The 68,295-nt window shown below is 46.2% G+C and overlaps 1 protein-coding gene across 3 annotated transcripts; it reads right to left on the bottom strand.

Moving 5' to 3' along the window:
• Positions 1 to 33,346: 33,346 nt before the first annotated feature.
• On the bottom strand, positions 33,347 to 43,942 carry LOC133112543 (platelet-derived growth factor subunit A-like). 3 transcript variants are annotated; one of them, XM_061222895.1, is made up of 7 exons: positions 43,202 to 43,942; positions 42,034 to 42,130; positions 39,026 to 39,133; positions 38,512 to 38,699; positions 35,466 to 35,592; positions 34,656 to 34,778; positions 33,347 to 34,065 (listed from the first exon to the last, which is right to left on the bottom strand). In XM_061222895.1, the coding sequence occupies exons 1-6, from the start codon at positions 43,262 to 43,264 to the stop codon at positions 34,702 to 34,704; spliced, it is 660 nt and encodes a 219-aa protein (XP_061078879.1). In that variant the 5' UTR covers positions 43,265 to 43,942; the 3' UTR covers positions 33,347 to 34,065; positions 34,656 to 34,701. The 3 variants fall into 3 exon arrangements, with proteins under 3 accessions (XP_061078879.1, XP_061078881.1, XP_061078882.1); XM_061222897.1 differs by having other exon boundaries at positions 33,347 to 34,062; XM_061222898.1 differs by lacking the exon at positions 43,202 to 43,942 and having other exon boundaries at positions 42,038 to 42,176.
• Positions 43,943 to 68,295: the final 24,353 nt, after the last annotated feature.

Here is a 68,295-nt window from a genome sequence, read left to right as displayed (position 1 = left end):
TGCTCTATTATTTAAGTACTTAGCTGGGCAACTACATAATATGGGCAAGTTAACAACAACAACAATATATTAATGGTAAATAAAGGAACATATACCAACATGAGATGTCTGAATGACAGTAAATTAGGCCTATGACAATAAACATGTCATGTTTCATGTTTGTCATGTTTCATGTTTAATTGTCTTAGTTACGTTATTGTCGTGTCACGTATTACGCTAGTCTAGTCTCACCAAGTTGTTATGCTTTATTTCTTGTTACATTTAATTTTCAAGTCATTTTACGTTTCATGTTTAGTTGTTATGATTTCATTGTTAGCCTTGTCTTGTCACGTTATATAGTTTATTCATGTCACGATTTATGTTTGTTTCATGTTATGTGGTTCTGTTCATTGTTTAGCATACACTTTTTCGTGTCTTTCTGCAAACCTTGCTTCCTGCTTTCTCTCTCTCCCTTTCTGTCACACACCCTAATTGTTTCAATTTCCCTTGTCTTCTTACTAATCTACTAACTTTAGATCAGGATTGGGTAATACTAACATTCTAACCATGTGTTCATGTTACCTTACGTTTCTTGTGCATGTCATTTACTAATTTACTAACGCTAGGGCAGGATAGGTTTATTACTAACGATTACTAATTACCTCGTTAACTTGTCAATCCTCCACACCTGATGTCCATTCTCATGCTGCTCTCAAGCTAATTGTCTACACCTGTCTACACCTGCATATAAAGCTCAGTTTCACATCATGTACTTGCGAAATTGTTGCCCCCTGTTTGTCAGTGCACTTTTGAGCGATTTTTGGCAAGCCATTGTCTACCCGTTATGATCCAAGCCTGTTTATTGACCAATGATTATTGGCTTCTATTTTGTTGACCATCGCCTGCCTGTACCACGACTTTGCCTGTTGTCTTTGTGCTTTTGCAGACTTCGGTCTTGACTCTTGCGCCGTCATCGACCCTGAGCCTGCCTACCGTCCGCCTGTACTTCTGCCCCGCTGACAGCTTTCCTGGCTACTGGACTTTTTTGCATGGTGTACCGATTATGAGACTGCCTTGAATGAATGAATGAATGAATGAATGAATGTTTCTTTATTTCGAACATTAACATAAAAACATTTTGAAAATAATAATAAGTACAATACACAATACATTAAAAACATCTTAAAACAAAAAGGAGAAAAAAAAACATAATAATATACAATATTAATCATAATTACAATGAAAATAATAGTATTTGTTCGAAAAGGAGTAGGAATGAAGTCTCTGCTTATCTGGTCCTACCCCTATTTACTTCAAAAATAAACTTAAATCAGGTCTCTGTCAACATTCTATTTAATTCCTTTTCATATTTCCTTATTTTCCTTTTAACCTGAGCCATAATGTACCTTATTGCCATGTGCCCAACCCCCCCCCCCTCCCCCCGCTTCCTCTTCTCTGTATCCCTCAATCATAATATTTCTAAACCTTCTCTTAAACAATACAATAGTTCTACTTTGTTTTATTTCATCATTCAAACTGTTCCACAGAGTCACTCCACCAAATGAAATGCTCATGCTCTTCAAATCTGTGCGAACACAGCGTTTCTCAAAATTATTTTTGCCTCTTAAATTATACCCACATTCTTTGTCTTTTTGGCTGGATTTTACATGTATGAACATTGCCTGTTTTTGACTCACTGGACATTCCCTGAATAAAGCCCTGACGGGACTTTATTACACCCCTGTTTCTGAGTCGTGCATTTTTATGTCCAACCCCCCACGCACCCGTCTCAAAACAATTGGCATTGGCGCTACTTATTGCTTTTACAATAGCAGTGAAATAAGAGTACATTTTATGTCTAAGCCTTCATGACACAGTGGATCGAACGTAGATACAAATTGGCAATACTATTAATGACGATGATATTTTAAACCGTAATGTGATAGCATGTTAATGTAGCTGACTACGACGTTGAGAAACAGACATGCAGAGACATTATCCCGTTTACCTGTAATTTTCCCACATAAAAAAACTAACAATTGGAACATTCAAAATAACAATAATACATCGCAGTAACTGATTAAACTACAGGCAATTTTATTGAAAATATTGTGGGAATACCTCAACAACATAAATATCATTCATGGACCCGTCAGTAGTAAAATAATGATTTTGATAGACTTACCGAAACGTGCGTCGGCGCCCATGGAAATCATTGCGCCAGGCGATTTCGTATAGTTAAGGAATCCGCACTGAAAAGACGTCATTCATTTAGCTCGGAACAGCGAGCTAAAAACAGTTTGTATGTTCTCCCCGTGTCTGCGTGAGTTTCCTCCGAGTACTCCGGTTTCCTCCCACAGTCCAAAGACATGCAGGTTAGGCTGATTGGAGAGTCTAAATTGTCCATAGGTATGAGTGAATGGTATCTGTGCCCTGTGATGGACTGGCGACCAGGGTGTATTCCTGCCTTTCACCAAATGTATGCTGGGATAGGCTCCAGCCCCCCTGCGACCCTGTTCAGGATAAACAGGTTAGGATAATGAATGAATTAATGAATCTCTCTCTCTCTCTCTCTCTCTCTCTCTCTCTCTCTCTGATGGAACATAACCTTAAGAAATGATTTCATCTGAAAATGTAGGATCTACTGATTTTCCATTTCCATCATTTGCTATAGCCCCCGCTAATGGCCACATTATACCAAATTTGTCAAAATTGGCACATGTCCAAAAAATCAAGGACTACATATGTGTACCAGGATCAGTGAGGATCAGATAAAGGGTCCACGAGTTACAGCTGTTTCAGGAAAAATGGCCACATCCTGTAGAAATCTGTAGAAGCAAAAATTTTCTTTTTAAAAATTCTAAATGGTGGAAAAAATTTGAAAATTAAATATGAAATATACATTTTGTTTGGCATTAGCCATGGAATCTGGGGAACGGAATTTTGACTGGAACAAATGGTTCAAGAGTTATGGACTTAAACATACATTTCTGTGTTACAGTGCCAACATGTGTCCAAAAGCCCTCAGTACGATAACCCGAGTAGTGGCAGAATAAGGGAACCTACCTGCCATGTTTCGTAGCTCTATAATTTACAGGTTTTAAATATTTTTTGGTTTGTTTTCTGCCCATTCAGTTTTAGTGGAGAAAAATAATAGTTACAACAACAAAAAAAAGATAGAAGGCAAACAATAGGGTTCCAGCATGGCTCATGGCTCATGGGAAGATGCAGCACAGACACACTGGGCTCATGGGAAGATGCAGCACTAACACACTGGGCTCATGGGAAGATGCAGCACTAACACACTGGGCTCATGGAAAGATGCAGCACTAAAACACTGGGCTCATGGAAAGAAGCAGCATGAACAGACTGCCCAGGCTTCCTGCACCCTGCAGTTCACTGTGCTCGAGCAACCAGCAGAGCGCAGCATTGATCTGGAAAGGAACAGCGGCCACTAAATTTGCTTCCAGATAAAGACACAGATCATGGACCGTCAGCAGTGAGCTGCTGTTTCCCCTTCAGTGCCGGGCTGCCCACCCCTGTTGCTGGATATCAACCAACCTGTCAGCTTTCATTTCAAAACTAATTTTGCAGACCTGATTCTACTAACTATTATACTAAGTGCCATGGGATCTCTAGCTGTTGAATGAGGTGTGCTTTCCTGATAGCAGCCCTCCAGGAACAGGGTTGGGCAGCCCTCTTTCAACAGCCTATGAAACCTTTCAAAGAAAAATGGTAAATGATTGCCATTTATACAGCGTCATACAATTGATGCTTCTTATTCAACCATTCATACACACAGCCACACACCAACGGTGATTGGTTGCCATGCAAGGCACCAACCAGCTCATCAGGAGCATTCAGGGTTTAGGTGTCTTGCTCAGGGGCACTTCGACAGATCCAGGGTGGGATTTGAACCGGCAACCCTCCGACTGCCCAATGACTGCTCTTACCGCCTGTGCCAATGTCACCTAATAAAAATGAAATGTGGTGTAAAATGACGCTATATTTTGGGTGTTGTTTTAATGCATGTTAGTGGAGTGTAATATTCTCACTTTCTCTCCACATGCTTATTTCTATCCCCTCTTTTCTCTGCCCCCTCTCTCAGAAACTCTCATTCTTTATATCTATCTTTTGCTGTATATCTTTCAAACCCCTCTTTCTCTCCCCCTCCTCCCCAGCTCTCTCTTTCTTTCTTTCTTTCTTTCTTTCTTTCTTTCTTTCTTTCGGTCCCCCCACCTGTGTCCCCTCTCCCAGGAGTTTTTAGTGGTGCAGATGCACACTGTAAAAACAGTGCACTCACAGACGTAAGTATGCAGAATAGCCGTGGGTCACAGTGGGTCGGCGTATAAACATCATTCAGGCGCATGCTGACGGCGCTGCTCCCAGAATTCCTGGCGTGGGAGTCTGCCCGATCCACAGGTGGAAGATGGTTTTGGGGAGGTGGGTGGCCTGGGGGTGGGGGGTCAGATATCTCTCAATGTTCTGAGCTCTTTGTCTTTGTACCTGACGGGCCATCTGTAAATGTAATCTGTGCATTCATGCTGCAAGCTGTAGTGCATTAGCATTAGCCCCTGCTGGGTCAGTGCACACATGCTGTAGGGCATTAGCATTAGCCCCTGCTGGGTCAGTACACACATGCTGTAGGGCATTAGCCCCTGCTGGGTCAGTGCACACATGCTGTAGTGCATTAGACCCTGCTGGGTCAGTGCACACATGCTATAGTGCATTAGCATTAGCCCCTGCTGGGTCAGTACACACATGCTGTAGGGCATTAGACCCTGCTGGGTCAGTGCACACATGCTGTAGGGCATTAGCATTAGCCCCTGCTGGGTCAGTGCACACATGCTGTAGGGCATTAGCATTAGCCCCTGCTGGGTCAGTACACACATGCTGTAGGGCATTAGCATTAGCCCCTGCTGGGTCAGTACACACAAGCTGTAGTGCAGTAGCATTAGCCCCTGCTGGGTCAGTGCACACATGCTGTAGTGCATTAGACCCTGCTCAGACTTGCTTAGATTTGGGCCATAATCTCATAATCACACTCTATGATTAGATTAAAACATGACTCCTCTGTATTTTATTTATCCCTTATTCATTTTACTGAAAACCAAAGAGTGGACGGGAATGCATGCAATATCTTTTTGTTATAAAAGTTGCTGCATTTTAAGGGAATATGTATAATATGTGTGGGGGGGGGGGGGCTGTCCTATTTTGGTGCCAGTCATATATAAATGGTAAATGGTTGGCATTTATATAGCGCCTTTATCCAAAGCGCTGTACAATTGATGCTTCTCATTCACCCATTCATACACACACTCACACACCGACGGCGATTGGCTGCCATGCAAGGAGCCGACCAGTTCGTCAGGAGCATTTGGGAGTTAGGTGTCTTGCTCAAGGACACTTCGACACAGCCCGGGCGGGGGATCGAACCGGCAACTCTCCGACTGCCAGACGACTGCTCTTACTGCCTCAGCCATGTCGCCCCTATGTGTACTCTTGAACTCTCACAAAGCATGCGAACAAATAAGAAATTGTGCTGATTAAACAATTAACCCGCTGTGCACGCCATCCTAACAAGTTTTTAAGTTGGTTGCTGGTTACTGGTCACAACAATCCCAGACAAATATCCTGTTGCATGCATGGATTTGTCTCCCTGAGCAGGTGTTAATCCCCAGCTAATGAAGGGATTGGTCAGGGCCCGTGCAGTTCTGTGGCCTGCAGAAGCAGACCCTGGCCAGGAACACGCACCCACCCATCGCCCACCTTCAATAGGAATGTTTTGATTGTAGGGACACATCGTTCTGGATTTTACATGTGTTCATCAAGTACTTTATTACATCCAGTATGAATGTATGTGTGTGCATATGCATGTATGTATGTATGTATGTATGTATGTGTTTATAAGCGGTGTGGAACAGTGTACAAATCTTTTCTCCAGATGCACTTTCCAGCTTTACTGCCAGGATCCTGTTCCGACAGCACTGCTAACGATCATCAACATGGAGCAGGGATTTGAATTCAGTGTGTTAAGTGAGGACAATATACGTTTAAAAATCTAACCTACTTATGAGCAATTTGAAATATATTGTTCTTCCTGGCACCACAAAGTCTATATCACGAGTATAAAACGTGTTTTTTCACCAAGTTCAGCTGTGCTAAACATGTCCTGCAGCATCTGCCTGGTGCCAGTATGCCTCTCAGTCTCGTATGAGTAATACTTGCAGAAAATGCTCATCACATATTTGTGATCTGACCCCTTAGAGCACAGGTGTCAAACTCCAGTCCTGGAGGGCCGTAGTGTCTGCTGGTTTTGGGGTGTTTTGGGTTCATTCCATTCATTGATTGGTTAAAGTATCCACACTCCTTGTTCTCAAGGCCTTAATTGGCCTTAATTGACAGCTGATTGAAAGGAAATCACAAAAACCTGCAGACACTGCGGCCCCCTGGGGATTCAGTTTGACACCCCTGCCTTAGAGGGTTAAAAGGATAGGGTAATAAACTCCACAGGGAGGGTCAAATCATATTGGTAAAGTAGCCTTGTGAATACAGGTGAATGCAATGTGCAGTTAAATGGGTCTCTTGGTGAATATCAACATTACCTTGAAAGGTTTGTGCGTTACAATGTGCGTGTGTTTGCGTTTGTGTGCAAGGGCGTGTGTGTGTGCTTGTGCGTGCAAGTGTGTGTATGTGTGTGTGTTTGTGTGCATGCGTGCGCGTTTGTGTGGGAAGGAGGTAAGATTGTGAGGGTGGGAGAGAGAGAGCGTGAGGGAGGATTGACTCACTCCAGCTTACTCTTAATCCCGCTGTGACGCTCCCACTGAGCCGGAATGCCCAGAGGTTCCCAGCTGTCCGGGCCGTGGCTCCGAGGAGCAGCGGAAGGCCAGGAGCAGGAGGCGCAGCGGGGCCCGTTAAAACGGGACACCTGGCTGGGAAAACACTGGGGAGTTCCGGCTCTTTCCGCAATCCCTGGGGACTCCCTCTTCAGCTCGCTCGCAGACACACCTCCTCACGCCCTCCCTGATGTCCCGGGCCGCTATGCCGCTCACTGGAGTTCTGATTGGTTATCCTGTAGATGCATGAGTGTGTGTGTGTGTGTGTGTGTGTGTGAGTTGGTTAATGGTTAATGGTTGAATGGTTATAACTGGTTGGTTATTTGCCAAAAAAATTGATGTAGTCACAGACACACTCACTCACACATACGCACTCACACACACACACACTCACACATACACACACTCACACATACACACGCACTCACACACGCACACACACACATAAACACGCACTCACACTCACACATACACACACTCTCACACACTCACACATACACACGCACTCACACACACACACACTCACATATACACACGCACTCACACACACACTCTCACACATACACACGCACTCGCACACACACACTCACACACACACACACTCACACATACACACGCACTCACACACACACACACTCATACATAAACACGCACTCACACACACTCACACATACACACGCACTCACACACACTCACACATACACACGCACTCACACACTCAGACATACACATGCACTCACACACACACACACTCACACACTCACACATACACACGCACTCACACACTCACACATACACACGCACTCACACACTCACACATACACACACATATAAATACAGTATACTGTTCTGTCTGTAAGTCAAACATAAGCCAGTGATTCAAACTTAAACCAGTAATTCAAACTGAAACCAGCGATTCAAACTTAAACCAATGATTCAAACGTAAACAAGTGATTCAAACTGCAACCAGTGATTCAAACTTAAACCAGTGATTCAAATGTAAACCAGTATATTCAAACTTAAACCGCACACAGAGAGGTGGTCAGATAGTGTGAAGAGGTGTGCGTGTCAAATATGTCACACTTTCTCAAACTGCCCCTTTGAGAATCTGTAAAAGCTCTCAGCTGGCACATCGCTGTCACGGCGCACTGCCCCAGCCTGCGCTGTGAGGGGGTCCACAGATCCCAGGACACCTCTCTTGTTCCTACGGGCCCACATGCTCACCGCTCTTAATCCTCCCTCTCTGGTTTTCGGATCGCATTGTGTCAGGAAGTAAACTGAAGGGCTGTCAGATTTGTAACTGGAAGCGTAGGCCTCTGGCAGAGATGCTGAAGTGCCGACAGGTGCAGAGGTGCACTGTGGGTAGGGTCGGCTCTGTCGTGACAGAGTCTGGCGGGGTGGATCAGTTCCTCAGTGTCTCGCGCACACACTCAAGCATACACATGCATGCACATACACACATCGTGCAATAAATCGAATCAAAATATATAGAGAGAAATGAAGGTAAAACACGACACTCCCCGAGAGACCTGAATGAACGCAGAGACCTGGCAGGGGAATTCTAGCCCTTCTCCTGTCCTCCTCTGACAGTGTTAGCACCGTTGGGGTCGCCAGGCGTCTCTAATCCTCCACACAGGCGAGTAGAGAGGGGAAGAGAGGAGACGGAGATGGAGGGGGAATTTTCTGTGCCTGCTTTTTATCCGTGATATGTTCCCTCGCGCACAGTAAGGACAATAAATAACAAGGAAATCGACTTAAGAAAAAAAAAAATGTCTTGGAAAAAGTTTAAAATATTAACAATATTCGATATTCAGGAGGAAGAGCAATACGTTTTAAAAGCCTTTACTATATTGGTATTTTGCACAGGAATATTGATCAATAACATGGAACGAGAAAAGCTGACACTTTTTCAGACAAGTTGACAAGTTTTTCTTTTACCAGGGCCGCAATGTGTGTGGCTGCCTTCGTTGCCAAAAAAAATTAATAAAAATGAATGAGAAATGTCTTAACAAGGCAGCACGGATGGTGCAGTGGGTAGCACTGCCGCCTCACAGCAAGGAGGTCCTGGGTTCGAAACCCCGTTGGCCGGGGCCTCTCTGTGCGGAGTTTGCATGTTCTCCCTGTGTTTGCGTCGGTTTCCTCCGGGTACTCCGGTTTCCTCCCACAGTCCAAAGACATGCAGGTTAGGCTGATTGGAGAGTCTAAATTGCCCATAGGTATGAGTGTGTGAGTGTGTGAGTGTGTGAGTGAATGGTGTGTGTGCCCTGTGATGGACTGGCGACCTGTCCAGGGTGTATTCCTGCCTTTCGCCCAATGTATGCTGGGATAGGCTCCAGCCCTCCTGCGACCCTGTTCAGGATAAGCGGGTTAGGATAATGAATGAATGAATGGTTGTGAGGTTGTGTTTTTGGGGTGGAGGGGCGGTTCTGTTGTGGGTGGCCGTGCGTTTTCCGTGTCCCCCTCTCCCTTCCCTCCCCACTCTGACTGATGCGTATCTATCCTGGCTGAGACCCACCAGTTTCCACTCACTAAGTGCTCTGATGGATGTGCGCACTAAATCACTGTCTCCCTTTCTCCTTTGTGTTTGCGTGTGTGCGTGCATGTGTATGTGTGTGTGTGTGTGTGTGTGTGTGCATTTGTGCATGTGTGTGCTTGTGTGTGTGTGTTTATGCGTGTCTGTGCATGCCTGTGTGCATTTGTGCGTGTGTGCGCATACGTGCCTGTGCATGTGTGTGTGTGCATGCCGACTGTGTGTGTGTTTGCACATGCGTGCGTATTCGCCTGTTTTGGGACGTTACTGTGACATCCGCCTCCCCCTTGCGACCCCAAAAGCGCTCAGGTCACACCTGGCTTTCCGAAGAGCGATTGGCCTGAGTACAGGTGTATGTGTCTGTGTGAATACAGGTCGAGGCCACCCTGGCACGAAGGCCCCGTCTTCATCCCTGAACACAGAGCTCAACGATGAAAGCTGCCTCGTCAAGTGTTTCAGTATTGTAACGAGACTCAGCATTTTATTTTATTCTAGCAAGTAGAAAATGATCCTTTGCTTAAGGTTAGCGCTGCACTTACTGTATCCTTCTTCAGACATCCCAAGAAAAGGGCCTCTCTGTGTCTCAGTCTGTCTGTCTGTCTGCCTGCCTGCCTGCCTGCCTGTCTGTCCGCCTGTCTGTCTGTCTGTCTGTTTGCCTAACTGTCTGTCTGTCTCTCTGTCTGTCTGTCTGCCTGCCTGCCTGTCTGTCTCTCTGTCTCTGTCTCTGTCTCTCTCTGTCTGTCTGTCTGTCTGCCTGCCTGCCTGCCTGTCTGTCTGTCTGTTTGCCTAACTGTCTGTCTGTCTCTCTGTCTGTCTGTCTGTCTGTCTCTCTGTCTGTCTGTCTGTCTGCCTGCCTGCCTGTCTGTCTCTCTGTCTCTGTCTCTGTCTCTGTCTCTGTCTCTCTCTGTCTGTCTGTCTGTCTGTCTGCCTGTCTGCCTGTCTGTCCATTGGTAAATGAGGGGTGGATAAATTCCAGAGGGGAATGTCTGACAGCCACCCCCCCCCCCCCCCCTCCCCGAAAATTCTCCCAGCCTTTTCCCTGGCCTTTGGGACACAAGCTTTACAAAAGTTTAACAAAATGAGGATCCTAAAAATAGCTTTATGGTGTTTTTCCCCTGTGGCGACAAGAGAACTCCAGACAGCCTTCTCTGAAAACAACAGAACCCCTTCATTCAGTCTTTACTCTGGGGCAGATATGTGACCGTGCCCAAATGTCGTTTATTATACTTCTGAAGAACTTTGAGTCTTTCTCATGCAAGTGCAAAAGTGCAAGTCCCATAATAAGCTTCATTTAGAGAGCCTTCATTTTGATACAGTAATCAGGGTTGTCCTTTTTAAAAAATAATTATGCAACAGTGTTCTGATGACAGGACCCCATTTTATTTGTGGGGGGGGGGGGTTGCACTACATTACATTCACTAAGCAGGCCACCTTATCTAACTTACAGAAGTGAAGAACATCACTGTGATCAGTGTGACATCATCAAGAATGCACAGAAGGACCATTTACAATCAAAAGCGACCTATTATATAGCCTGCCGTCAACCCTGGTTTACAAATTAGAAATGTATGATACAATAGCGATATTCATTCTAATTAAAGCAACGCAGATGAGAACATTTCTAGCCAATGAAGCTAATTTTGAACTGGAGTTGAGAGACAGAGACGTGGGGTGGGGTGGGGTGGGGGTTAGATATTGAGAACATTCCCAGCATTCAGGGAGGCAAGTATTTGGGGCTTCAAGGGGCTCCCACGGCACCCTGTAATCGAGCAGCGGGGTCAGATGATGCATGTGGGGTCGCAGGTCAAAGGTCAGCGGAGTTGAAAATGGGGGCTGGATGTACAGTGGGGCGGACTCAGTCGCGGCAGGGCTGTCCTGGGGGCTGACAGAAATCGAATCGGCCCCATTACGACCCACCGACCCTTGACCCCCCACACTATGTGTGCCCATGTTGTTCATCTCTCTCTCCTGCCCTGTCCCATGCAGAGTGAGGTCCAGCACGGGGGCCGGGGGGGGGGGGGGGGGGGTATTACTTACATACAAGCCCCCGAAATCCCAGAGCAGGACATCCGGACGGCTTTGACTTCACCATGACCGATTCATTTTCAGAGTCTGGGACTGTCACTGTGGGGCAGTGGAGACCTACTGTCTCTCAAACGGAGGCAGAGAAACTTTACAAAGGAGATACACTTACATGGGGCATCCAGACCTTTGAGAGGGGGCTCAGGAAGCAGTTTAATTTTAGGATATTTGCACTTCATCCCTTTCATTAGTTTTCTCATTCTGGGATGAGATAGCCTACAACATCTCAAACTCCAGACATGGAGGGTAACGGTGTCTTCAGGTTTCTCTGGTTCCCTTAAAAATCAGCAGCCAATTTCGGCTGTGGAAGCCAAAAGGCATGTGTTTTTTGCCCAGTAATCAACAAAGTAAAATATGCATTTTCACTCTGAAATGCGATAAAGGGCTGAAGTGTGAAGAACCGAATCTGCAATTACAGTCCTGTATTCTTGGATGGGGTGTCATATTCTAGTGTTAAATTCATAGTGTCATATTCTAGTGTTAAATACCTAGTATCATATTCTAGTGTTAAATTCATAATGTCATATTCTAGTGTTAAATACCTAGTGTCATATTCTAGTGTTAAATACCTAGTGTCATATTCTAGTGTTAAATTCATAGTGCCAAATTTGAGTGATAAATTCCTAGTGTGATCGCTTCCTGCTGCATTTTACCATGGAACAGTTGCTGTGGTTGTTTCCCTCGTACCTTGGACTAAGCCATTTTTTAAAATTTGGCTGAGTTAATCAGGGTAAAACTGTAAACTGTCGTTGCTTTGCGCGTCCGTGAGCACCAAGCCCAGCCGTCCACAGCCGGCCTGATTGACCCTCCGGTCGCGGTAATCTGCGGTAAGGCTCGGTGTCGGAGCCAGTGACTCCCGCGCGGTCGACACGGATGACCCTGACAGCGCTCACCTTCCTCCCCTCCCCTCCCCTCCTCCCGAGCCCCCCCGAGACCACCCACATCTCCGGCCCGTTCCTCAGCCGTCCCTCAGGCCCATGCATGTCCCGCCCACAACACTCACTGCCCGCATACAGTAAAGAACATACAGTGCCCAAGCCATCTTTATGTTTTTTTTTCATTTAAAATTGCTTTTAGACGTTTGATTTTTGTTGTTGTTGTTGTTCCCTTAATTAACATGTCAGTAGAAAAGGGCAAAGAAAAGATTTCATTTATATTACATTCAATTACCCAAAAAAATTGATGTTACAGTCAGATATGTGTATGTTTATAAATAGTTCATAATAGACTAAATTTTGGATTAAGCCTGATACGTGTAATCACAACAAATGGAACTGAGGGGTGAGGAGGAGCAGACAGAGGGTATTGCGCTGTAAGGATGTGTTAAAAAATATTATTTAATGCAGGGTTAACTAAAGCAGCATTCCTGAGCCTTGTTTGTCTTGTTTCGGCTTTCCTACAGATAGTGTTTCACTGGCGGTGAGGCCATGAGAAGCTCCATTAGGGCACAGCGTGGCTGCCTGGGGCCTGCCCAGCGTGTGTCTGTAACACGGCTGGTCCGGCAGCAGCTGCTGCTGAGGCTGTTTAATGCAGAAAGCTCAGCTGCTTCACTGCAAATACAAAACAAGCTTATTTACTTTTATATTTAGACCTATCTGTATATCTTATTCCAATTGATTTTATATATATATATATATATATATAAGACTAAATGAGTGCCAATGAGATGACAATTTAAGTGGGGTAAGACAATTTCACTTCTCGAGCAAAAAAACTAATTTTCTGCTTGAGATCATTTGTGTTATTACAAGACTAATACTAATACTAATACTAATTGTTCAGCACACTTTGTTTTTGAACAAAAATTGAGCGGTTTGGCCCTGTGTGTTTTAAATAAGAAATTGTACACTCCGTAAGAACTTTATTAGGGATTTATCAACTTATTCTTTAGACTAATAAAGTCTTCTGCTGCTGTAGCATATCCACTGAGAAGTTTGGTGTGTCATGTGTTCAGAGATTCTCTACTGCATAACACTGTTGTAATGTGTGGTTATTTGCATTAATGTCACCTTCCTGTCAGCTTTAACCAGTCTGTCAATTCTCCACTGACCTCTTTCATTAACAAGGCGTTTCTGCCCGTAGCCCGTTGTTTTTTTTTCTGCAAACTCTGTCGATCAGCAGTTTCTTAGATATCCACATCACCCTGTCTGGCACCAACAATCATTCCATGGTCAAGGTCACTTAGATCACATTTTTTCCACATTCTGATGGTTTATATGAACGTAAACTAAAGCTTCTGACCCATATCTGTGTGATTTTATGCCACACGATTGGCGGATTATTAGATAATCGCATGAATAAGAAGATGTTCCCAATAAAGTGCTCAGTGAGTGTATATAGTCCATATAGTTTTTCCATCCATCATCTGAACCCGCTTATCCTGAACAGGGTCGCAGGGGGGCTGGAGCCTATCCCAGCATACATTGGGCGAAAGGCAGGAATAAACCCTGGACAGGTCGCCAGTCCATCACAGGGCACACACACCATTCACTCACACACTCATACACTCATACACTCATACACTCATACACTCATACACTCATACCTACGGGCAATTTAGACTCTCCAATCAGCCTAACCTGCATGTCTTTGGACTGTGGGAGGAAACCGGAGTACCCGGAGGAAACCCACGCAGACACGGGGGGAACATGCAAACTCCACACTGAGAGGCCCCGGCCGACGGGGATTCGAACCCAGGACCTCCTTGCTGTGAGGCGGCAGTGCTACCCACTGCACCATCCGTGCCGCCCCCATATAGTTTTTGATATAGGAAATCCGCCCATTTTGTGGAAAATGGTATTTTGGGTTGGTATTGTACTGTTTGTATATTTTTCTTTCTGTGGAAGGCTAAGCTACTTTCAGGTTGGCATCATAGTCTTTTTATAGGAAGGTATGCTTTGGTATGTCATGTCTGTAATTCTATAGACTAGGGGGGTATGCTTTGGTATGTATGTAATTCTATAGACCAGGGGGTATGCTGTTTTAGTGTTGGTATGTAGTTTTTATGGATGAGGTGAGGCAGTTATGGGTGACATGTATTTCCTGGAGGAAGTTCATCTCATTTTGTTTGGTATGCACTTTTTAGAGTAACTGTCTTGCTATTTTGATCTGGTAGTTATCTGGAAGTAAATCAGTTTGTTTGCAGCAAGCCAAACAGCTACCATTGGCATGTGGGCTTTTGATATCTTTGGTCTCACATTCTCTCTCCCGCTCTCCCTGTCCAGGTTGGGAATTAATTACTTAATTGCTTAATTCATTGACCAGCATTTTATTTTTATTTGTTTGAAAAGTGAGTAAGCCCTTTCCATTTGTTGAGATAGTACATATAAACTGTATCATTCCCAGTAAGGATTGTGTAAGATTGGTGAAAGCTCAGGAGACACTACCTGAAACCACAAATAAAGAGCTGAACTTGTCTAACACCCTCGACTTTCCTGAACGCGATTTGAAGCACCAGCAGCGATCGGTTATAATTAAGAAAAAGAAACAACAGCTACAGTATGTCTGTATTGAATTGGATTAAAGCAATTGCATTGAAGCATTATGAATTGGATGTAGGTTTTCAAAGTCGTAGAACGGCACATTTTAAATTGGAATGATAACAGACTAGTGCTCACCTACTGGTCGCCTATTTTTCTAACAAATATTTTTACCTTTCCTTCCATGTTCCTTCTGTTACCTTTTTGCTGCTCAACCGAAAATGTCCATCGGTGGTGCCACACACATAATGTCTGCCAGGTAAAAACCTCTTATATGTTAACTGTGTTGGTGTGGGACCGTCCTCTGCCTGTCTATTACGGGAGAACGGCTTCTGACGGCTTCACGGTAAGTAAGCGAGTAAATAGCTGAGCACCTTCAACAAAATGAAGAGAGAGATCTGCGGTGGTGAAGTCACGCTAACAGGGCGAACCGTGGAAGGGGAGGAGGCTGACAGGAGTGCTTCGTCACCCACACACATAGCACAGAGAAAGCACATTAAACACAGTTTCTACAGCCCTTGATCTGAGTCACGGCAGACTTTGACTCTAAAACACGGCGCTCTTAACGACACCGGGTCCTCCCCGCAGCTTGGCCGTAAAGACCTGAGCCGACAGCTGCCAGGAGAAACCAGAAGACGGTTTTTCATTCACTCGTTCAACGGTCTTTTCTCTAATATGAGTATTGTACTTAAACTAGCAAACCTGTCTTCACAGCTGCATGCAGGGACATTTCCCGCCTGATTTAGTGAAACGGTGTCTTGTGTGTGTGGGGGGGGGGGCAGATTTGTGGGACCCAGGGGGATTTTGGGGAGGGCACGGTGTGGAACGGCCCAGACTATCAGACGAGGGAGTGGGACTGAGGTTTTGGGATGGGGGGGAGTGGCAGGTGGGCGGGTGGTGTGACCAATGGGGGCACCTGAGCCTGACTGTAACGCTGTCCTAACCCCCCCCCCCCCCGGCTCCTGGTCGCCCAGACAGCCCTGTCTCTCTGGCAGCAGGACGTCCCGAGTCAGGTTTCCATTGTGGTGTGCTGATGGTGGGAACTGTGTTACTAGGAGGGGAGGTCACTGCACCTCATGCTTCACACACTCGAGTGCTCACACACACACACACACACACACACGCACGCACACACATATGCTCACATACTCACATCCACACACACACACACACACACACACACATACTCACATCCACACACACACACACACACACACATATACTCACATACTCACATCCACACACACACACGCACACACATACTCACATTCACACATCCACACACACACACACGCATACTCACATACACACATCCACACACACACACGCACACACATACACTCACATACTCACATCCACACACACACACACATACTCACATACTCACATCCACACACACACACACACACACACACACATATATACTCACATACTCACATCCACAGAAACACACACACACACACATACTCACATACTCACATCCACACGCACACACACTCACATTCACACATCCACACACACGCACACACACACACACATACTCACATACTCACATCCACACACACACACACGCACACACATACTCACATTCACACATTCACACACACACACACACACACACATACTCACATACTCACACACACACACACACGCACACATATACTCACATTCACACATCCACACACACACACACACACACATATACTCACATACTCACATCCACACACACACACACACACATACTCACATACTCACATCCACACACACACACGCACACACATACTCACATATACTCACATACTCACACACACACACACACACACATACTCACATACTCACATCCACACACACACACACGCACACACATACTCACATTCACACATCCACACACGCACACACACACACATATACTCACATACTCACATACTCACATCCACACACACACACACACATACTCACATACTCACATCCACACACACACACGCACACACATACTCACATATACTCACATACTCACACACACACACACACACACACATACTCACATACTCACATCCACACACACACACACACGCACACACATACTCACATTCACACATCCACACACACACACATACACTCACATACTCACATCCACACACACACACACACACACACACACATATACTCACATACTCACATCCACACACACACACATACTCACATACTCACATCCACACACACACACGCACACACATACTCACATATACTCACATACTCACACACACACACATACTCACATACTCACATCCACACACACACACACGCACACACATACTCACATACACACATCCACACACAAACACACATACTCACATACTCACATCCTCACATACGAGTGCTCACACACACACACACATACTCACATACTCACATCCACACACACACACACACGCACACAGGTATTTTAACCTCCAGAGTCCCTGCATCTCCAAATGAGGACATTACATTTTGGCTTCCCTGAGTATACAGTACTTACTACTATATATACACTATACAGTGTTTCTCAACATAAGGGAAATACAATTAAAATGTAATCTAAAAAAATAATGAATATTTTTCTCATCTAAGACACTTGTATTAGGTCTCGGGAGGATACACAACAAACTCACGATGAACACTACAAATAAATCCATGTATTGATTGGGGTGGCTGTGAGTAGATAAGGACATTCCTGGCCACAAGTGTGAAAAGTGACAAAAAAAACTGTACCAGAGGCAACAGGTACTCCCGTGATCTGATCCGTGTCCAAACCCACACTCTCGCTCACTGATGGCCAAGGCAGACTCCACTTCGCCCCGCTTCCTCCCTGTAACCCCTCAGCTTAAACAGACAGGATAGGGCGACTGGAACCAGGGATCAGTGCAATTAAAGCAAGAATGTGTGCCCTTACTGTCAGGCCGCGTGGGGTGGTGGGGTTGGGCTATTACAGCCACTCTGCCCCCAGAGATGGTTGGCATTTATATAGTAGTGCCTTTATCCAAAGCGCTGTAAAATTGATGCTTTTCATTCACCCATTCATACACACACTCACACACTCACACACCAACACAGCCCGGGCAGGGGATCGAACCGGCAACCCTCCGACTGCCAGACGACTGCTCTTACTGCCGGAGCCATGCCGCCCCCTGAGATGGATATAAACTCACTGAGACACAGTGTGGGGGTGTCGAAAGCATGAAATACAAAGAAAAAGCATCTATATACACTCAATGAGCACTTAATTAGGTATTTATTAGACATATTCTTTAGATGTATTAAGTCTTCTGCTGCTGTAGCCTATCCACTTAGAGCTTTGACACCAGAGTTGTTCAGAGATGAGTGTGTGTATGCGTCAGTGTGTGTCTGCATGTGCATACATGAGTGTGTATTAGTGTCCATGCACATGTGTATATGCAGGTGTTTTTTTGTGTATGTGTACATACGTGCATGCATGTGTGTACTGTATATTCACTTGTATGCTTGTGTGTGTACAAGTGTGTTCACACTTGCATGCTTGTGGGTGTGTGTGTGTGTGTGTGAGTGCCTCTTTCCAATCAGCCCTTAACAGCACACCTCCCTATGCTTCTGTCCAATCAAAACAGACACGCTCATTACCTCACTCTGCTTCTGTCCAATTAGAACAGACATGCTCAGTGCTTCACTCTACCTCTGTCCAATCAGCATAGCACAGCACAGACACACCCATTCCCTCACTCCCCACGTTTCCCACAGTTTGGAGAAAGAGAGACGGAGAAGGTCAGGAGCAGCGTGAAAAAACACAGCCTTGGGTTTCCCCCTCTTCTGCGCTGAGAAAGACAACCCGTCTCCAAACACACCCCGGGTCTCTGAAATAAGATAACGCCTCATAAAAACAACGATGCGCCATGTCATAAATTCCTCCTGACCATTTAATTAAATATCTGAAGGAAGAGAGCAGACATGCAGAAGGGCGTTACCGGTGAACGAAGACTCCTCTCTCTCAGCGAGGAAACGTAATCCTGTCTGAGAGAGCCAATCCCTGCGCCATCCTCCCTCTCCCAAACCTAATTTCTGAAAGCAGAAAAAAGTACCCAAAGTTTCCCAATCCTGATTTTGTGCAAGCAGACAAGTATGCGAATGACCTAACGCCAAAGCAGGTTACATGACTACATGAGAGGGCCCATCCGCCCATAAGATCAAACCCTAACAGTATGGGCCAGCACCATCTTTGAGCTTGTCCATTTTTACATTTACATTTTTGTCATTTGGCAGACGCTTTTAATCCAAAGCGATTTACAAGTGCATAGGTTCTACCACAAGTCAAAGCATCACACCCAGAACTAGGAAAATACACATGGAATGCTGTTCTAAACATATAGTCGTCATCACAAGTGCAATTTTTTTTTCTTTTTTTTTTTCGGGGGGGGGGGGGTTAGACAAGGATAGGGGTATCAGAAAGGGGGGGGGGCGGGGGAAATCAGGAGGGAGGACTAAGGTAGAGTTTGAAAAAGTGTGTTTTGAGTCTGCGTCGAAATAAGGGGAGGGATTCAGTGACAGTGGTAGGCAAGTCATTCCACCACTGAGGAACCAGAACGGAAAACAGGCGTGAACGTGCAGCTCGACCGCCAGGTGCACATAGAGAGGGAACCATAAGGTGACCAGAGCTGGCAGACCGGAGTGGTCTAGCTGGGGAGTAGGGAGTGATCAAGGATTGTATGTAAGGTGGGGCAGTCCCCTTAGCAGCCTGAAATGCCAACACTAGGGCCTTGAATCGGATGCGTGAGGCAATAGGAAGCCAGTGGAGGCCAATGAGAAGCGGGGTGACATGAGCCGACCTGGGCTGACTGGTGATCAGGCGGGCTGCAGCATTCTGGACCAGCTGGAGGGGCTTGATGGCACACGCTGGGAGACCGGCTAGGAGGGAGTTTCAGTAATCCAGGCGGGAAATGACGAGCGCCTGGACTAGGACTAGGAGCTGGGTGGCTTTCTCCATCAGGAGATGACGGATGCGACGTATATTATACAGAAAGAACCTGCAGGTTCTGGCAGTGGAGGATACTTGTGGAGCCAGGGTGAGGCAGTTATCAAGAGTCACCGCAAGATTATTTGCCGTAGAGGAAACTACAAAGTCCTCAACAGTCAGTGAGAGGTCGATTGACGGAGAGGACTTAGCAGGGATGTAGAGAAGTTCAGTTTTGGCAAGGTTGAGCTTCAGGTGGTGGGAAGTCATCCACGCAGAGATATCAGCCAAGCAGGCAGAGATCTGTGTGGTGATTTGTGTGTCGGGGGGGAAGGAAATGAAGAGTTGGGTGTCATCAGCATAAAAATGATAGGAAAAGCCATGGGAAGAGATAACAGAACCAAGAGACATGGTGTATAGCTAGAAGAGGAGAGGCCCAAGAACTGAGCCCTGCGGGACTCCAGTTTGTAGGGGGTGAGGGTCAGAGACTGAGCCCCTCTAAGTCACCTGGTAGGAGCGACCAGACAGGTAGGAGGAAAACCAAGCGAGAGCCGACCCTGTGACACCCATCCCAGACAGCGATGAGAGCAGAATCTCATGGTTGACTGTATCGAAGGCGGCTGACAGGTCGAGGAAGATGAGGACAGAGGAGAGGGATTTGGCTTTAGCAGAGTGGAGTGCCTCAGTGACCGCGAGCAGGGCAGTCTCAGTGGAGTGGCCACTCTTGAAGCCAGACTGGTTGGGGTCATGGAGATTGTTCTGGAGAAGATAAGTGGACAGTTGGGAGCAGACCGTCCGTTCCAGAGTTTTAGCGAGAAAGGGAAGAAGAGAGACAGGCCGGTAGGGGGGCAGAGGGGTCAAGAGTAGGTTTTTTGAGCAGGGGAGTGACTCTGGCCCTCTTCAGGGAAGAGGGCATGGTGCCGGAAGAGAAGGAGGTGTTGATTAGAGAGGAGAGAAAAGGGAGAATGTCATTGGATATAGATTGTAGGAGGGGAGAGGGGATGGGGTCAAGAGGACAGGTGGTCGGGGGTGGGATGTAAGGAGTTTCAATGTGTCGGCGTCAGAGAGGGGAGAAAAAGAGGCTAGGGAGTTGGGGAAGGTAGGAGGGTCAGCAGGGGGAGAGGGTTGTGAGAAGGAATTGTGAATGGCATCAACCTCAAAGAAGGAGACAAAGTCATCAGGTGTGAGTGATGAGAGGGGGTGGGGGGTAGGGGGGGTCAGAAGAGAGGAGAACGTTGAAAACAGTTTGCGGGGATTAGAGGCGGCGCGTTAATTTTCGAGTGAAAGAAGGACGATTTTGCTAGAGAGATAGAGGAATGGAAAGATGATAAGAGGGCATGGAAGGAAACCCTATCACTGGGGAGACAGGACCTTTTCCATTTTCTCTCCGCTGCCCGCAGTTTGGTTCGGACAGCTCGTAGAGCATCAGAAAGCCAAGGACTGGAGGGGGAGGCCCGAGCTAGTTTGGTAGTGAGGGGACACAGAGAGTCAAAGGAAGATGAGAGGAAGGACATGAGGTTTGTAGCAGCATCATCGGGAGACAGTCGAGAGAAAGACTCTGCGGATGGTAGGGAGGAGAGGATTGTAGATGAGTGGGTGGAGGAAGACAGGTGGCGTAGGTTCCTCCGACAGGTGACAGTGGATGGTGGGAGAGATGGATGGGTGTAAGAGGAGAGTGGAAGAGAAAAAGAGATGAAGGAGTGGTCAGATATATGGAGTGGTGTTACAGAGAGGTTTGTTGTTGTGCAGCTCCTTGTGAAGATGAGGTCAAGAAGGTTGCCTGCTTTGTGGGTGGGAGGGGAAAGAGTGAGGGTAAGGTCAAAAGAGAGGAGGGAGAGAAAGGTAGACTGGGTGGACTCCGAGTTGAGGTTGAAGTCACCCAGGAGGATCAGGGGGGTGTCATTGACTGGTGAGGAGCTAAGGAGGATGTCTATCTCATCCAAGAAGCTCCCCAGAGGACCCGGGGGGGCGATAAACAACAATAATAAACAGTTTGCACGGCAAAGTAACAGAAACCGCACATTAAGACCAGTTTATAGTCCAGAGACAGTGTCCCAGTGACTGGCCATGTGCAATGCATGATGCTGGTCATAGAGATGTTTGGATTATTCTCTGGGTGATTTGAGTGTGTTCATATATTTTTGCCAAGGACAATGACCACAATCTACGTATATGTTGCACGATAATAGAACTTTAACGAACATCCTATGATTTCAGTGGAGCGACACTCTGTCGCTGGACTATAAACTGGCCTTAGACCTCTGGGGCGACATGGCTCAGGCAGTAAGAGCAGTTGTCTGGCAGTCGGAGGGTTGCCGGTTCAATCCCCCGCCCGGGCTGTGTTGAAGTGTCCCTGAGCACCTAACCCCTGAAAATGCTCCTGACGAGTGGGTTGGTGCCTTGCATGGCAGCCAATCACCGTTGGTGTGTGAGTGTGTGTATGAATGGGTGAATGAGAAGCATCAATTGTACATCCCTTTGGATAAAGGCGCTATATAAATGCCAACCATTTTGAAGAGCCGGTTTCTCAGCAATTAATTTGATTTTTTTCAAAATTCTAAATCTGTGACACATTTGTAATCTTCCACCTTTAAAGGGTTGAAAGAAGGAATTTTACCTGGTTTTGTTAAGATGGCATTTGTGCAGATTGAGAGTGCAATCTGGTCCAGCCCATTGGACTGAAGCCTGCTAAATAACTTGTTACACATTGTACAGGCTTTAACACCCATACAGTTTTTATACAGTATACAGGTAGATATATTATATATATTAGGTAGAACTGTACACCAGCTTGTCAATGCAAATATTTTATCAGCCAATCATGTGGCAGCAACTAAATGCATAAAAGCATGCAGACGTGGTCAAGAGGTTGAGCTGTTGTTCAGACCAAATGTCAGAATGTAGAAGAAATGTGATCTAAACAACTTTGACCATTTGACCATGGGATGATTGTTGGTGCCAGACAGTATCTCAGAAACTCAACACAACAGTCTCTAGAGTTTGCAGAGAATGGTGCAAAACACAGTTCTATGGGCAAAAACACCTTGTTAATGAGAGAGTTCAGAGGAGAAGGGCCAGACTGGTCAAAGCTGACAGGAAAGTGACAGTAACACAAATAACCACACATTAGTGGTATGCAGAAGAGCATCTCTGAACACACAATGCATCAAACCCCTAAGTGGACATGCTACAGCAGCAGAACACTTAATCAGTAAAAAAGTCAAAAAAATGCATAATACAGTGCTCACTGAGTATATATGCACACATACACACACACACAGACACACACAGACACACACACACACACACAGACACACACACACACATACACACAGACACACACACACACACACAGACACACACACAGACACACACACACACACAGACACACACACACACACACACACAGACACACACACACACACACACAGACACACACACACACACACACACACACAGACACACACACACACACAGACACACACACACACACACACACAGACACACACACACACACACACACAGACACACACACAGACACACACACACACACAGACACACACAGACACACACACACACACACACACAGACACACACACACACACACACACACAGACACACACACAGCCTTCTCACATTCTACTCCACACATTCCGAAGGGAACGGGAAGAGTAGCGCTATCAGCAGCATTGCACTGTGTACCTGAGGGTGCGTGTGCCAAGGAAAACAGCACAACTGATAACCGCGTGAGCGCAGCTGACAGAAAGAGAGAAGGAGTGGGAGAGGAGGAGAGATAAAAAAGTGAGTGAGAGTGTAAGAGAGCTTTAATGTGTATGTTGTAATGGCTCAAGATAAATGAATCAACAGATCTCAGATCGTGTTCGCGCACACATACTTGCATAAAAATGTGTTTGTGTATGCATAATTCAAAGCAGTATAAATGACTGTACAATCTACAAAAAGTAGGCCTAACATAATTGTGTTGCCCAGCGTGTTGGAGTCCAGGTGGTATGTTCTCTTGATTGTAGGTAAATGTTGGGTGTAGATGGACATACTGGGCTCTTCTCATCCGTATTTTTAATATTCCACTTTTTTCCCACTTTTTTGTCTCCTTTTGCTTATTCTGCAGTAATGAACCATTTCATCTGGATTGAAAGTCTATTGAAATATACGTACACCAATAGAAGTCTTTCACTTCCGGTTGAGTTCCTGGCTACGACAAAAACCTGCTGGCAAGTGGGTCCCAAAGATTGGAGATGAGAAGCTACCATCACCAAGACTCTACGATCTGCCCTTACGACGGGGAATCAAGGCTTGACGTCTATACTTTTGAGAGTAAAGAGTAAAGTTATAGATGTTACCAACTATAACCCGTTACAACTGGTTTCGTAACCTGGCAGGTTCAAAGCCCGCTGGAGCCCCGTCACAACTCTTCAGGAAACGTCCAGCTGTACAAACGGACAACGTGTGAAAGTTTCGCCCTGCGGACGGTCCCCTGAGAGGGAGCTGGGCGCCCAACGATTATGAAAAACAAGCCAAAAATATGAAAGCAATCTGGTCTCTCGCTGAGATACAGCAGCCCTGCTCTCGGAAGACAGATTGTTTTCCTTGTCGGAAACACGCCTTCATTGTCTTCACCGAGGAGAGGAGAGCAGACGCGACCCCAGAATCCTGGCCCTGATGGTAGCAGTCAACAGTTACCACGGTTACCACTCCCGGGCTTCATGCAGAGAAACAACATGGCCGCCGCTGTCTCATGACCGGTTTAAACCAGCTTGAGTGAGTCGAACAGTGTGTGTTTTGTTTATCCTTAGGGAGGGCAAGACGGTCCACTCTCCTTGTACATTTTTTGTTCTTTCCAGATAGGTAGAAAGAGATGGTAACTGAAATGGTAACTGAAAGAGAAGGGATGACAGCTGGGGAAATATCATCCCTTACAACCGTTACCAAATACTTTCATCCCCAATTATCAGTCATGTTTTAGGCAAAGCAACTTACAATCGATTAGACCAAACAATTGCCCCTGGAGCAATGTGGGGTCGAGGAGCCAACAGCTGTGCAGATCTTATCTTGGCAACAACGTGGCTTGAACCATGTCATGTACCAGTCCTGTACCTTAGCCAGAATGTCACTACTTGACCCTTGACTCACAGTCTCTCAAACTGTAAATGTGCTCAGACTTAAATGGTAAATGATTGGCATTTATATAGTGCCGTTATCCAAAGTAAAATTGCCTTTATTTGGTTTCACAATTTCTTGCAGTTATCCAAAGCGCCGTGCAATTGATGCTTCTCATTGACCCATTTACACACCAATGGCGATTGGCTGCCATGCCACTCACCAACCAGCTCGTCAGGAGCATTTTGGGGTTAGGTGCCTTGCTCAGGGACATTTCGACACACCCAGAGTGGGATTGAACCGGCAACCCTCCGACTGCCAGGCGACTGCTCTTCCCGCCTGAGCCAATGTCGCCCCTAGTTGAAACGAGAGGACCACACAGCATTCTGGGAAGGGCTTGAGAGGTGTACTGGCTCCTTAGAGTTCCAGAAACGTGCGACTCTCCTCTTGGAGGGAGAGAAAGTACGATATCAGTTTCACTCCGACCGCTCCATCAACATCACTGGTTCCTTCCTCCCAATAAAGAGGGAACGGGAGGTCGATTTGGGCAGGAACTTTAAAAAGCTTTAAAAAGCTCCGCTACGGGCATCAAACCTCAAACATCATTTCATCTGATGAAAGAGAGATTTGCAACAAGTCGTAACGGCTTTGTTTTAGAGACTGAGGGGGGCGGGGGGTGATTTATGGGCAGGAATGCTCTTGAACTGTCGCTCCGCATATCAAACAGATCTCTAAGAAAATAAGACATGGAAACAAGAGAGGCACGGAGAAAAAAAACTATTATTCTCCCCTCTTCACACTGTTTTCTCACTCTATGTCTGTACAGGACCGTGTGTAGTATGTATGTATGTATGTATGTATGTATTTATTTATTTATTTATTTATTTATTTTAAATTTTAACAATAATTCCCACTAAGTTTCAAAATGTCTTTGACAAAGAAAGTCCTGGCCAAGACAGCAGCAAAAAAATAGACAGTCACATACATCCATGAATACATACTTATCCACAACTAGCTCTACTCTTACTGTGGACTGCATTCAACCAACATTTTGTCCTTAATCAGAGTATTGACAGATATGAGACGTTGGCTGGATTAAATCAATATTTGTCCTTAACTGTCACCTTAAAATGTACTCGTCAAAAGGACGACCACCCTTCAAGATAATTTGTGTGGCTCAGCCCCATTACCCCTGACAAACCGCGGACCTTTCCTTCACCCCCCTACTGAGATTCCATGTCACCTGACCTACGCTGTGGGGGGGATGGGGGGTGCAGGGTGAGAGGGTCCTGCCACAGTGGTGTAAATTAGCCCCGTGAGACTGGAGGGGCCACCAGTCCAGCCTCCCGACAGTGCAACAGCACAGTCCTCCCAGGGGGAAACCAGGCCGACATTAAAGTCAGTTCCTTACCTTTTGTAGAGCAGGTTGATTCAGAATGTTTTTCAAAATTCAAAATGTGTCAAAATTCTGAAGTCAGTCAGCGTTCTAGAACTCCTTTGCTTTCAGTCACCAGTAGTGATTGTTGTGTTCAGCAATCCTGCTGTGTGCAGTTATCCAGCTAACTCAGTAATTCTGCTTTGTGCAGTTATCCAGCTAACTCAGTAATCCTGCTTTGTGCAGTTATCCAGCTAACTCAGTAATCCTGCTTTGTGCAGTTATCCAGCTAACTCAGTAATCCTGCTTTGTGCAGTTATCCAGCTAACTCAGTAATCCTGCTTTGTGAAAGGGGCCCCAGGGTGGTTTCCACTTTCCGGTCCGGTCCACGTCCCGGGACAGTGGTACTGTAAGGAATGTCCGCATTTGGCTCTGGTCCACGTTCCAGGACAGTGGTACTGTAAGGAATATTCTCTTTCTGGTCTGGTCCACGTTCCAGGACAGTGGTACTGTAAGGAATATTCTCTTTCCGGTCCGGTCCACGTTCCAAGACAGTGGTACTGTACGGTACCGAGAGCAGCAGGTTGTGCAGTTTTGCTCTGTTACTAAACACTCAAATTTCCTACGAGAATTACTCAACACTTAATTTACAGATCCTGTCGTATATCCTGTACGACTGATGTGGGTCAGTTCCTGTCATAGATACAGCATCACTAGATTTGCAGAGAGCTGAATTTGAGTATCATCACTGAAATCGCTGCGTTCGGTCGCACGTCTGAATTTGAAGCAACGGTTTCTGACTGATCTGGAGCAGCTGGTAGTATTTCAGCAACCCCTCTCCCCCCCCCCCCCAAACCTGCACCTCAAGCCCCCCCCCCAGTCCAGGAGAGCACACAGGACTCTGAGAGTGAAGACAAATGGACCCTGGTCTCCTCCTGGTCCTGTTTGTGCGCAGACAAAAGGAAGCGCACACTCAATTTGTTGCTGGGAATCCAGTGTCACAGGGAGCACAGGGCTTTCTTTCAGCTCTTGAGCTGAAGCAGAAAGCGACGCTGGACTTGAATAGCTGCCCCACTCCCCCTGCCCTGTTCTCTCGCTGATGTGTGTTATTTGGGGGAAACATTAATTTGGTTCTGAGACACTGATGTCCCTCTTTGAGGCACACACACACCACACCAGTGTGTTGGCACTCTTGAGAAAAAGCAGAGAATGTCTTTTAGCAGTTAGCAGCTAGCGGTGTAAAGTGAGCCTGCTCCTTTTCTACTGTCTTGGGGAATGTGAAATAATCTTACTGCTTGTGTCGGTCGCTTCGTTTATGGAAAGGTAGCTGAGAAACAGCATGGGAGTAGGCATGGGAGCAGCCGCCATATTTGGAGGTGGCACTGCTACCTGTAGGCTTCCCCTAATAATTTTGCAAGTATACACGTCATTATTTTGAGCTGTGTACCCTTTATTGCTGATTTGGTATGTGGACATGAATAAAAGTATTATTTTAAAAAAGCATATAAAATGTGCATGTGCATGTGTGTGTCTGTGTGTGGGAGACAGAGCGAGAGAGTGTGTGTGTGTGTGTGTGTGTGTGAGATAGAGCGAGAGAATGTGTGTGTGGGAGACAGAGCGAGAGTGTGTGTGTGTGTGGACAGAGCGAGAGAGAGTGTGTGTGTGGGAGACAGAGCAAGAGAGTGTGTGTGTGTGAGATAGAGCGAGAGAGTGTGTGGGCTTGCCCATTCCATAGTTCCATCAGCAGTAGTTGCTGTCACTCACATACTGACTTGTGTCCTTTCCAGGGTCAGAGGTGAAAGGTCAAAGTGATCGGCCTAGGTATTCTAGAAAGAGGGGTCACGTGACGGAGAAATTTGAAGAACTTGCATTAGGTTTAGTACAATAGATTTTTTTTTTGGGGGGGTTTCCGGAGAACTCAATATTGTCAATTTTTTATCATGATAACAATAAACAACATTTCTGTGTACATTTCTTATTACTTTCAGTTCATAACAAAATAAAATCTCACGGATCAATGGAAAAATTAGTGGCAATATTTGGGGGTAAAGCAGTGAAGCTGCATAGGCACACTGTGTGTTTCTACCTTTTCTTGGTGTTATATCATCATCTTTTTTGTCTGGCTAGGGCAGGGGTCGGCAACCCTGGTCCTGGAGAGCCGCAGGGTGTGCTGGCTTTCGTTGTTACTTGGCATTAATTGATCAATGAAAGCCGTTGATTACACAGTTAACTCACCTCACCTGGTTTCTTGGGTCTGAATCGGTTGCTTATTTTAAGGTGAAGACGAAAGCCAGCACACCCTGCGGCTCTCCAGGACCAGGGTTGCCGACCCCTGGGCTAGGGTGTCTATGGCAGCCCCTAGAACTGTTTGGTAAAACATTTCGAAATTTGGCACACTGAGTGGGGACGGTCCCATGATTCTTTTCACAAAGATTCATGTCTCCACCTCGAGGGCTCTAGCGCCACCAATGGGCCAAAGTTGGAGGTAAGTCTATGCATGTAAGTTTTGTCCGATTTTTTACTTCAAATACATTTCCTTCATTGAACTGATGTTACGTCCACTGTTCATGAAATATACTATAATTATCAGACTTTTCAGCCAACACTAATGGTTAGAAGTAGGTTTCAGGATTGGGGTTTCACTCGGGTTTGGCTCAGATTAAGTTGAGGAAAATGGTAAGTGTTATCATTGAAAGTAAAATAGAAGATATTAGAATTATGATCAAAAGCCATGAGTTCTAAAACTGAAGCTCTATGTGCAGTGCGTTGCCTCTCATCTGTTATTTATATCCCCTGAATGCTGCCAGGATTTTCCACCAGATACAGAGCATTGTCCACAAACATTATTTTGTTTGTGTTTGGTTGCTTGGATGTTGGTTGGATGTTGGTAGGATGTTGTTGGGATGTTGGTTGGATGTTGGTGGGATGTTGTTGGGATGTTGGTTGGATGTTGGTGGGATGTTGGTGGGATGTTGGTTGGATGTTGGTGGGATGTTGTTTGGATGTTGGTTGGATGTTGTTGGGATGTTGGTTGGATGTTGGTGGGATGTTGGTGGGATGTTGGTTGGATGTTGGTGGGATGTTGTTTGGATGTTGGTTGGATGTTGTTGGGATGTTGGTTGGATGTTGGTAGGATGTTGTTGGGATGTTGGTTGGATGTTGGTGGGATGTTGTTGGGATGTTGGTTGGATGTTGGTGGGATATTGGTGGGATGTTGGTTGGATGTTGGTGGGATGTTGTTTGGATGTTGGTTGGATGTTGTTGGGATGTTGGTTGGATGTTGGTGGGATGTTGGTGGGATGTTGTTTGGATGTTGGTTGGATGTTGTTGGGATGTTGGTTGGATGTTGGTGGGATGTTGGTTGGATGTTGGTTGGATGTTGGTTGGATGTTGGTTGGATGTTGGTGGGATGTTGGTTGGATGTTGGTGGGATGTTGGTGGGATATTGGTTGGATGTTGGTGGGATGATGGGGTGGGCAATTGGATTGCGGTGGTGCCTTTCCCACATTATAGCTGGAATTCTAGGCAGAGCAAAAAGAGAAGATCAGGAAAAAGCAGATTGGAACTGGGCATCCAGTTGACTTGTGTTCTCCTGCTCTTCAAATGGACATGCTATTGTGAGGCTGAAAAAAAGAAAAAGAAAGTCTTTGTAGTTGTATATTGTGAGAGTGATGAGGATTTCAGAGTCTAAAACACTGGGTTCTAACGCTAGGAAGCGATGAGCAAGCAGACTTTCATGCCTCTTGATCCCCTGGAGATGCAGGTGGGGGAGGGGTGGGTTCGTCTGAGGAGCGGTAATATTGTCTTTCCTCCCAGCATGCAGTAAAATCTTCTGTCTTAAATCAGCTTTTATGTGCGGTCACACAAGATTAAAAACGTCTCGAGTGGTGTAAAGTATAGCACTCAGCTTTGGGCAGTGCTGCCCTGCTCTCTTCACGGGACATAAATAAAGTGTAGTTGTAAGTGGGCTTGTAACCAGGAGGTTTCAGGTTTGATTCCCGGAGAGGACACAGCCTTTGCGCCCTTGAGCAGGGGACTTAGCCCGAGTTACTTCAGCAAATATACAACTGTATGAATGGATACCGTGTGAAGGATGAAAACAATGTGAGATGCTCAGAGCAGAGGTGGGCAGTCCTAAAACCTGAGCCTGAGGTCTCCACAGGTTCCACTCCCACTAATGGGCACAGCCCAATGAGAGTGGGCCAATAAGTAAAAATTGAAATGGTAGAAATCCAACTGTGGCAATCTTACGGTTTCTAGACATTTCTATGTGAGGAAAGGCACCTATCAGGATGTCTTGAGCCTTCGTCAAACAGTGCAGAGTTAAGTTTGTTTAAATATAATCCAAAATGGCAGCCAATTCAAGCCGGGGGATTTAATCACCATAAAATTTGCCAGGTGCTTGGTAAAAAAAACAACTATTTCATCCAGATATGTACATTTTTGTAGGGGGAGTAGGGCTTTAGGGGCAGAAAATCTACCCTGACATGTTTTGGCTCCTTGAAGAAAATTGGTCCTCTCGAGCAGAGACACCTGCGTACCAAATTTTGTGGCTCTAAAAAACTATAGTGTCACCAGGCATACCCCATCCAAACAAGCCTATCTTCTGTAAGTTTGACAAGCCTCAGACCTACCAGTGAAAAGTTGTTTAAGAGATAAAAAGATAAAAAAGAATAGAAAGATAAAGAGATAAAACAGAATCCAAATAAAACAACATGGTTCTGGCTCCTGCAGTGCTTGGACCCCTAATGAGACCTTGAAGAGACAGATGGAGAAACAAAGGATGAACCACAAACTGAGAAGAAGAATGAGACAACAATGGAAAAAATGAAAAGCAGAGAAAATCCAGAGAACAAGGGGAGAGGGGGGGGTGAGAAACTGAGAGATGAAGAGAGAGAGAGAGAGAGAGAGAGAGAGAGAGAGAGAGAGAGAGAGAGAGAGAGAGATTTTCATGTATTGTTAACTTTTAAATCAATGTTTTTTACAAGCATCAATTTTTGCTTTTATAGTACTTTGTCATGCCGATAATCAAACTGGTTGCTAATTGGATTGAATTGAAAAATAATATTGAGAGATAAAAACCTGACTATGCCTCAATGTAATCTTTCTCCAGAATGTAAACTTTCTCCAAAATGTCCCTGTGCTCTGTCCCTGCTTCTCTTCCTCCTGCTGTGGTTTCTATATTCTTCCTTCTCTTCACTCGTCCCTTTCCCAGACCAGTGTATGCAGGGCCCCACAGGCTATCAGTTGTTATTAGACAAAAATACCCTCAGCAATTTCGTGCCAGCTCTCTCCTGCAGTACTATGTGGTCTGCATAGTGAAAAATAGTCACTGGCTTGTGAGCTGGTTGAGGCCCGCCCTACCCTGTTGGGGACCTACTGTCCTGTTCATCCAGCTCCAGATTCTATGTATATGTTCAGAAACTGTTTATGTAGCATTCATAAAGCAGTTTCCCTTGGGTTTTGAACCTGCAACCTGCTGGTTGCATAAACACAATGTCTGAACACCGTCAAAAGCGTGGTACCCAGAACTGACAATAGGGGGCCTTGTTATACCCTAGTTCAAGGTACTTTAGCTGAATTTGATTTGAATTTGAATCCCATTTACTGTAAATATCCAACAAAAATATCTAACTATTTAAGGCAATTCTAGATCAAAATCAAGGGCAATACTAATATGTTTATTATAATATGTTTATTACTGCTTATTAAAATATTAATAGCTATGCAATATGTTGCTTCAAAATATATTTTGTACGGTTGAGTATCACTAATAACAATTTGTAAACATTATTATGTTATTAAGTCAGGGTTTTCAAATGGTCATATTCTGCAATAATTGTTATGCTACTATGCATTCCAATTCCACCTTAAAAACTTTTGTTATTAAGGTGGACTAGCCACTGACAATACTGACAATTTTAAATGATGTACAACAAAATTATTAATCATTTATTTACTGTCTTCTAAATCATTATCAATGTGACTTAAATTAATTGCTTTGGATTAGATGCAAAAAAAATGAAAATAATAGTGGTTATTATTATTACTAATATATTACAAATTATTATTAGTAGTAGTAATATTAGTAGCTAAGGTACATTACTGGGACCCGGTAGGTTGGTGGTTCAAGCCCCAGTGTAGCCACGATAAGATCTGTGCAGCTGTTGGGCCCTTGAGCAAGGCCCTTAACCCTGCATTGCTCCTGGGGGGATTGTCCCGTATAGTCGAATCAACTGTGAATTGCTTTGGATTAAGGTGCCAGCTAAATAACAAATTACTGTTTTTTATGATATAAACTCGGTGTAGGGCAGCCTGATTAAACTGTGTTTATTATTAACCAAATTGACAAGCTCAGCTAACTGCAGTTAAGCATTGTTAGCACAATCCTGGAAGCGTGGGATTCTCTCCAAACAACTGTCAAAGGTAGCTGTTCTCTCTGCAGCATGAAAGATTAATAATTAATCCATTCATTGAATTATTAATTTGAACTAAACCTATCCAGCTGTGTATGGTATGTGTGCCATTTATTGGACACAGTGTTTTTTTTCTTCTGTTCATTAGTTCATATGTTTCTACACTGTAGCTTTATTCCTACACAGTATGTATATCCACCTGCTTGACTATAAATGGACAAGTCTTTTTTTACATGTTTGAAACTAAGCTTGTTTTCAATTTTTTTCACTTAACTCTGTATCTCCCACACATTATTCTTTGCACACACCACGCGGAAAGTCATTCATTAAGAGATCTGAGGCTGTTCGAATGCACAGAACACAAAAGTCATCAAAACAACAGCACTCTGTTGCTCATAGCCCCGCTGATAGGCCAGAAACACAGGCCAGGGTAGGAAGCCAATCACAAGACTTGGTATTCCTATTACTCATCCAAACACAACCCTTGTTATACAGCATGCCCAATCACAGTTGTTGTTGTTCCCACCCAGAAAAATATGTCATGTTTGGGGAGGATAAGCACAAGCATAGATAAATATAAATAGTTTATTATTAATAGAAAAGGCTGGGCTAACAAGCCCTGCATTACGTTTTCTATGTACCAGGATACAATCCAATGCGCAACACATGAAGGTTACAAAAATAAGGACATAATGTTGTATTTATTCTTATAAAGAGAAAAAATGTATAGTGTGTATTTCCTCATCGAAGAGAGACCAAGTTCATCCCAACAGCACAACAAGAAGAGGAAAATGTCAACTTCATGTCTGCACGCAGGTATCCAGACAGGGCACGTTCACATCTGACACGCTCACTGTTCAACGAGAGGTGCTGATGTCTGAGAAGACACACTGCCACAATGCCACATTCAGTCTTTTTGTAGTTTTCTTCTTAATCAGTCATCCTGCATTTTGGGTTCTGTCTGGTGCAGAGGCAACGCTGGTTTCCCGCCACCCCAAAGTTTCTAAATATTTGTAAAATTCAAGGTTTAACCTTGCAGGATTAAAATGCTCTCAATTCCTGGTCTGTTCCGTGAACGGTGCAGCATCAGCATTTGATTGATAATGCCTTGAAGGGGTCGAGACGTCCCTGCGGGATATCTTAACGACGTTATCATTTCAGTCACGGTCGGTCTTTTAAGGAGGACACGTCAAATGAGACAGAGGAGAGATGGTGGCTGGTGTCCGTTGGGGGGGGGCGGCAGGAGAAGGCAGTTTGGGGGCATGATCTTTGGGGTTCACCTCACTCCTGCTGAAGGAGAGAGAGAGGGATCAGCACTTATTCATACAGAAAGATACAGGTCGCCATTTTAGCCCACAGCAAAGGCTCTTACTGTCAACCCTTTAGAGTGTGAGCTCACAAATGTCTGACTATGGAAAATTGGGTAACTCTTAACTTGAACCCCTCACCATAAGGCTGACATAACACTGTCATACGCATGACATAGCAGCAGTCACAGGAAGGCATAACAGGTGCTACTGTCATCAAATTTGACAGTGACAATTTGACATAGCCAGACATCACCTGGCATGGCATCTTGTGACAGCTGCTATGTCATTTGTATGACAGTGTCATACAGCGCCTTATGGCGAAGGGTTCAAATATAGTATTAGTGAACATTGTAATGCTAAGCAGGCATTATTCCTACACTCAGGCAGTTTGCGCCTCTTCAAGGCCAACACAACGCAATCAGTAGTGTGCGCAGTTTAGTGATAGATGCTAAAACCACACATGCTAACTGCACCTGCTACTGTGAGCTCATGCAGATTTCATTCCTCCATGCTTCATTGATTAAGCAATCTGATTAGTGGTTGCCCTGAAAGGGCATAGTAAAGCCGTACCTGATTGACTCACAGGCCCCACAGACTGTATTATTTAAATGTTTCATTACATGGCCAATAAATCCTTGAGCTTTAGCTTTTTACGTTTCCTCTTTTTTCCTGGAGACCTAACGCGCACCGGCCCTGTAAACAGAAAGAGGAGGAGGAGGAGAGTTTAAACATCAAAATAGGAAGGAGAAACCACAACCTGGCCTACTGGCTAACTCCACAAACATCTGGAGGAGCAGGCAGCCTTTAGACATCACTCATACATACACTCACACACACAGAAACATGCACACACACACTCACTTATTCACTCATACACACACTCACACACACAGAAACATGCACATACACTCACTCACACACACACACAGATACCACACACACACACTCACTCACACACACACACACACACACACACCCTCACTCTCACACACACACACAGACACAGACACATGCACACACATACACTCACACACACACACATCATCACACACACCACACACACAGATACCACACACACTCACTCACTCACACACACACTCACACACACACATCCTCACACACACCACGCACACAGATACCACACACACACACACTCACTCTCACACACACACACTCACACACACAGAAACATGCACACACACTCACACACACACACATCCTCACACACACCACACACAGAGATACCACACACACACTCACACACACATACACACACTCACTCTCACACACACACACTCACACTCACACACACAGAAACATGCACGCACACTCACTCACTCACACACACACACACACACACACACACACTCACACACACACCTGTGTCTGGTTCTGTGTGTCCTGCCAGGTGAAGATGGGAGGTGCACACACACTCCAGGTGCTCCTCCAGCTTCACCTGCACCTCCTTCAGCCTGGGTCTCCTCCGGACATACTCCACCTTCGCCACCTGCAGGAGGGAGGGGGCATTAGGACAAAAACAACAAAATGGTTAAAGTAATATCCACAGCTAATGTAATCCTAATGGTATGTAATATAAATGGCTAATGTAATCCTAATGGTATGAAATAAAAATGGCTAATGTAATCCTAATGGTATGTAATATAAATGGTTAATGTAATAACATGGCCTTTATAATGTAATAACTGCCAGTAATTGTCAGTTATTGTCATAAAACTTCTTAATGTTCTGACAGGACAGCTGAGCGATCCCCATAGGGTGCCCCCATAGGCATGGCTCAGGCAGTAAGAGCAGTCGTCTCATTGGCTCAGGCAGTAAGAGCAGTCGTCTCATTGGCTCAGGCAGTAAGAGCAGTCGTCTGGCAGTCGGAGGGTTGCCGGTTCGATCCCCCGCCCAGGCTGTGTCGAAGTGTCCCTGAGCAAGACACCTAACCAACAAATGCTCTTGACGAGCTGGTCGGCGCCTTGCATGGCAGCCAATCGCCGTTGGTGTGTGAGTGTGTGTATGAATGGGTGAATAAGAAGCATCAATTGTACAGCGCTTTGGATAAAGGCGCTATATAAATGCCAACCATTTACCATATAAAACACTGTCTTCTTCATCCCTCAGCACTGAACTCAGAAATGACTAGTTTACGTGACATTACCATTCAGCAGATTTTCTTGTCCAGAGTGACTTACATACAATTCTACATTTTATTAGAGAGTATCCACCATACAAGCCCCAGACCTGGGCTATGTAATGCTTTAGCCAGCCCCGAATCTCTGCCTGGTCCCATGGTCACATAAACCCTATCTTGTACCTCCTCCCTACACATAACCCTATCCTGTACCTCCTCCTTACACATAAACCCGATCATGTAACTAAGCATCCTTCAACCAATCATGGCCTTCAATGAATCCTGCAAACCAGCCAATCCTCTACTTTGACCAATGCTGTTCCTGCAAACTGGCCAATCCCCTGCTTAAACCAACTAGGGCAACCACAGTAAGATATTCACTGTAAAATTAACTCTTACTGAGTATACACTCGGTGAGCACTTTATTAGGTATTTATTAGACTTTATTTATTTATTTTTAGACAAGTTTTCTGCTGCTGTAGCCTATCCACTGAAGAGGTCTGACTCGTTGTGTGTTCAGAGATGCTCTTCTGTATTCCACTGTTGAAATGCGTGATTATTTGCATAACAGTCACCTTCCTGTCAGCTTGGACCAACCTGGCCCTTAGTTAGGTAGTTTTCCGCACCATTCTGTGCAAACACCAGAGACTGTTGTACGTTAAAATCCCAGGAGATCAGCAGTTTCTGAGATACTCAAACCACCCTATCTAGCACCAACAATCATTCTATGGTCAAAGTCACTTCGATCACGTTTCTTCCCCAGTCTGATGGTTGATGTGAACATTAACCGAAGTACTTGACCCGTTTCTGCATGATGTTATGCATTGCACTGCTGCCACACAATAGGCTGATTAGATAATCGCATTAATAAGTAGGTATACAGGTGCAGGTGTTCCTAATAAAGTGCTCAGTGAGTGTATAAGTCCCTACCGTACTCAGAATGTACGCCGAGTTGAATTGGCACTGGAATTGGCAAATCCTGCCCTTACTGATTAACCTGGTCCTTAAATGACAGAACACGGCACTTTAGCCAATCCTGTGAGGTTTTACTCAGGGGAGAGCCTGCCAAACCCAGGGACACTGTTTGTACTGTTTGCAGTATTTAGCAAATATGCCTTTCAAGAATTAGCAACTTGAGGCCCAAGTATATCTCTCTGGAAAAAAATTTTTTAGGAATGTGTGTATAAATCCTATATTTTTGAAGATGTGATACATTTCTGTTTCAACTTTAAAGACCTGTGTGAAGGAACACCTGATTCATGCATAAACCTGTTCAGTTTTAAAGTTAATCCATAAACAGCACATCATTTTTGTTAGGGCTGGGGCACGCTGTGCATGGGCAGGTGCATGCTGGCATAGGAGGATAATGTGCTAATCACTAAAGACAATACTGCCAACACTCTTACTGGAAGGGAAGAGCACGCAGTCGCTAAGCAACCGCACAGTAATAAGTGTGGAATTGTGCAAAGGCTGTCTGAAGGTCTTTCCCTTCGCACAATTCTGAACTACAACCACTACGCCGCCATTTCACTACCCCTTGACCCGAACGATAACCTTAAACATAACTTTAATCTGAGGCATCACCTTACCCTAACCTAACCCTATACCACAAATCAACCATTGCAATTCATTCATCCCCCACTACTAAAATAACAATGTGAAACTGTACAGCAGGTACACAGTACTCACACACTCAATAACATTGTAATTAATAGTTGCCTACAATAATAACACGGTAATTACGGTATAACTACGTAATAATAATAATAATAATAATAATAATAATAATAATAATAATAATGTATGTGTGAGTGTGTGTGTGCTGTTACCTTCACACTGTGGTGGTGTGTGTGGGCTGAGTGTGTGCTGTTACCTTCACGGTGCGGTGGTGTGTGTGGGCTGAGTGTGTGCTGTTACCTTCACGGTGCAGTAGTGTGTGTGGGCTGAGTGTGTGCTGGTACCTTCACGGTGCAGTAGTGTGTGTGGGCTGGGTGTGTGCTGGTACCTTCAGGTGCGGTGGTATGTGTGTGCTGTTACTTTCACAGTGCAGTAGTGTGTGTGGGCTGGGTTTGTGCTGTTACCTTCACGGTGCAGTAGTGTGTGTGGGCTGGGTGTGTGCTGGTACCTTCAGGTGCGGTGGTGTGTGTGTGCTGTTACCTTCACAGTGCAGTAGTGTGTGTGGGCTGAGTGTGTGCTGTTACCTTCACGGTGCGGTGGTGTGTGCGTACTGGGTGTGTGCTGTTACCTTCACGGTGCGGTAGTGTGTGTGGGCTGAGTGTGTGCTGTTACCTTCACGGTGCGGTGGTGTGTGCGTACTGGGTGGCAGCGCATGTTGCTGGTGTTGCAGCAGCCCGTGCAACGCGTCACCTCCACGCACGCCGGCCAGATCAGGAAGTTGGCGGAGGTGGGATCCACCAGGCTGCGTGGGATCTCGTAGATCACCGTCCGCACCTTACAGCTTGCTGGCACAGCCTCCTCTAGGAGTCAGAGGTCAGTGTCACACTCTTACATCATCATAAAGTGCCACTCACAGTTACAGTGGGTCAAGGCTGTGCTGATTGTGTCCTAATACACCTTGGCCTACACACCCTCAAAAGCAGGCCTTGGGTGATGGTGATAAAGAAAAACTCTTTAGGTGGAGAGAACAGGAGCGAAGCAACAGAATGCTCCTCAAACACACAGGCCAAGAGTAAACACACACAGGGCACACACAGGCCAGGAGTAAACACACAGGGCAGGAGTAAAAACACAGTGCACACACAGGGCAGGAGTAAAGAGACACGGTGCACACACAGTAGCTCACCGACGCTTCTCTTTCGTCTGCTGTGGATCTGGGAGCTCTTGGGGTGGGCGTGGCTGTGGGAATGGTCCTTACGGTACCTCTGTTTAGTCTCGTCCATAACCTCATTCTCTGCCAGAGACAAAACACAAAGTCACCCCTAACGTTAACTCCAGAACGCAAAGCAAAACACACACACACACACACACACACACACACACGAGTGCTCACACACAGACAGAACATGCCCAGAGTTACCATGCCTGGACAAAATTAGATGCTTTTACCTCGAGAGGAACACTCAAAGAGAAATATGGCGGAAGCTGCCAAAGTTACCAAAACATCTGAAATTGTTGGAATAAACCATTAGTTCACCCTCCTCCTACCTCCCGCATCCACCCCCGCCAGGCTGTACCAAATAGAATGCTCCATTGTCACCATAACAACACGAAAGTTCTGTGAGAACCAGCAACCAAGGCCTCCACATGCTATGTGCTTCCCTGTTTGTTTAGGCTACTCTGCCTCTCTCTAGACCCTGCTGCAGGGTCCCCAGCAGTGCAGGAACACTCGGCTGACGTGTGTAAGGCAGTCACTGCACTAAGACCTAGGGCACAGATCTCAGCTTGACCTCACCTGCTGCTGTCTCTGAGAGGAGGCTAATGCAACTGCTTCTTATAACCATGGAAGCGCGCGCGTGTGCACACATACCCGCACACACACACACACGCATCCGCGCACTCATGCACGCACACACATATGCACACACCACATACACGCTCATGCATACACACACACACGCACACATGTGCACACATACACACGCATGCGTGCACCCACACACACATATGCGCACGCCACACACACACACACATATGCACTCATGCACACACACACACACACACAGATAGACACACACATATACATATACCCACAGACTCATGCACATACAGAAAGGCACACATTCATACAGACACATGCACACACACATATACACATGAGTTGGGGCAGTCTGTAGTCTAGTGCCGATGGTACATGACTGGGACCCGGAAGGTTGGTGGAAGTCCCAGTGTAGCCACTATAAGATCCACACAGCTGTTGGGCTCTGGAGCAGCTGTGAGAAGGGACTGTCCCCTGCTTAGTCAAATCAACTGTAAGTCACGTTGGATAAATAAGTAATTATCATTACCACTATCACATGCATACACACACACACACATAAACACACATAAAGACACACACATATACATGCACACACACACATGCACACACAGAAAGACACACACATATACATGCACACACACACACATACACACACAGAAAGACACACATACACACACGCACTGTGGATGCTAGGTGATGATGAGACAGTTTGGAAGGAAGTAAGAGCAGCAAAGCCAGGAAGTGACTGACACAGAGCAACGCGCCCCAGCCGATTCTCTCCTGAACACGCAGGCGTCTCTCTTCTGAACACGCAGCTGATTCTCCCCTGAACACACAGCTGTTTCTCTCTTGGAAACACAGCCGTGCCGCCAACAAGTCGCCAACGGCCAATGCTGTCAGTCAGGCCATCAGACAGATTAACTCTGCAGGCAATAACACGGTCCAGAGCCATTACCTTCCCGGAAAACATTCCTCCGTCTAAAGAGTGCCCCTCTAATTCAATTATACACACCTTCTCCTCACGTCTGGCTTGCCACTTGAGCGCGACAAAAAGAAAAGAGGAGGCAGAAAAGGGTCTCCTTTGCCGTGCATTGCAGACACAAAGAAGACCTTCCTTCATCTGACACACAGGAATCCAGGCTCCAACGCCACATATCAACACACCGCCCATTCACACGAGGTCCAGAAATAATAGCTAGCATGACAGCAGCATAATGAAGTTAGCCACTTGACCTCCCGTGCACCAGCTATTAGTCAGATCTATTTGCATCTCAATACTACCAGCTAAATGGGCTGACATTCCTTAAGTCATAGCTAGCCTTTTTTTTTTTTACTTTTGAAATATGATTATTATTGTTATTCTTCTTCTTCTTCTTATTATTATTATTATTATTATTATTATTATTATTATTATTATTATTATTTCAACAGGCCGTTAGTAGTATTGCTTAAGTTGTTTTTCAATTAATGTGCAGTTTTATTGCCTCACCGTCGGTTAGTGAGAGAGAGAGAGAGAGAGAGAGAGAGAGAGAGAGAGAGAGAGAGAGAGAGAGAGAGAGAGAGAGAGAGAGAGAGAGAGACCGCTTCCGATAGTTCATATTTCGCGCAGTCGCAAACAAGTGAGATTATGACAAATGCTGAAGGAATCCGGGAAATAAATACCCGAGTGAAACTCCCTGTGTATCTGGAGCTTTCTTATCGATTTGAACTTGGCCGTTATTCTTCAGCACAGAAACAACACTGCAATACCGCACGACCTTGAAGAATGTTTCCAAGGAACTGTAATGGTTTTGCCACGAGGTATTTATTCATTCATCCGCCCATTCATGTATTTAATGAGTCATCGGAGTAATATTGCGGCTAAATTTTATCAAATTAAATCCTGCCGAAGTCTGACGTCTGTCACGGAGGGGCCCGTGCATGCGAACCGCGTGGCGCCGTAAATTGCTTGAACAGACTGTTCATTTCTTAGCAACAGTCGATGGAGCATGCGGATAACACTTTAAGCGTGTGAATCGCGCTGTTCCCTTTATCCTCGTAATGTTAGAACTAAACTAAATTAAGTCCACCAGTATACGCGAGGAGGTTAAATTAGCCCGTTCACGCCATTTGAAATTAAGAACGATTCACCTTCATACTCAAAGCCATAACCAAATATGTGCCCATTCCTGATCGCTTTGTTTGTTTGCATCTCATTATTTCTGGACATGACCTTCCTCTGACTCTGCTATCTCTCCCTTTGCCACGTTAACGCAGAGCTTTCGGTTAATCATGAACACGAAGGGACACTCCATAATAGCGTCAGGTTTGAGATATTGGCTTTGAACAAAGTTCAGCAAAGGGGAAAAAAACAATAAGGGAATGGAATTTACCTACGGAGTCTATCTCCAGGAGTCGCTGGAGGTCGCTGATGCTGTAGATTTCGCTCTTCGACAGTCTCTCAATAAGTTCCCGAGGTATCGGGACTTCCTTAAAGACAACATATATATATTTCAATTTGTTTAATAATGGCAAATATATCATGTGATTAAAATATCTTACAAACACTATTTCATTAAATGAAACACAAACATAATTTGTATTATATCGGGTTAGGGCATGTGATCAACTGGCGATAACATCCGCTTAACACATGTACAGACCTTGCCGTTGAGTTTCCACACACAAACACACACTTGCTATTTACACATTACCGATGAAATAGCATAATTCTCTCGTTTAGAGAAGGTTTGAAAGTGAAGAACGAATGACCGCCGACTGGTGCGCAATTACGCCGTGTCCAGAAAGGGGGCTTGATGAGCAAAAACAGAAGACCTGCCATCCCTCCGTGAGAAGAAATACCACTTTTATATAACATATTTCTAAAGTAAAAATAAAAAATAAAAAAGTTAAAAAAATAATGTCGAATACATTGTATTTAGTGTTTTGCGCACACATGCATTACAGTAAATGTGTGAAGAGGGAGCAGAGGATCACTGAACGAAAGTAAGTGCGGCCGCACGTGCCACGATGCTAGTACTTCTGTTTCCATGGTTATAAAGCTCAAGTAACAGGATAGCTTGACGATCCCATGGACATTGTGCGAATGGTGATAATGATGCCACTGTTTCCAGTCTTGGCAATAGTCCAACATATCTTACAAAATCCCTCTTCCTTAATTTGACTCCCATACAAATTACCCGCTTTTAAAATATCCGACTTCCAGCTCTTCTCAGGAGGTTTTCACATTTATACATACAAAAAAAATTAATAGTACACCTCTATATGACAGGTACGGGTACTATTCGTTTCCCGAGTGACTGTCAACTTTCATGCAATGTTGCAACAACTGCGTGCTATGACAGCCCTGCTGTCGCTCTGTTCAATGAACTCACAAGAAGCACACGTGCATCAACTACATGCATACATACAGCACGCGCACACACACACACACACACACACACACACACACACACACACACACACAGCGGAGACCAAGTCCACCGTGTCCCCACGACTGCAGCGTATCAGCCTAGCGAAATTTAAGTTTTACAGTTTTACCTCAGCGGTGATATAAGGTAGACAGGAGGTGCAGACGAGGAAGTAGAACAATGAAATTGTCATCTCCTTTTAATTTCGAGTTCCACCTAACCGAGAAGTTATTCTGTAGGAGCGATGAAGCTGCCCCTTGCCGCCGGGGCTTCAGAACCATCCCTCGTGGAGAATACCCTGTGCTCCGAGGACGTCATCTACGTCGTAGAATGCACTTGTTAGCTTCTTGGCAGGAGCAGTTCAGTCGGTGTTTGTGCTTAAATTAAATTCACATTTGGCTTTGTAAAATCCCTCTTCTCTGCGCCTTCTTCTTTTGAAAGTAACCGGTGATAGACCGACATGATTTTTGTTGTGTGGAAAAATCCAAGCAAAGATGTCTATGTATTTATGATTATTATCCGTAAATATCAAATTGACGCACTGTTCTAAACGTGTGTTATTGTGTATGTGTAAAAATACGTAATTTGGCCATTACTCTGAATGCCCAAGACAACAACCACACAAAAAAATCATTCTTCGGAGATCTTGTGCCGAAACCTGGGTTAATTAATAAGGTGTTATTTTATATATCAGCACTGAATATGTTCCGGGTGCAATAATATACTCCAATGTTTGTTTCCCAATAAGGAAGTAAAAATGTTATATATTTCTCTCCCGGTGCTTCAAGGAAAACGATTGTCGCAGATCCGGCGAGGTCTCGGCGCTCCACTGAGTGCAGTCGAAGCGTGTCTGCGGTACACACTACACTTGAGCGAGCTGCGTCTCCGATGCGCCTCCCCTCGCGCTCTCTAATCCCATATCAATCCACGGGACGGAGAGCCGCGCGGTCTGCCCCGCAGAGTGCAGAGCGGAAACTGCGCGCGTCAAGTGTAAAAGCGTTATCACTGTTTCATAAGCCGTTTTTACATTTGGCAATGTATTTGGCAAATACACGCACACCATATATAGACTAGCCATGATTGGTGGTAGTAATAGCATTACTACTATCATGTATTCATTTATTTAATTCATTATTTATTTATTGTTAGTATCGCTACTATACTGTATTATCCAAAAAAGCACACAATATGAATGCGTGTGTATACGTGTTGTAAAAATGAATCATCATAAATTGATTGTCTTATTGTTCAGCTTCTTTGACTTTCAACTTTGGTCCTCTTGTTGATAAATGCCAATAACAGATTGCAAAAGCAATCAAAAGCCTATAATCTAGAATAGATACTATGGTGAAACTATCTATCAATAATGTTTAATAAAAGCTGAACTGTAATTTAGAACCAAATCAAGAAAAAGTATGTATTTGTCCCAACACTTGGATCTCCTTGTATGTATGCAAGCATGCCTGTATGTGTATGCATGCATGGATGTGTATACATGCGTTTATATGGTAGATATATGCATGCACGTATGTGTATGCATGCGTTTATACAGTAGATATATGCATGGATGTATGTGTATGCATGTGTTTATACAGTAGATGTATGCATGCATGGATGTGTATGCATATGTTTATGTGTGTATGCATGTACAGTACATGTATGCATGTATGTGTGCATTGGTACAGACCCGTATTGTATTGATCTCTGTATTGATCTTGTATTGATCTCTGTATGTAAAGATGTACAGTGGAGTTTAAGACCTTTCAGACATATTCTGCTTTACTCCTGCTCAATAAACGGGCCTTTATAATCAGAAATACTGATCTGCCACACATCATTAAAAAAACACAATATATCTTTAGGGATGCATTCCAAACAATATTGCATGACGTCATTTACTTTATAAATCCGTTTTGTATTCGTAAAATTTGTACAGAGAGAGATTTAATCGGCACTGGAGGAAGAAGTGACTTCCATGGGAAAAAGCAGTGGAGAGGAAAGAGACAGAAATAAAGAAGGGGGGATGGGGGAGTGAGTGGTAGAGGGAGGGGGGGGGGGGGCTGTGGCCCCAGGGACAGACTGACTGTGACTGGGCAAAAATAACACCAAATAAAACAGGCCTTTCACACGAGCCCCCAGCTCTACTGTCTGCCCGAGGGGACCCGGGTGAGTCTCACACATTCTCACACCCGCGCGCACGCACATGCGTGTACACACACAAACACATGCACACATTCACACGCACACACACATACACACACCCGCATGCTCACATGCGTGTACGCACACAAACACATGCACACATTCACACGCACACACGCATACACACACCCGCATGCTCACATGCGTGTACACACACAAACACATGCACACATTCACACGCACACACGCATACACACACCCGCATGCTCACATGCGTGTACGCACACAAACACATGCACACATTCACACGCACACACGCATACACACACCCGCATGCTCACATGCGTGTACGCACACAAACACATGCACACATTCACACGCACACACGCATACACACACCCGCATGCACACATGCATGTACGCACACAAACACATGCACACATTCACACGCACACACACATACACACACCCGCATGCTCACATGCGTGTACGCACACAAACACATGCACACATTCACACGCATACACACACCCGCATGCTCACATGCGTGTACGCACACAAACACATGCACACATTCACACGCACACACGCATACACACACCCGCATGCACACATGCATGTACGCACACAAACAAACACATAAATTATCACACATACAGGCACGCCCACACGCACACATGCATAAAATATAAATAAACGACGGAAGGGGTATCTCCCAGGGGAGAGTATGCCACCGCTCCCCATTCCCCTCTTCAGTGATGGTCAACCGGAGCATTTCAGGCGCTGGAGGCCACAGTCAGAGAATGGGGATCTGTTACCAACGCTCCAAACACGAATGCAGCATCAACAATGATACCCCCTGATTGAGGCCTGATGGCCAGTCATTTACATAGTTAGTTATAGAGGAAGGGAGGGAGGGAAGGAGAGAGGAAGAGGGAGAGCAGCCCCATTATTGAGACTGGCATGGCTGTTGTACCACATTACTGTTCCCATATTAGCGGGGAGGCTCCATTGGTGGAACACTAGCAGTAGCTGTTTGTGGTCCCCACATCAGCAGTGCCACAGCAGTAGCTGTTTCAGGTCCCCACATTGACAATTCAGTGGCAATAGATCTTTGAGGCCCCCACATTAGCAGCAGTAGCTCATTGTGGGGACAACACTAGCAGTACAGTAGCAGTAGCTCTTCCTGGGGACCACATTTGCAGGAAATTGTTCTTGCTCTCCTGCAGGCCTCCCTGGTGTTCCCCAAAGGCCTGGTCCCCTGACCCTGTGTGAAACTGTCAAACATTCCACAACGGGACGTCTCACTCTGGGAAAGTCAGGGCTCAGCTCTGACACCAACGGGGGTGGGGGGGCGGGGGGGGGGACGGGGGACGGGACGGTGTCTGTGTGTGTGTGCGTGTGGATGGGGGATTGTTTGGGCCCAAGAAGAAGAGTGAGGGAGAGAAAGAGAGGGGGAGTACGAGGTGACCGTGACTCAGCCCATATATCTCCTGTCTCTGGGGGCTCGGGGGAAATGTCCCTCTTTTTCCTGCCGGGATGGAGTGCTGAGACTGCGTTCCTCCGGAAGACAGGCCCCTCTGAGCACGCTCCCGGGGGACCAGACACCAGCACCCCTCCAGGGAGGTAAGCAGGCTTCACGACACAAACCTCTGCTTTCCTTTATCCCGCCCTGCCTTACCTGATACTCTCCCCTCTCCACGCCTCTCTTCTCCCTGCCTTACCTGATACTCCCCCCTCTACACACCTCTTCTCCCTGCCTTACCTGATACTCCCCCCTCTCCACACCTCTTCTCCCTGCCTTACCTGATACTCCCCCCTCTCCATACCTCTTCTCCCTGCCTTACCTGATACTCCCCCCTCTCCACACCTCCTCTCCCTGCCTTACCTGATACTCTCCCCTCTCCACACCTCTTCTCCCTGCCTTACCTGATACTCCCCCCTCTCCACACCTCTTCTCCCTGCCTTACCTGATCCTCCCCCCTCTCCACGCCTCTCTTCTCCCTGCCTTACCTGATACTCCCCCCTCTCCACACCTCTTCTCCCTGCCTTACCTGATACTCCCCCCTCTCCACACCTCTTCTCCCTGCCTTACCTGATACTCTCCCCTCTCTATACCTCGTCTCCCTGCCTTACCTGAAACTCCCCCCTCTCCACACCTCCTCTCCCTGCCTTACCTGATCCTCCCCCCTCTCCACACCTCTCTTCTCCCTGCCTTACCTGATCCTCCCCCCTCTCCACGCCTCTCTTCTCCCTGCCTTACCTGATCCTCCCCCCTCTCCACGCCTCTCTTCTCCCTGCCTTACCTGATCCTCTCCCCTCTCCATGTCTCTGCTCTCTTCTCTTGACCGATTGGTGACATTCCTCAGATGGTTGTGTGTCCAGCTCTTCCGTCCTCCCAGGGGTGCATCACGGCACGTGACAGCGCGTGTGTGTGTGTGTGTGTGTGTGTGTGCTCGTGTGCATAAGTGTGCCTGTATGTATGCGCAAATGTGTGTGTGCGTGTGTGCTATACAGATGACTAACTGAGGTATTTGCATTAGGTACAGAGCCTTACCCGAGCCTTAGCCTCCCATTCATCTCCCATCATCTCCCATCATCTCCCATTCATCTCCCATCATCTCCCATTCATCTCCCATCCATCTCCCATCATCTCCCATCATCTCCCATTCATCTCCCATTCATCTCCCATCATCTCCCATCATCTCCCATCATCTCCCATTCATCTCCCATCATCTCCCACCATCTCCCATCAATCTCCCATTCATCTCCCATCATCTCCCATCATCTCCCATTCATCTCCCATCATCTCCCATCATCTCCCATTCATCTCCCATCATCTCCCATCATCTCCCATTCCTCTCCCATTCATCTCCCATTCATCTCCCATCATCTCCCATTCATCTCCCATCATCTCCCATTCATCTCCCATCATCTCCCATCATCTCCCATCATCTCCCATTCATCTCCCATCATCTCCCATTCATCTCCCATCATCTCCCATTCAGAATGAGATGAAGTAGTGTCCCCGGGCTTGTTTTGTTCTTCTGCACTCTTGCGTTTTTATCTCTCTCTCCCCCCGCCCCCGCCTCCCTTGTTCTGTTTCACTCTCTCGTGCTTTGGCTGTTAAAAACAAAAAAAGCCACGGTTTCCCGGAAGCTTCCACAGCCGCGACAAGAACCAGGTCTGCGTCCTTCCGTCTGGGGGCGAGATTACCGCCGATATCACAGAGCGCCCCTCTGCCGTAACCGCGCGGTGCCTCCGTCCCCTCCTCACCTCGCTCCATTCTGAGACAGGACCAGGCACCGTGGCCCGAGACGATTCGGAGTCGGCACTGCTGGAGTCTGCTGCCTATCAGGGTCAAAATGAACTTTTCCCTCAATTTGGTCAATTCTTCATAACCGTGCTAGCATGCCTGAAAGTACGTATTGTGAAAAATGTATAGAATTGTAATATTTATACTTTGTATATTTACGTAACCACTTTTTTCCATCCGCTTCCTGGAAGACAAGATTATACGTCATTGTATACCAGTGGGCGTATATGGCGATCAAATGTCAATTTTCAGTTCCCCACCAATTGATATCCTTTTCACACAGCTACATTACACACATTACATTACATTACATTAATGGCATTTGGCAGACGCTCTTATCCAAAGCGACGTACAGTTGATTAGACTAAGCAGGAGACAATCCTCCTCTGGAGCAGTGCAGGGTTAAGGGCCAAATATTATTTGCCTCCTTGTTAATTTCCTCTGCTGTTGAATGAATGGTTTCAGACCTTTAGAGCAAAAAAGAGATTCTGAGGCAGGACCTGAAATGAGGAGTTCAAACCTTCTAATTTGCCTGAATTGAAGCAGTTCTGCAAAGAAGAGTGGGCTGAAATTCCTCCAAGAAAGATTGCTATCAATTTATAGCTTCTTGTAATTAGTAATTAGTAATGTAAATGTATTTATGTAATCATTTGGGGGCAATTACTTTTTCACATGGGTATTACGGGTGTTCGATAACGTTTTTCATTTAAAATACAAATGTTTTGTATTTACGCAAGTTCCCGTTGCCTATTTTTTGTTTAATATAAGATTTTGTCCAAAGATCTGAAACCATTCAGTGTGACAAACATGCAATAATAGAGGAAATCAGGAAGGCGGTAAAATAATGTCATGGTATTGACAAACAGGCCCAGGTCTTTATGTTTCATCAATGATCTTCATTCCTGGTCTGGGCACGCTGCAGGGTCTGCTGGTGGTTGTTGTTGTTGCTGCTGCTGTGTTGATGTGTTACAAAGCAGCATGATGAGTTAGCCGGACATGTTACTCTGAGTAAAAACTGGAACATGGACTGAAGTAAAAACAGCTGTTCTGGGTTGTACTCAGTAATCCAGCCTCATGATATACCCACCTGGTTTCTTGGCTCTGGATCGATTGCTGTGGTATTAAACAAAAACCAAACTCACACACACACTTTGGTTGGTCCTTATTAAGGTTGAAGAAGCCAAGCTGAAGTTTTTTTCCCCCCAGGGTGCACTGTCCCTCACTGGTCATCACTGAATAAACGCATTTCTGACATTTTTTAATTCTTTTTAACAAGCGATGTGCAATTTCAGCTTCTACATATAAGGCCATATAAGGCAAGGGCAGGCCGGGTGTATAATTGGTTTTAAAAGCTTGCAGCAGTTTTCCCATATTTAAATAACCAGGTCACATGACCTTCCAATCACAATTTTCCAAGAGAGACTCACTTCCAATCCCTCCCCCTCCCCACAAGGACAAAAGTGACTCACCCCCCCCCCCCCCCTCCCAGTAAATAACTACTATAACCATCTACATCTACCTATGTAACTACAGTGAGTATCCACATCTCATCACTCTGTTTCTTTGAAATGTACCCTATATATGACATAACTGGGACCCGCAAGGTCAGGGGTTCAATCCCCGGTCTAGCCACAGTACGATCTGCACAGCCGTTGGGCCCTTGAGCAAGGCCCTTAACCCTGCATTGCTCCAGGGGAAGATCCTGCTTAGTCTAATCAACTGTATGTCGCTCTGGATAAGAGCGTCTGCCAAATGCCATTAGTAAGAACCATGTTTTGTTTAGTTTACTTGTGTACCTCTAAAATGGGGCATATTAGGACATTTCAAGTATAATCTCTTCCTATCCTCCTCTAAAGCAGAACAATTAATTCAATAAAAACAAGAGCAACAGCAATAAATAGGAAAAGGGAGTGTGTGTGTGAGCGTGCGTATGTATGTGTGAGCATGTGTGCGTGTGTGTGTGTGTGTGTGCGTATGTGTGTATGTGTGTGAGAACTTATAGGAACAGACAGGCCCTCACATACAGTGCAGCACAACACTCTGTACAACACTAATTAACCAGCAGAACTGGGTCAAATAATTATCTGAAATACTTTAACCCCCTTACATCAGGAAAACGTCCGGCAGATCTCTGCCCACTTTACAAGACAAATCTATTTTCATCAGCAATCAGAGCAGATTTGGAGAAGTTTAAAATGGTCAGAAATCTGAAGGAATATCATATTTTGCCAGGACCTAAATATTCTAAGTATTTGAAACACTGTAGACATCTGACCCAGTTTTCTGAAGCAAGTGATGTGAGAACACTCACATAACATAGATTAACCAGGAACAACAGAACACATACAGACAAGGTTATATGCCCAGTACACACAGACCCAAGCTTGTAAATAGGATAGACCAGAGGTTTGTGTGTTCTGAGATTGCGACTTCGCCAAGGTGTGAGGTGTGATTAGAATGTCCTTAACTGAACATTCTATTGCTGATGCCACAATCACTATGGTGATTGAAAGGAATGGAGTTCTAGAACACGGACTTGGAATTCTGAAGAAAAAGTAACCCTCCAAAAAAAACCTTTTTCAGTTTTGCATGTTAATGAGTTATTCTCAGAAGCAGAATTAAGATTTAAGTTCTAGAGACACTCTGGGATTTGAATTTCATCTGCAGAGTTACCAGTTCCTCAGGACTTGAGTCGTGGTGACACTTGTGACCTTAATGACACACATGATGTCAGACAGAGAGCGGGGGGGGGGGGGGGGGGGCTAAGGGTGGTCATGGAAACGAAGCAGCTGCGATTGGTGTAGGACAGGACAGGTCACCTCCTCGACACCACCGCTAACCCTTCAGCCGTACCCGGTCACATCACAGATTCCTGGGAGCACCTTTACACATTCCAATCAGGAAAAACAGGGAGAGAGTGACACTGGCCACTGTGTCAACACGCACACGTTTAACAGACACTACCTCCACTGCTGGGACAGGGACAGGGCTGCGCCCCTTCTCTACGGGACGGGGTGAAAGTTTAACTGACATTCACCTGAGGGTCCCAGTCCAGACCACAGCTCTCTCATTGTCCCATTTAGTGAAGTTCATTTGGTCGCATTTCCAAGCTGTAAAAACATCAGTCCTCATAACAGACATGTCTCTTATGGAAATGAAATATACTGCAATATATTGCATATATTTATGGACTTCTATAACAATCAATGTACTACACATAAAGATATTTTGAAAAATCCTGCAATATCTTTGCAATTTGTCAATTTGTGTATATAATTGTTATATATTGGTTATATATTTTATTTCAACATATTACGGTATTTCACAGGATAACAACAGTACACATCACATCCCAACAATACAGAGAGAGAGAGAGAGTTATTCTTGAATCAGGTCAGATCTGATTACCGTTGGACTCCTCAGGGCGTTTCCTTGTTCATGCAGATGCTCTGATCAGAGCAGCGACTTGTGTTTTACACACTGTCTGAGACCCACAATCCGTCAGCCATTTCACTGAACATTTACCACAATGCAGCCATGCATCTAAACCAGCCAGTTTTACCCCCCTCTCTCTCTCTTTCTCCCTCCTTCTCTCTCTCACCCTCTCTCTCTCTCTCTGTCTCACCCTCCCTCTCTCTCCCTCTCTCTCTCCCTCTCACCCTCTCTATCTCTCTCTCACCCTCCCTCTCTCTCTCTCCCTCTCTCTCCCCCTCTCTCTCTCTCTCTCTCACCGTGAGGCAATGTCAATTCCACTTCTACTGAGTCCAAAATTAATAAATATTCAACTCACAATCTGAAAGAAATGGCCATAATGTTCAATGGAGTTTTCTCAATTCATTAATCAAATTTTAACTGAATTCATGATTGTGAAATCCAGTTGAAATTGAATTGGCCGCAACCCTTCTGCATGGAGAGTGGCTGATTCCTGGGTAATAGTGTACTTCACAGACATGTGGATATGTGGAGAGTGGCTGATTCCTGTGTAATAGTGTACTTCACAGACACGTGGATATGTGGAGAGTGGCTGATTCCTGTGTAATAGTGTACTTCACAGACACGTGGATATGTACAGCCATAGTCTCCAGTACAAGCTCTCTCACTCACACCCTTATAGAAACGACACTGACATACACTGACATACACTGACATACACTGACAATGACTGACTGGCGACACGCGGGCACATAAGCAATCACACTTATTTTGTTTTGAAACCAATCAAAAGCAGGGAGCAGCCTAATGTTGCTGACGCTACACTGTGCAAAGGGATAAACTATTGGTATTAAAGGTTTGGGAAATAATAACCTGTCGGTCGCAGGTTCAATTCCTGGGTAGGACACCACCATTGTCCCCCTTGGGCAAGGCACTGAACCTGAATTGCTCCAATATATACATATATATATATATATTGGTATACTGGGAACTGATACTGTTTAGAAATGTGAAACATCGTGTCACTCTGAATAAGAGCATCAGATAAAATGCGGGTAATGCGCAATGAAGACCAAAGTCACCGTGGCTTCTTCCTCCGCCGACAGTGTCCCTCCGAATAACGTCCTCTGTCGACACAGTGTCCCTCCGAATATTACATTATGTTACATTATTGGCATTTGGCAGACGCTCTTATCTAGAGCAACGTACAGTTGATTAGACTAAGCAGGAGACAATCCTCCCTGCAGGGTTAAGGGCCTTGCTCAAGGGTCCAACGGCTGTGCTGATCTTATTGTGGCTACACCCGGATTAGAACCACCGACCTTGCGTGTCCCAGTCATTTACCTTAACCACTACGCTACAGGCCGTCCTAACAACGTCCTCCGCCGACACAGTATCCTTCCGCCCCCCCGAACCACATGTGCTCACGCCCTCCCGGCAGGGCTGCTGGAAGGCCCTGTGAAAATATCCTCTCCAATTAAAGCGCCTCTTTAGCCTCGTGCACAATGTCAGATCTCACGCAGCCTGACGCGGTGCAGAGACGCAGCGTCTCAGCTGACAGGATTCTGTTTTCTTTTCTCCTCCCTGGAGACATGTCTGACATTGGGAGAGTCGAGCGTGTCACATCTCCCCCGTGAGCAAACAGCAGTCTGACCCAGTTATGCAAATGCCCCCGCTCGACCCTTTGATCGCTACACCTGGGGAATGTTATTGGGATCCCTGTCTCTGGGAGGGGCTGGGCTGGGCTGGGCGTTCAATAGGGCGAGAGGACTGAGATACTGCCACCTACTGGATGAGAAGGTCTATTACACCAACAGGCAGAGTTGTGGGAGGGTGGGACATGGAGCATCACCACATTACATTTCATTACATTACATTACATTACATTATTGGCATTTTGACAGACGCTCTTATCCAGAGCGGCGTACAGTTGATTAGACTTATCAGGAGACAATCCTCCCCTGGAGCAATGCAGGGTTAAGGGCCTTGCTCAAGGGCCCAACGGCTGGGCAGATCTTATTGTGGCTATACTGGGGATTGAACCACTGACCTTGCATGTCCCAATCATTTACCTTAACCACTACGCTACAGGCCGCCACCTCTCTCTATCTTTCTCTCTCACACACACACACAGTGCAGACACACACACACGCACACACACAGTGCAGACACACACACGCACACACTCACACGCACACACACACACACATTCATATGGACACTGCATACATACAGTATATGCACACATGAATCAGCAGACACAGATACGTATTTACACATTCCATAATTCATTCAAACATATATGCTTGCATACACACACATTCATATACACCACATAGAGACCGTTATATGTGTATGATATACGCATGAATGTAGTCACAGTAATGCTGTATACACAGAAACTCCCATGGACATACATATACACCCACCAATATGCAGGCGCATGAACACAGACATGTGGAAAGGACTTTCCCATTCACAGTACCTTCACACAGTATAAACACCCAAATACACTGACAGATCCGGATTCTGGATCCCCTTGGCTGTCAGGGCGAAAGGAAGAGGGAAGAAACGGGTGGAAGAAACAGAAGGCAGGACGTTTACTTTCCGACCCCAGGACTTTCCACCTCAGCCCCTGTACACCTCATTAAATGGTAAATACTCCCAGTTGAAATAATCAAATAATCATCTTCCTCTTGAAAACAACATCGTCATTGTCTTTGATGGAAACTTTGGTGAAGTTGGGTGTGACACACAGACAGCCCTGATCTTCCTTGTCCACATTGAGGTCTGCAGTACAGGCCAGATGATGCTTTTAAGAGCTTGTTGTAAAGACACTATTTTGCCCATTTAAACCATATCACAATGACTGGACATGTCTACGTACAGTACAGGTAGGCTCAAATTCCACCTTTATTTCAGATTGTGTGATGTTCCCCGTCATGGAAAACGGAAGCACATGATTTCACAAAGTGATTATTCACTCACAGCTCTGAGTATCCACTGCATAATGAGACAGAAGGCTGATCGCTTTGTGCAGCGAGACCCTGGGATGTCAGGGGGTAAATGGTAAATGGTTGGAATTTTTATAGCGCCTTTATCCAAAGCGCTGTACAATTGATGCTTCTCCATTCACCCATTCATACACACACTCACACACCGACGGCGATTGGCTGCCATGCAAGGCCCCGACCAGCTCGTCAGGAGCATTTTGGGGTTAGGTGTCTTGCTCAGGGACACTTAGACACAGCCCGGACGGGGGATCGAACCGGCAACCCTCCAACTGCCAGACGACTGCTCTTACTGCCTGAGCCATGTCGCATGTCATTAGTGCATGCAGCATACGCTGCCTGGCTCTTTTATAACGTTGCGCTCAACAAGCCAAGTCTGGTAATCATGTACGCTTTTCAACAGCAATGGAGATGAATTGTTGCTCCACTTTCCTCTTTCCCATCCAGAATATTGACAGTGTTGCCCGCGGCAACATAAAATGTGTTTTTATGCGTAATGACCTAATTACAACTTTTGAAAAACAAAAAGACAAATGCATAGCATCTGAAATGCCATGGCGTGTGTTCTCCTCCCCCTGTTCCACCTCTCTCTTCCCTCCCTCTCCCTCTCTCACTCCCCCTCTCTCCGCCTCTCTCTCTCTCCCTCTCTCCCAGCTGATAAAGTACGCCCGAGGGTTGAAAGGAAAAGGTTAAAGACAGGAGTGACAGGACTAAGTGCCCACATTTTTCTCAGGAGAAAAGGAGACAACCTTCCCTCGTGCCTGTGCAGACACATACAGTTCACTACACTGATGTGACGCATATCATCACAACACTGTTTCACGATCAGTCATCGGAATCACCATCGACCTCAACCTCAACAATGAATGATCACACAGTGCACATACAGGCACGCAGGAACATAGGCGAGATTGCCCGTACAAATACACACATGTAAGTGCACAAAAAAACTCACTCAGATACTCATACATACTGTTCAAAGACATACATATGCACATACACACCCAAACACACACACACACACACACACACACAAATACCCACACATTTATAAACACAGATCATGCAGCAGCAACAACACACGCACAGACACACACAGCTGGAAAAGCTGGCAGCGATGCCTGGAAACATCAGGCATGATCTTCATCTTCATTACTCACGTATAAAACATCAGAGCCAGCGCTGAATTAACCGGATTTAAAGCAGTCACGGGTAGAGCGCTATGTCATTGGGCTTCCAGCGCACTGAAGCCGCATGGCCCATATCCAGCGGCGGCCTGTAGCGTAGTGGTTAAGGTAAAGGACTGGGACGCGCAAGGTCGGTGGTTCTAATCCCGGTGTAGCTACCATAAGATCCGCACAGCCGTTGGGCCCTTGAGCAAGGCCCTTAACCCCGCATTGCTCCAGGGGAGGATTGTCTCCCGCTTAGCCTAATCAACGGTTCGTCGCTCTGGATAAGAGCGTCTGCCAAATGCCAGTAATGTAATGTAATGTAATGTAATGCAATATCCACACCGGTGAAGGAGCCCCAGAGGCCCACCTCGGGCTCCGGGTGTGAACAGGGTCACGGTACGTCACGTTGTCGTCCGAGTCGCTCGGGGAAACCGCGCGGAGAGTCCGAGACACGGAGCCCCGTCTCCCGCACGAGGCCGTTTTTCACACGCTCTCCCTCCCTCCGGAACATTCCAGAGGAGAAGCCGCTCCAGCTGAGGACAGCCGGTGAACGCCACGCCCGGGTCCAGAGCAGCTGAACGGAGCCAAGCATCCGACAGGCCAAAAAGAACCAGCGCTTCACCCAACAAAAATAACCAACTTCAACCAGCAGAAAGAGCCAGCTTCAACCAGCAGAAAGAGCCAGCTTCAACCAGGAAAAAGAACCAGCTTCAACCAGCAGAAAGAGCCAGCTTCAACCAGTGGAAAGAACCGGCTTCAACCAGCAGAAAGAATCAGCTTCAACCAGCAAAAAGAACCAGATTCACCCAGGAGAAGGAGCCTCAACCAGGAGAAAGAATCAGCTTCATCCAGTGCTGGCTTCCTCTGATGAACACAGTACATGTGACCTCCTCTGTTTATCCAGGAGCTCTCTGTGAGATTAACAATGTATTTTCCTTGCAGGGCAGCAGCATAACAACATAAAAAACATAACAATCGGTGGTGGTGGCACATCATTGACAGAACAAGGGCGGCCTGTAGTGTAGTGGTTAAGGTACATGACTGGGAACCGCAAGGTCAGTGGTTCTAATCCCGGTGTAGCCACAATAAGACCCGCACAGCCGTTGGGCCCTTGAGCAAGGCCCTTAACCCTGCATCAACTGTATGTCGCTCTGAGCCAAATGCCATTAATGTAATGTAATGTAACCAGCCTAGCCCCACAGAATACTGCTCTGCATAGGTGGAAAATCCATGTTCAATCCAAGTCCGTCTCAGTATTAGGTTATAATTACCTGGATTAGCAAGTTAGCACAATTCTTCAGGGAGTAGAACAAATTAGTGAAATCAGCTGGCTGGGAGTTCATGACTGAAGGGAACACATGGTAGGAATTTGACTTTCTGGACACCTGGACTTTCCACCACTACAGTTGTGATACCGAGATAGAACAGCATTTCCCGGCCAATGAACACAACTCTCTGAAAACCAGTGTCCAACTTACATCAGAATGCAGTCATTCAGCCCACCCACTGCTCTGCAGTAAGAGGTAAGAGCAGTACTCTCTACATACATCATCCACATATAATTGGCACACTTAACCCTTTGAAATTCTAATAACATATGGGTGATGGCACACCCTAAAAGGGTTAAAGGTTACTGTGCTGTGAATATGGCCGTATGTACACTCACTGAGCACCTATTAGGAACTTTTTTTTCTTCTTTATTACACCTACTTATTAATGTGATTATCTAATCAGCCAATTGTGTGGCAGCAGTGCAATGCATGCAATCATGCAGATATGGGTCACGAGCTTCAGTTAATGTTCACATCAACCAACAGAATGGGGGAAAAAATGTGATCTAAGTGACTTTGACCGTGGAATGATTGTTGGTGGCAGACAGGGCGGTTCGAGTATCTCATAAACTGCTGATCTCCTGGGATTTTCACTCACACTAGTCTCTAGATGTCCACCACCCGGGTACTCTCTCTTTAATGCAGATCACCACCCTTTGCCGTGGATCCCACAGGGTGATATGCCTGCTTAATTTGGAGTCAATACGTCCCTGGTCCCTCAGCATAGGCCAGGGGTCAGAGTTCAAGGGGTCGGGAGGTCACAGGAGACGTCCCGTGATCTGAACTTTGGGCCTAATTGGGGATTTCGGACATCAGTCTCCGCCAGGCCCTCGGAATTCCAAGCATAGCAAGTGTAATTCAGCTTTATTTTACAGCGCTGTGCATTTCAGCATTATTTTACAGCGCTGTGCATTTCAGCATTATTTTACAGCGCTGTGCATTTCAGCATTATTTTACAGCGCTGTGCATTTCAGTATTATTTTACAGCGCTGTGCATTTCAGCATTATTTTACAGCACTGTGCATTTCAGCATTATTTTATTGTGCTGGGCAGTTCAGCATTATTTCCTGAGTTACTGAGCACCATCATTTTTAATAATTGTTCACTGCTGATCGAGAAGACTGTATCTACCACAATTTGCTGTTTGATTTTCCTTCTCTGGTGGCATTACAAGCCAAAACAATTCAAATAAACAAAAGATGTGGGAAAAGGAATCCTGTACTGTCTTAGCCTTTTTCACCCGCCCCAAAAATCTCTCAGGAAACTGTGCTTTTTTAAGCTTGCCCTGAAAGAATGGCCAGATCTTCAGTTAGCTCAGGGTCCAGACTAGTTCACGGAGGGCAAACAGAGGAGCTCAAGCACCTCGGGGAAAATGAGACAGAATCAGGCCGGTTTGGGACAGTGTTCATTCGCCCCATAAAGGCAAACATGAATAATAACACTGTCTGCAGTGCTCAGTCCATGCAATCCATCCAATCCGTTCAGAGTATCACATTCCATGAGTATCGTGTTCCCTCTATCCCATCCCCTCTGTGCTGCTCCCTGTCTCCTCTACCATGTGACCGGCTCCCTGTATGGTAAATGGACTGCATCCATACAGTGTTTTCCAAAGCACGTTACAGTCAATGCCTCTCGTTCACCTATTCTCCCATTCACACACCAAGGGGAAAGGCTGCCATGCAAGGCACCAATCAGCTCATGAGGAGCAATTATGCATCCGGTTACATGTGACCCATTCCCCATTTCTTGTCCCTGGTTCCCTGTGTCCAGTTCCATGGGCCAGGTGCAGTCCGTTCTCTGCCCTCTGTACGGTGTTATGCACAGAAATAACGCTATGAAAAGTGCCTAAATGGGTACAAATATTTGGCACTGGGGCGGTACCTTACAGGTCCAGCAGTATAACTAATTTCTACCATTTTTGCTTGTAAAACTCACTCATTTGTACCCAAATAGAGCATGACTGTACTATCAAGGTACATTTTGGATGTGATCCTCGAGGAACAAAAATGTACCTCCACTGTATCCTTATTTCTGCAAGTATGCAGTCTGCTCTCTGTGCCCTGTGTTCCAGTAGGGTGGCCTGTAGCATAGTGGTTAAGGTAAATGACTGGGACCCGCATGGTCGGTGGTTCTAATCCCGGTCTAGCCACAATAAGATCCGCACAGTCGTTGGTCCCTTGAGCAAGGCCCTTACCCCTGCATTGCTCCAGGGGATGATTGTCTCTTGCTTAGTCTAATCAACTGTACGTCGCTCTGGATAAGAGCGTCTGCGAAATGCCATTAATGTAATGTAATGTAATGTATGCACTCTGCTCTCTCTACCCTGTGTTCCAGTATGTACTCTGCTCTTTCTACTCTTCATCCAGTGTGTACTCTGCTCTCTTTACCCTGTGTTCCAGTGTGTACTCAGCTCTCTCTACCCTGTGTTCCAGTGTGTACTCTGCTCTCTCTACCCTGTGTTCCAGTGTGTACTCTGCTCTCTCTACCCTGTGTTCCAGTGTGTACTCTGCTCTCTCTACCCTGTGTTCCAGTGTGTACTCTGCTCTCTCTACCCTGTGTTCCAGTGTGTACTCTGCTCTCTCTACCCTGTGTTCCAGTATGTACTCTGCTCTCTCTACCCTGTGTTCCAGTATGCACGCTGCTCTCTCTACCCTGTGTTCCAGTGTGTACTCTGCTCTCTCTACCCTGTGTTCCAGTGTGTACTCTGCTCTCGCACCATGCTGCTGCCAGGCTACCTCTCACCCCCCCCCCCCCCCCCCCCCCCATCACAGCCGCAGGTGTGCGTATCAAACACACGCAAAGGGCCTTATCACAGCCGCAGGTGTGCGTATCAAACACACGCAAAGGGCCTTATCACAGCCGCAGGTGTGCGTATCAAACACACGCAAAGGGCCTTATCACAGCCGCAGGTGTGCGTATCAAACACACGCAAAGGGCCTTATCACAGCCGCAGGTGTGCGTATCAAACACACGCAAAGGGCCTTATCACAGCTGCAGGAAGTCCAGGGCACTGGAGGACCGGTTATAACACCAAGCAAATAAATGCATTTCATTGCGCTGATGTGGACAAAAACGCTCGTTTGTACTGGCCACCACTGCACAGGATACGGCAGATATTGACGCCGTAATCTCTAATAGCTCACCTGTGAGGATCATGGGATACGGAGTTATCTGGGCTCTGGTTGACTTCACTGAGAGCAGCTGCACAAGTTTGGCAGGAAGAACGCAGAAACCTAAAGGTAGGCTGATCGCTCCTTCCCTAATGGTGTGAGCAGATAACCTATCGCGAGTCTGGCACACATAAGCAGGGTGTAGTTTTATATCAGAAATCTTCACACCTTTATCAGAGTGCTTCTGACTCACAGCTTTGAGCTGCACACAAACAACGCACGCACACACACACACACACACACACACACACATACACAGACACATGCACACACATACACACACATACACACACACACACACACACACACACACACACACATACACAGAAACATGCACACACATACACACACATACACACACACGCATACATGCACACACACATGAACACACACATACACACACATACACACACACATGCATACATGCACACACACATGAACGCACACACATACAGGGACACAATAAATTCATGTACACATGCAAACGTGCACATACATGTATAGACCCGCACACAACACAAACACACACACACATGTACACACATCCACACACACAGGGACACAATAAACACATGCACATACACATACCCAGAGACATACATACACACACATCCACACACACAGGGACACAATAAACACATACACATACACAGAGACATACATACACACACACACACACACACACACACACACATACAGGGACACAATAAATTAATGTACACATGCAAACATGCACATATTTACATAGACCCACACACATAACACAAACACACACACACACACGTGTGTACAGACATACATACACACACAGGACATAATAAACACAAACCCATACACAGAGACACACACGCGTGTACACACACACAAACACACAGGGACACAATAAACACATACACGCATAGACAGACAGACAGACACACACACACACACACACACAAAGTTCCGTACATGCAGATCTCATGCCCTCACATGCAGGTTCAGAACACATAATTCAGCAGGATTCACAGCTGAGCGCTAAACAAACGGAATGTCTGCGGGAATCAAAAAACACACGTCAAGGGGGAAGCCTGAGGCAGGCAGTGATGAGAAAGTTTCTGAAGTTTCTGAAATCTCTTTCTGTTCTGAAATCTGAAATGTTCAGTGTTAACGCTCTCTTTAATGTTCTATTTCTGTTCCTTTGGGGAACAGTGTTAACGTTCTCTTTCTGTTCCTTTGGGGAACAGTAAAAATGTGCCCTTTCTGTTCTTTTGGGGATCAGTGTTAATGTTCTCTTTCTGTTCCTTTTGGGAAACAATGTTAATGTTCTCTTTCTGTTCCTTTGGGGAACAGTAAAAATGTGCCCTTTCTGTTCTTTTGGGGATCAGTGTAAATGTTCTCTTTCTGTTCCTTTGGGGAATGCTCTCACTGTGCCTTTGGAAGTCGCTGCAGATGGACAGACTTACGCTGTTTTCGGATGTGAATCATAACGAATGATATGAAATAAGCTGACAATGGGAAGAACAGATTGGGGGCCGTTCAGCTTACATAACTGCTGAGTGGGTAATGATTGGGCAGGACTCCTGTGCCAGGACCCGGGCCGTGACTCACGCTGGCGCAGCAGCCAATCACAAACCCCGAAAAAAGCAACAGCACACCTTACAGCTCAGGCCTAGCAGCCAACCAGGAACCCTAAAAAAAAAGCTCAGTGCACCTCAGAATTCAGGCCCAGCTCTACGCATTACACACAGCACAATTGACCATTGAACAATCAAGAAAACAGCCACTGAGAAACCCGCAAACAAACCCTTCACCAGCCAGATTTATTAACCAGCTTAGCGTTTGCATGACAAACTGCCATTCCGCCCTTGTAAAAAAAACCAAGCCGTCGTAGTGAAACTGGATCAGTTTGAGCCGAGCAGATCCAACATGGCACGCCACAGGCGCCTCACGTCACTGTGAAGCACGGGACGCGATCTGAGCGAGACGGCCGTGGCCTCCTACGCCGGTGTGGGTTTCAGCGCTCCCCCCTGGCAGAGTTCACGTCGGGTCGGCCGTCACCGGGCGAACGCACGCACGCGCGTCCGCGTTCGCGCGCCTCGCGTTCGCTCTCGTGAGCCTCCCGCGTTCCCTCACTGGAAGCTATTCGTGCGATGCAGCTATGACTTCGACTGTGAACACACAGGGAGGAGCCTCGCTCACCGAGGGCGAATAAAACGGAAAAACATAGACGGTGCCATCTAAAAAAACGCTCTCAGATGTGTGAAAGACAAACGCCGATGGATTCTCCCCGGTGAGGAAACCCAACGCCTCTCGACACGCTACCGCCCAGTCCTCACACCACAGGGGCGGGAGGGAGGGGCTGGGGGGCAGGAGGGGGCAGTATGGGGGGGCAGGGGCAGCTGGATGAAGGCAGGAAAGAGGTAATGGGAGCTGGATGGGGCAGTAAGGGGGCGGGAGGGGCTGAGGGACTGGGGGTGGATAAGGAAAGAGAGTGTAATGGTTTTGGGAAGGGGGCTGGGGGCTTACCTCATGTTACGCTCCCCACCGGACGCCCCCGTCCCAAATCCGCGAAACCCCATCCCGTCCGCGCCCAACCCTCAAACAGGGTAACCATGGGGACCCGCCAGTACACACAGGGGTTGCCTGTGGTCACCACCTGTGCCCCCTCCCCAAACAAGACATCATGCCAGGGGCATGGATTCCTGGCTAGCCCGTTGCCATGGTCACTAATGCCACGGCGTTTAATAGGGCTGTCAGAGTTCCGCAGCAAACCCGCCTCACCTGTGTGTGTGTGGACACAGGTGGGTGCTGACTGTGGAGACTAGCACTCCGTCACCGAGCCTCAGTAAACACAGCTTCTGACACACAGCTACGGGTGTGTGTGTGTGTGTGTGTGTGTGTGTGTGCATGTGTCAGTTCAGCAGAGTTCGCCCTGAATGAGACACACCGCCACTTAATATATTGCGTTCCCCACACTTGGCTTTGCCTGAACTTGAACAGTGTGCACTACCCAGAGTTCAGCTGGCCGGTCTTATGTTCTCTCACGTTAGTGATTGACAGGCCTCGGTAGCAGTGAGGGGCGGGGCGGCTGGGCAGGAGACCCGGCGAGTTTGGGGTCCGTCAGGCCTCACAGTGATGTCACTTAGGACGCTGATGAGGTCATCGCTGGGCTCGGGGCTGTTTTAATGAGAGTGATGACATCACAGCAGGTGCGGAGAGGCAGGTAATCCAACTGTGAGGGTGGGGCAGTGGGTGGGGCAAAGGGAAGAAGGGGATGCATCACAGCAGAAATGTGAAAAGCTCAATTGTTGTGCTTATCCAGTCGATGTGCCAGTGAGTATAACCAAAATGATGAGGGGAAAAAGAGTGGCACTCTGCTGTACACGCAGAGGACAACACGCATGCTTTTCTCTTATAACTGACACATAAAACAACCACCAACAACCATTCAGTATGTGTATATCTGTGTGTGTGTGTATGTGTGTGTGTGTTAGTGTGATAGTGTGTGCATGTGTTAGTGTGATAGTGCGTGTGTGCATGATAATGTGATAGTGTGTGTGTGTGTGTCAGTGTGATATTGTATGTGTTTGTGCGTGTGTTAGTGCGATAGTGTGTGTGTGTGTGTTACAGAGTGATAGTGTGTGTGATAGTGTGTGTGTTACAGTGTGATAGTGTGTGTGTATGTATGATAGTGTGTGTGTTAGTGTGATAGTGTGTGTGTGTGTGTGTGTGTGTGTTAGTGTGACAGCGTGTGTGTGTGTTAGTGTGATAGTGTGTGTGTGTGTGTGTGTGTGTGTGTGTTAGTGTGATAGTGTGTGTGAGTGTGTCGGTGTGTGTGAGTGTGTGTGTGTGTGTTAGTGTGATAGTGTGTATGTGTGAGTGTGTGTGTGGGTGTGTGTGTTAGTGTGATAGTGTGTGTGTTTGTGTGTGTGTGTGTGTGAGTGTGTGTGTGTGTGTGTGTACGGTTATTCTCCTCCCAGTGGACACGTCTCTCCCAGAGGCCCTCTGTCCGACAGCATTCCTGGAGACAATGACGGGCATTCCTGGGAAAAAGATGATCCGAGACCTTCCGTTTCCTCCGCGCCCCCCCATCCTAAAGCCGCTGGCCTTCCATAAGGGGACAGAGCAGAGCTCCTCGGGTCCCGGGTCAGTTCTGCCAGAACTGTGAGTCATCCGTGCTGTCCCAGGTCCAGAGGGGCTGAGAGACACAGACACAGATGGGACACAGATGCCAATAATAATAGTGACGCTACTGTAAGTGGACTGCATTTATATAGCGCCTTTATCCAAAGCGCTGTACAATTGATGCCTCTCTTTCACCCATTCATACACACACACACACACACACACACACACACACACACACACACACACACCAACGGCAACTGGCTGCCATGCAAGGCACCAATCAGCTTGTCGGGAGCATTTGGCGGGTTAGGTGACTTGCTCAGGGACACTTCGACACACCCAGGGCGGGGGATCAAACCGGCAACCTTCCAACTGCCAGATGACCACTCTTACCGGCTGAGCTAATGCCGCCCCCATTGATAATGACAATAATAATAATAATAATAATAATAATAATGTGCAGCTGAATCTTTAGGGACCTAGCAACCAGAAGTAGCATTACAGATTCAAACCGACGGTCCAAACGTTCACAGCACAGACACACGTACACACACACACACGCACACACATACACACGCACACTCTCACGCGAAAAGCGCATTGGACTGCCGTGTTTTTATTTACGACCTGTTTCTGAAATCACTCTGAAAATACATTCCACTGCACCTACGGCAGTGCAAAGGGGTGTCAGGGGTCACCATGGAGACAGCAGAACCTCACATCTGTTGCAGAGTAGGAGTGAATGGGCAGGCATGATAGATAGATAGATAGATAGATAGATAGATAGATAGAGAGATAGATAGATAGATAGATAGATAGATAGATAGAATGAGAGAGAGGGCAGAAGAGTGTGAAAGAGAGAATGTCTGAGGATATGTTTGCCATAGCAGGCTCAGAACACACCCTTCCTGGGTATAAACCTGCTGACCTACAGAAGAGGAGGATAGGAATCTGTCCTTCAACCTCTCCTGTACAAACACTGAGAGCCAGGCTGCTGCTTTAACAGGGGTCAACACGCACACACACACACACATGCATGCAGACACACACACACTCATACACACACACACACATATACATGCACACAAACACATGCGCACAGGCATACACACACATACACACACACACACGTGTGCACACAGACTCACACACACGCTCACATGGACACACACATGCGTACACACACAGACATACACCCATATACACACACAAGTGTGCACACAAACACACACACACGCTCGCATACACACAGACACACACACACACACACACAGACATACACCCACATACACACACAAGTGTGTATGCACACACTCACAAACATTCTCACATGCACACACAAATGCGTACACACACACACAGATACACATGCAAACATACCTGTACATACACACACACTGCCCTGCACCTGGACTGGTGAACTGGCGACGCACTCAGCGACCAGGTGCACCATATGCAGCTGAGAATAGCCAGATATAACCTCCATTTCAGAGAGAGAGAGGCAGCACACACGCAGACATACACCCACACACACACACACACACACACACACACACGCTCACACGCACACACACTAAAACACACTCACACGCTCACACACTTGCATAGAATAGCCAGATATAAGCTCCATTTCAGAGAGAGAGGCACCACACACGCAGACATACACCCACACATACACACACACGCTCACAGTCACACACACACACACACACACACACACACACACACGCTCACACGCACACACACTCACGCACACACACTCACACGCTCACACACATGCATAGAATAGCCAGATATAAGCTCCATTTCAGAGAGAGAGGCACCACACATGCAGACATACACCCACACACACACACACACACACTCACATGCACACACACATGCATAGAATAGCCAGATATAACCTCCATTTCAGAGAGCGAGGCACCACACACGTAGTCTTGACAAATTTATTTGGACAAAAATGCTGACTCAATTAAAGCTATTTGGGGTTATTATGGCATTTATTCTGAATATTTGTGGATTTCAGTGGATTTAATTCCCAGAGCCATGAACAAAGACCACACACACACTTTGACACATACAGGCACACACACAAACGCACACATGGGTGCTTCCATAGCAAAACAAACATGCAGTACATGCACACAGACTGTCACTCACACCCACACACAAATCCACATGTACAGTACATGCACACATACATACAAATACAGACATGCATACTTAGTTACACACACACACACACACACACACACACACAGACACACACACACGCACTCACTCACTCACACACACGCGCACGCACTCACTCACTCACACACACACATACACACACACTCTCACACACACACACACACACATACATACACACTCACTCACACACACACACAGTCACACGCACACACACACACACACACACATACATACACACTCCCATACACACACATATACACACACACACTCTCACTCACACACACACTCTCACACACACACACTCACTCACACACACACATACACACACACTCTCACACACACACACACACACACACATACATACACACTCACTCACACACACACACAGTCACACGCACACACACACACACATACATACACACTCCCATACACACACATATACACACACACACTCTCACTCACACACACACACACACTCTCACTCACACACACACACACACACACCCCCATTAGATTTACGGGCACTGCCACAGCGCACACACACTGCGGCTCGTTCGTCACTCAGCGCAGGGGTAAAGAATGGAGAGCAGAGCGGAGGGCAGACAGGGCAGTAAAACCTCCGCCCCGTAGTTCTGCTCTTTGTCTTTGACCCTGTCTAGAGCTTTCTGTTCCCCCCACCCGGAGCCCACCCAGTGCCTCTCAGACCGACTCTTATTTACTGTACTGTGCCAGACTGCTGTCCGAGCCCAGCTCTGCCCCTGTCTGAACGTAACTGCATCTAGCGTGAGCAGTCACACACACACTGGTACATTTCTATATACAGCAGGAGAGAGGGCACTGGGTGGGGTACATAATGGGGCACATATATATGGGCAGCCTGTAGCGTAGGTAAGGTAAATGACTGGGACAGGCAAAATGTGTGGTTCAAATCCCGGTGTAGCCACAATAAGAAGCCGTTGGGCCCTTGAATAAGGCCCTTAACCCAGAATTGCTCCAAGGGATGATTGTCTCCTGCTTAGTCTAATCAACTGTACGTCACTCTGGATAAGAGTGTCTGCCAAATGCCAATAATATGTTTGGGTTTTTTTTACTGTACCAGACTATTGGCCAAACCCAGATCAATGAGAGAGGGAGGTGAGTGATATCTACAAAACTTTGCATTAATAAATAGTTTGTGTCAGTACATTACTTACATTACACAAACAGTTTCCCAGGTGGAAATTCCTCAAGATCATCAATTCTAGACCACGATCATGTTCTCTTTATTTGAAGATCGTCAAACTGGCAACAAGATCATTGAGATAGCAATATTAATCGTTCTCCTTGAAACGTTCAAAACTGACTCTA

Source organism: Conger conger, chromosome 2 (genome assembly GCF_963514075.1).
Source record: "Conger conger chromosome 2, fConCon1.1, whole genome shotgun sequence".
Classification (NCBI taxonomy): domain Eukaryota; kingdom Metazoa; phylum Chordata; class Actinopteri; order Anguilliformes; family Congridae; genus Conger; species Conger conger.
The sequence above is the reverse complement of the archived record's forward strand: the minus strand, read 5'-3'. Positions and strand labels throughout refer to the sequence as shown.

Excerpts from the sequence above, each read along its gene's own strand:
- LOC133112543 (XM_061222895.1), bottom strand. The coding sequence starts at position 43,264 with ATGACAATTTCATTGTTCTACTTCCTCGTCTGCACCTCCTGTCTACCT. Across the intron at positions 38,700-39,025 it reads CAGACGAAAGAGAAGCGTCG|AGGAGGCTGTGCCAGCAAGC; the intron begins GTGAGCTACTGT and ends TCTGACTCCTAG. Across the intron at positions 34,779-35,465 it reads ACACACAGAACCAGACACAG|GGCCGGTGCGCGTTAGGTCT; the intron begins GTGTGTGTGTGA and ends TTCTGTTTACAG.